Source organism: Sus scrofa, chromosome 3, assembly GCF_054392235.1.
Source record: "Sus scrofa isolate SSC_HxYL_T2T_F1_AM1 chromosome 3, Sscrofa_HxYL_maternal_Yorkshire_Landrace_v2.0, whole genome shotgun sequence".
NCBI classification, from domain to species: Eukaryota; Metazoa; Chordata; class Mammalia; order Artiodactyla; family Suidae; genus Sus; species Sus scrofa.
The window spans coordinates 121,391,554-121,463,642 of record NC_139385.1 but is presented as its reverse complement, the minus strand read 5'-3'; the positions used below and the strand labels follow the sequence as shown (position 1 = coordinate 121,463,642).

The 72,089-nt window shown below is 42.3% G+C and overlaps 1 protein-coding gene, 1 long non-coding RNA gene and 2 pseudogenes across 7 annotated transcripts in view; 2 read left to right on the top strand and 2 right to left on the bottom strand.

The window, feature by feature from the left end:
- The window catches only part of LOC146404901 (uncharacterized), a 26,281-nt gene extending 5,741 nt beyond the window's left edge, over positions 1-20,540 (top strand). Inside the window, exon 2 of the long non-coding RNA XR_014842348.1 lies at positions 19,718-20,540. This is a non-coding gene — a long non-coding RNA (uncharacterized LOC146404901). The remainder of the gene's footprint in view (positions 1-19,717) is intronic.
- Positions 20,541-30,954: 10,414 nt separating this feature from the next.
- LOC100621347 (cytochrome c pseudogene) lies at positions 30,955-31,592 on the bottom strand (annotated as a pseudogene).
- A 13,490-nt stretch (positions 31,593-45,082) lies between these two features.
- On the bottom strand, positions 45,083-46,014 carry LOC100621247 (14-3-3 protein epsilon pseudogene; annotated as a pseudogene).
- A 2,723-nt stretch (positions 46,015-48,737) lies between these two features.
- YPEL5 (yippee like 5) lies at positions 48,738-67,260 on the top strand. 6 transcript variants are annotated; one of them, XM_003354872.5, is made up of 4 exons: positions 48,738-48,851; positions 61,984-62,072; positions 63,177-63,341; positions 65,367-67,260. In XM_003354872.5, exons 3-4 carry the CDS (start codon positions 63,201-63,203, stop codon positions 65,589-65,591), a joined length of 366 nt encoding a protein of 121 aa, XP_003354920.1. In that variant the 5' UTR covers positions 48,738-48,851; positions 61,984-62,072; positions 63,177-63,200; the 3' UTR covers positions 65,592-67,260. The 6 variants fall into 6 exon arrangements, with proteins under 6 accessions (XP_003354920.1, XP_003354919.1, XP_084875822.1 ...); XM_085019696.1 differs by lacking the exon at positions 48,738-48,851 and adding an exon at positions 49,746-49,927; XM_005662649.3 differs by lacking the exon at positions 48,738-48,851 and adding an exon at positions 57,023-57,176.
- Positions 67,261-72,089: the final 4,829 nt, after the last annotated feature.

Here is a 72,089-nt window from a genome sequence, read left to right as displayed (position 1 = left end):
ATTTCCAAATATCCATCTGTCCTTGAGCCTCCTTCTCTCGTCTGAGTTTCCCACTCACTCCACAAGGTGGCAATAGTCAACAAAGTGTAAAGCAACACATTTAGCAGGGATCCCTGAAGGAATCAACCAACCCCTCAGCCTTATTTGAGCCCCTGCAAGGAGTGATACTCACTGATAAGTATCCTAAAATATGCTGAGGAAAACAAACATAAGAATCACAACAGAAAAGTGCCTGTCATCATCTCTACCCCACGAAGACAAAATGGTATACTCTCAGGGGTGGCCTGCTGCTTTGTTGCTACATTAAAAGTCAAGTCAGGGGAGTTCCCGTCGTGGCACAGTGGTTAACGAATCCAACTAGGAACCATGAGGTTGCGGGTTCGATCCCTTGCCTTGCTCAGTGGGTTAAGGATCCAGCGTTGCCATGAGCTGTGGTGTAGGTCGCAGACGTGGCTCGGATCCCACACTGCTGTGGCTCTGGCGTAGGTCTGTGGCTACAGCTCCGATTAGACCCCTAGCCTGGGAACCTCCATATGCCACAGGAGCAGTCCTAGAAAAGGCAAAAAAAGACAAAAAAAAAAAAAAAAGTCAAGTCAGAAAAACAAGGGAAAAAAAAGAAGAAGAATGAGATAAGAAAAGGAAAGAGGGAAAATAAAGACGAAAAAGATGAGCAAACAATAAAGGAACAGAGGCAGGGTTAATGGTCAAGGAAAGTGAGAAAGAAAGAGAAAAGAATGTTTGTTTTGAATATGACAACCTTACATTTCTAGCAACCCAGGTCAGGGCATGTAGGAAATCAGAGACAAAACAGTTACTGGGCAAGAGTCACACAGCAGTCAAGGCAGAATCACCATTTGTGCTGAACTACCTTTCAGCTACTAGGCATCACTGGGTCACTGAATCCACACTAACTGCATAGGTCTCTAGGATCAAAGACACACAGAGTGGTAGAGTTAAAACTGACCCTGGGACCACTATTTCCAGGAAGATGGACTGGATATATTTTTCTTGCTAAGTATAAATAAAACCGCAGACATTAAAATAAACATAAGAAACTCAAAAAGTTAGAAGATCCAGACAGGCTACGGACCTCAGGACACGAGAAACTGCACAATGGTGAGTTCTCTAAGTTTTCTTTGCCTCAAAATTGGATATTAGAGAAGTTAGCAACCTGGAAATGCCAATAAGTGCAAAAACAAAAACAAAAACAGGAGTTCCCATCGTGGCTCAGCACTTAACGAGTCTGACTAGGAACCATGAGGTTGCAGGTTCAATCCCTGGCCTCGCTCAGTGGGCTAAGGATCTGGTGTTGCCGTGAGCTGTGGTGTAGATTGCAGACATGGCTCAGATGTGGTATTGCTGTGGCTCTGGCGTAGGCTGGCGGCTACAGCTCCAATGCAACCCCTAGCCTGGGAACCTCCATATGCCGCAGGTGCAGCCTAGAAAAGACAAAACAAAAAACCAAACCTCAAAGAAAAGTCTATTATTTCTTGCCAAAGGACCAGGAAAGGGGAAGTCCAGCAAGACAGAAAATTTTTAGACAAAAACCACTCAACTCCAAACAAACACCACAAAAAAGTTGTGGCCATCCCCCACTACACCCTCACCAGTAAAGGCTGAATGGAGAGCCTAGATTTCCACTTCTTCCAGGATGTGATAAGTCATCCCCAACTCCCTTCCAACCCCTGACCCACAACTGGTATGGAATCAGAAGAAGCCAGGTGGGAAGCTGGGATTTTCATTCCTGCTGAGCAGTAACAAACATCCCCAACCATGTGGAGTGGTCAGTGGAAACTACATGCAGACATTGGATTTTCCCCAAGTAGCATCCCTCCCTTTCCCTGCTGAGGTGGTATTAGAGGCTCAGAGGAGACTGGGTGGAGATTTGGGACTTATACGACCACTCAGTGACAATGAAGCTAACCCCTCATGCCCCCATCCCCTGCTGACAGTGGAGGCCATATGGAGAACCTTAGCGCCCATCACTGTCCAGCAGTAACAAGGAGTCTTTCTCCCCAGCAGGTATCCACTGAGGCCAGGAGGAGAACCTGAACTTCCATGCCCACCTGGCAATAATAGGGCGTTGTCCTCCTTTCCTTCACCAAAGCAGTGTTGAAAAAGACCTGCTAAATACAAGATTTGAATAAGATCTAAGTTGCAGCCTGCCAACTTCTTATTGTATCCTTACATGGTGGAAAGAGAAGGAGCTAGCTTTCTGATCTCTTCTTTTAAGGCCACAAAACTCATTCATAAGGCTCCACCCTCACGACCTAATTACCCCCCAAAGGCCTCACCTCCTAATCCCACCACACTGAGGATTACATTTCAACATAAGAATTTTAGAGGGACACATTCAATCCATAACATCTCCTCCAAGAAGAGGAGGAATAATCTCCTCCAGATATTTCCACATATAGATATCTGAACTCTGTGAACCTTCTCAATTATTGTAGCTAGGACTCTGGTGTCCAGAATGACCAAAACCTGGGAAGTTCGATTTTATAGGGAACCTGTGTTATTTGGCTGTTTCCAAGGCACAGAATGAGCAGGCTAGGGTCCTCATTATACTTCACCCTCTTGGTCAATGCAATGGCCATGGACCATGGCCAGGTCAGTCAAAGTTCCTTCCTGGGATTTTTCATATAGTAATTGAGAAAGTCTAGTATCTCAGGTTATAAAATATGGTAGATTATATTTTTCAAAGATGCCCACAACGTCTCCCAGACTTTAGTTCTTTTTACAATGTGACTTTTTTACTCCTCCTATTGAGAAATGGGGCTTATGTTCCCTCTCCTTGAATCTGGGTATGTTTTGGACTACAGTGGAACTAATGCTTTGTGGTATCCGAGGCCCTGTAAAAAAAAAGCTAATGTGCCTTCCATCTGGCTCTTTTTGTATACTTATCTTAGAACCCAGCCACTATGCTGTGAGGAAGCTTAAGCAGTCACATGGAGCGGTCATGAACAGGTGTTCTGGCTGACAGCCTCACTGAGGTCTTAGGCAACAGTTAACATCAATCACCAGACAAGTAGGTGACGTCTCCCTCAGACGGTTCCAGATCCCAGCTGTCAAGTCACTCTTAGTCTTTGAGCCCCAGCTTAAAGACTAAAGATGAGAATCCTACCCAAATAATAGATGAGAATAGTAATAATTATTATAGATTCATGCGCAGAATAAATTGCTATTGTTATATTAAGCCACCAAGTTTAGGGTGACCAGTAATATAGCAATAAATAAATGAAACATGGAACTTGATAATAAGAATTTGAAATTTACAGCAGCCATGTCCACTATATGAAGATAATTTATTGGTAATAGGAGAGAATAATGCCAAACAGAGATAAAAGTGAAGAAAGAAAGAGACTGGGTTCCAATGATGACTGAGTCCTCAAATCCAGTTCCCAAGGTCCTCAGATCCTCGCCTGCTTCTGCAGCTTTTCCACTCACATTATGAGCTACCTATTCCAGTTTCCTTCCAAAAAATCTATTTTCTTACTTAAGAAGACTTAATTTGGGTTTCTACCACTATTTTCACAAAGAGGTCTTAATAACCTTTGTTTCCTTCATCGTGCATTCTGTATCGTCTCTATTCAAGGTATAGTGCAAAGATCAGCAGCATCAGCCTCAACTGAGAGACTGTGAGAAATGCAAATTTCCAGGCACCATCCCAATGCTATGGAATCTGTGGGGATGGAGTCCTGGAATCATATTTGAACAAGCTCTTCAGGGGATTCTTTTTTTTTTTTTTTTGCTGAGCCCACAGTATGTGGAAGATTTCAGGCCAGAGATTGAACCTGTGCAATAGCAGCAACCCAAGCCACTCCAGTGACAGTGCCAGATCCTTAACTTGCTTTGCCACAAGAGAACTCCATAACAACTCTTCGGGGCATTCATATAAATATTAAAATTTCAGAAATTCACTCTACATTTTAGCAATGCCTTATTTTATTATTATTTTTACCTCCCCTGAAGTATTGATTATAGGTTGATGCAAATGACACAAGATTTTAAAGGTCAGCTCCTGACTCTTATCTCTCCACTGCACCACTCATATGAGCTACATCCCAGGTGTGAGGTGCTGTTCACAGAAGAATGGATAAGGAAGTGTGGATGATGGTGATGCTATATGGGAATAATTTTCCCACAGATTATGGATTTGAAATCGCTTATTTATAACCATTTTTTTTTTTTGCTCTATAGCCCTGCATAGGTGTTGGGAATATATCTAAGTATTGGTATGGTTCCTCTCCCCAAGGTAATTAAAGCTCAGTTTTAGAAAAACAATATGAATAAAAGAATTTAATAATGCACTGTATGTAGCTCATGTCAAAAGCCAAAGGACAGATATGACCATGCATCCAGGATGCCCTTTACAATCACCACTTCAAATGTTTTGTTCCCTGGCCCTACACCATCAAAATGTCCTCCAGAGTCCAATTTTTGAGCATTCAAGCAACATTTCCCAGACTGTCTCACATCTGTCAACAGTACAAAATTCTCCATCCACATGTCCCAATTTTGGGTTCAGAAATATAGTCTCTATAGATAGGTTTTTAATGAAAGGAAAGATAAATTATCATCTAGTGGTGAAGCCAAGAAAGGATTTGCAGAGGATGTGAAATTAAGCTGGGTCTAAAAGGATGGGCAGCTTGGATTCTAGGGGAGAAGGGGGGAAGGGCAGGCAGCCTTAGGGTACAAAGGAACTAGGTGATCTGAGGATTGCTGAGGAAATGCTAGGAGGAGCCAGTGGGTATATTAGAACAGATGTAGAGGACAAAAGCTGGAGAAAAGCAAGGTGGGTATTGTGTTTGTCCATGTAAGTCAGCACTACAGGAAATGGGAGAGCAAGAGCTCATGATGAAAATGATCTCTGAGAAAAGTGATCCTGACAGCAGCACTTAGGATGGGTTAAGAGATTATAAAAGGACTCCTCTTAAGGCTTTGCTGTGTCCTATGTCATTTCTGTCCCATTCAATAGGGGGATGGCACTTTGCTTGTCAGGCTGTTAATCCCATATAAAAATAGTTCCAGATTTATTTTAACTGCAGTCTTGGTCAGTCACCTTCCCAGAAGTGAAAGTAACCAGTTTCTTTTACTATGTCCTTCAAAATGCTGACGGTCTCTTTCTAACTTTTGTGTATTTTATCCTGCGTCTTAGTCTCCCACCACCTCCTCTGCCCACAGTCTCTGCCTCATATGTGGTATTCTCTACCTGAATCAGTATTTAGAAAACTGTGGCAATGATTTGAGAGTGTTTATTTTAAAAAAAGAAAAAAAAAAAACAGCTTTATTTACTGCGTCTATTTAAAGCATACAATTTGATGTTTTGACATATGTATGTATGTGAACCATCACCACAATCAAGATAATGAATGTATACCTTATTCCTGGAAGTTTCCTTGTGCCAACTGTAGGGCATTTTAGCTGTATTTTGCTAGAAGAGTATCTTCCTGATGAAGCAGGGGTGATGAGAATAGAAAATGAATCCCCTTCGAGAAGAAACATGGACTCAATGCCTTAAGATAATTGCAAGAAGAAAGACCAGTGAAGGAAGAAATATGATTAGGTGTTGGGTGAGAAGAATTCTGGCAGACCTGTAAGTCAGGTGTGTCAGGCCAAGTCCTAGATGAGGCTCCAGGACCAGAAAGAGTCAGCTAAGACAGACAGGGACAGACACACACCTTATATATTGTAAATGAGATGCAGAGGACAGAGAAGCCAGGAATGGAGGAGGTTTGTGGGTTCTGTGGTTGGGAAAGGGAGGCTCCATGGCAATTGGGCACTACACAGCGTATGTTATCTCATTAGTTCTCATAGTAACCCTGTGATATAGTTATCATTTCCATTTCAAATGAGGAAATGGATCTTCTGAAAGACTGAGAAATTCTCCTTAGGTCATCCAAGGTAAGCAGTAGGGTTGTTTGCATACGGACAAGTCAAAGTTGTAGGAGTAAATGGAATTCACACTGGTAAGCAGGAGACACAGGTGTGTCCTTGGGCATCCCTGGACTACTCTCATTCCAGCCCTGCTCACAGTGTGCAGTCCCCAGACCCACATGCAAACCCATGGGTGCCACCCCAGACCTACTGAATCAGAGTGTCTTAGGCTGAGGTCTTCCAGCTGATCTTGAGCACACTCAAGTCTGAGCAGATCTGTTCCGTTCCTTTTTTTTTTTTTTTTTTGTCTTTTTGCCTTTTCTAGGGCCACTCCCTTGGTACATGGAGGTTCCCAGGCTAGGGGTCTAATCAGAGCTGTAGCCACCGGCCTACGCCAGAGCCACAGCAACACAGAATCCGAACCACATCTGCAACCTACACCACAGCTCATGGCAATGCCAGGTCCTTAACCCACTGAGCAAGGCCAGGGATCGAACCTGCAACCTCATGGTTCCTAGTCAGATTTGTTAACCACTGCGCCATGATGGGAACTCCCTGTTCTGTTCCTTTTTATACCCATGGCTTATTCCAAGTAGCCTGGGTCCACCCATACAAACTGTATCCAGGATATGGTAGACCTGCAGGAAACCTGATTAAACAAGGCCAGGATGTTGGGATTATCCATGATTTACCTTGCATGGTTGCCTTAAGCATGACATGATATCAAATATATGGACATATAATTGGCTTTGCAAAAAGTCTTTGTGTCCTGACTCCTACCCCTAGCTTAAAGTTATATTGCTCTCCTTACTCTGAAATATGTAAAGTTTGGATCAAACAAACATCTGCCCATGTTTGTCTTACTTTCCAGTCAGGTTGTAAACACTTCAAGGTAGATGCAGGCACAATGCCCTATTAATGTTAATTTGTACCTAGGGACTAGGACAGGAACTCAGCAGAAGCTCACATACAGGTATCATTTTTAAGCCAGTATTTATAGGCACTTGAAAAATACTCATCAGTATTTATAGGCACTCAGCAATGCTCATTTTACTAAATGTTTTATATGCATTATCTTATGTGATCCATACAACCACAATCCTATAAGCTGGATATTACCTTGAGGAAACTGAAATTCAACCTCACGTATAGGTGGGAAGTGTTGGAGGCAGGACCAAACTCAAGCCTGTGTTTTAGCAAAATCCCTCCTCTCAGCTAGTACAGTGTAGGACTCCCACATTCTTTGTATTAAGATACCATTATTCCTTATAGACCTTTCTATGAGAACCGGCTATGTCAAGTGCATAACATAATAAGTGCTCAAAAACTATCAGCTACTTTCAATATTCAACATTACATTTTAAAACACCTAATCAAACATTGTAGGACATACATACAATGGAATACTACTCAGCCATAAAAAAGAACAAAACAATGCTGTAACCTCCTCGTCTCCAATACTGTTGACTCCACTCCAGGCTCACACCTTGGAGACCTCTTTTGACTTGCTCAAAGGACTTGGGATCCAGTACAGTCCTTGAGTTCAAAGGACTTGGAATCCAGTACAGGAAAAGAATATCTTATGATTAGACTCTGACAGGAGCAACCGTCCAATTGAGTTTAATCCTGCTGCATGATCAGCTCTAGGGGAAGGCCACCATTCTCGTCCTGAGAAACTGATCTATGGTCTTCAAATTTGCATTTTTAATAAGGTAGTTTTTCAAACCAGATTTTTCCAGAGCCCATAATAAAGAAGATAAAAGTGGTAACAGTTTCTTTAGACATTATTAAATTATTCCATGTGTGGGAGTTCCCACTGTAGCGCAACAGGATCTGAGGTGTCTTGGGAGCACTGGGACGCAGGTTTGGATCTGATCCCTGGCCTGGGAACTCCATATGCCACAGGGCGGACAAAAAAAAAAAAAAAAGGAGTTGCTGTCATGGCTCACTGGTTAATGAATCCGAATAGGAACCATGAGATTGTGGGTTCAATCCCTGGCCTTGCTCAGTGGGTTAAGGATCGGGCATTGCCTTGAGCTGTGGTGTAGGTCGAAGACGCAGCTGGGATTCCGTGTTGCTGTGGCTGTGGCGTAGGCCAGCGGCTACAGCTCCAATTAGACCCCTAGCCTGGGAATCTCCATATGCTGCTGGTGTAGCCCTAGTCAAGACAAAAAGACAAAACAAAAACAAAAGAAAAAAAATTATCCCATGTACAGAATCAAATGTATAGCTTTTTAAGGAAACTCTGGATAGCTAGGACCCTCCAACAATTTGAAAACCACTGGGTTACTGAGAACCAGTCCAGCTCCACTGTTCTGTGGGTTAACAAGTATGGCTTATGAAAAGCAGTATGTCAGTCCTTAACTCAAATAAGGTTTTGAAAGGGGCTCATGATTTGTGGGCCTCATTCATTCAGTGTTAATATTTACTCAGATTTAAGGGGGAGGGTACAGATGCTTAAAGTGAAAACCAGAGTTGCTTACATACTACTTTCTCCATGAAAAAAAAAAATCCCTTGGACTCACTCACAAAACCCGTACATAGTGAATGCACTTGGAATCAACTGTGACCCACTCCAACATCATGCCACTCTGCCCTCCCATCTCTTCCTGCTCCCTCCTGCCAGCTTCAGCACCACAGTGTTCTTTTCTTAGAATATAAATTTAGCTTGGAGGAAGATGATCAGGGCGCATGACAAGTGTGCTCTCTGCAGGTGGAATGAGTCATCCGGCCTGCAGAGGGGCCTCTTCCCCCAGCTTGCTAGCCTGTCTTTGGCCACTCAGAGGGGCCTGGTTACACACACCTGAAGGGATGGCTCCTATAATTGTGTTGCTCACTTACCCAGAAAACCAAAGCTGTAATTAAATCAACCCAGAAGATGTTTGTTCCCTGCATTTAGCTTCTCTAACTCCAGTTAGATTTTTCCTCCTTTATACATGTTATTCACAATGGACGCATTATTCGGGCCAGATGGTGAAAATAGACCCACTCTGCAGTAAAATAGTCCGCCTTTCTTCTCACCCTAAAAATGCTTGAAGGGTTTCGAGCTGAATCTGATTATTTTTGCTTTTTAACACTTGCCATTTCTATTAATCTACTTATTTCTGTCCCATAAACAAATATACTTCACTTCTCTCTCAGTCCTCTGACCCACAGTTTTCCCCACATGCCTAGCACTTCCAGAAGGCCTGTTACGTACGTGATAGTCGCAGTATTTCTTTAGACAAGGGGAGAGCCTGCCATCTAGTGTGTAAAAGGGGACATAGGAGCATGAAAGAAGTCAACCAACCACATCTGCTAAAATACATGGGTAGGTTAGGACCTGCCAATTTCTGGCAACGAAGATGAAATTTTGTCATAGGCTCAAACAGACTGTATATATTAAGAGCTAAAGAAATGCTGTGTGCATGAGAAAAAACATTACTCTACTCTCTTCTGGTGTAGAGTTACCAACTGTCCCAGTTTACTTGGGGACATAGGGCAGAGGACTTTCAGTGCTAAAACCAGGAAAATCCTGAGCAAATAAGGACGAGTTGATCACCATATCTGGAGAAGTGAAATGGCTCTAGAAGCAGAAACTGTAAGAAAGAGACCTTGGGCATCTGACTGCGGACAGAAAACCCAGCTCGAGGATGTCAGAGGGAAGAGGTTCAACCAGGAAGCAGAGAAATTACTTGAAACACTAGCCAAAAATAATCTGGAATCAAGAGACTAGGCTGAGTTCATGGGATTCTCTCAGGGCCTCCAGACTGAGGGATCTCAGTTAAAAGCATCTGTTTCCTATCTGGACAAAAGTGGGTTCTGTATCTACTCTTACAGACCTGGACTTGCTGACCTGGGCAGTATAAATTGTTTGTATAAATCCCTAATATAGCCTCATTGCTTCAAGTAAGTGCATTCAGTTAATTCAAGAAGTAAACCAGAACTTGGTGCTTCATGGACCATTTAGGATACCCCCAGTGAGCACGTGGACTTCAGGGTTGTCACAGACCAAACCCCCACAAGATTCATATGTGGGAGCCTAATCATTCTCAATGGGATGTTATTCAGAGGTGAGGCCTTTAGGAGGTGAATGTTTAGATGAGATCATGAGGATAGGGTCCCCTTGATGGGATTAGTACCTTGAAGAAGAGGAAGAGACTAACTCAGGAGTCAAGTCGGTGGTACAGCGGAAACAAATCCGACTAGTACCCATGAGGATGCGGGTTCAATCCCTGGCCTTGCTCAGTGGGTGGAGGTTCTGGCATTGCCATGAGCTGTGGTGTAGGTCGCACACGCAGCTCAGATCCCACGTTGCTGTGGCTGTGGCATAGGCCAGCAGCTGTAGCTTCGATTTGACCCTTAGCCTGGGAACTTCTGTATGCTGAAAAGAAAAAAGGAAAAAAAAAAAAAAAAAAAAAAAAGGCGAGAGAGAGAGAGAGAGAGAGAGAGAGAGAGAGAGAGAGAGAGAGAGAGAGAGAGAGAGAGAGACACTTATGCACACTCTCTTTATCCACACCAACCCTCCAAGCCATGTGAGGACACAGCAGGAAGACAAAAAGGCAGTTATCTACAAGTCAGGAAAAAGGACACAGCAGGAAGACAAGGCAGTTATCTACAAGTCAGGAAAAAGGGCTATCACCAGAACCTGACCATACTGGCACCCTGATCGCAGACTTTCCAGCTGCCAGAACTGTGAGAAATAAATATCTGTTGTTCAAGCCACCCAACCAATGGAATTTTGTTACACCAGCCAGAACCGACTGAGTCTCAAGTCAATCTGGGCTCAAGTTGTAGCTCCATCACTAACCAGCTATGTGACGTGGAACAGGTGACTCAACTGTTCTGAAGTTCAACAAGCTGTTGTGTAGGTTGGATGAAGCATGCACATAAAGCCCTCAGCCCAATTCCTAGCATTTGGCTAAGCACTGGGTAAACTCTGCCTATGGTTAACCCAGCAACCCAGAATCACTTCCCAGCCCCGAAGCCAGAGTCCTGGGGCCCCTTTTCTTTCTTCCACCAGACTCGGATTGAGCTTTTTTTTGCTTTTTTTTTAGGGCCACACCCACAGCATACGGAGGTTCTGAGGCTAGGGGTCAAATCAGAACTGCAGCCGCAGCCTATACCACAGCTACAGCAACTCGGGATCCAAGCCACATTTGTGACCTACACCATAGCTCACGGCAATGCTGGATCCTTAACACACTGAGAGAGGCCAGGGATTGAAGCCACGTCCTCATGGATGCTAGTCGGGTTTGTTAACCGATGAGCCACAAAGGGAACTCCGAGCCTGCTTTTCTATTTAAAGTGTTCAGCACTTACGTTCAAGTCTTGATTTTCTTCCCATCTAGTAATCATCATCTCCCCCCATGGCTGGCTGCTGATCGGGGATAACAATAGCAATTGTGGGGATTAAATGAGATAATTCATGTAAAGAGCCTAGAGTAGAGCCTGAGGTTAAGAGTTTAAAAATACTCCACCATTGTTGGAGTTCCCATCTGAGGTTAACAAACCTGGCTAGTATCCAAGAGGACGTGGATTGGATCACTGGCCTTGCTCAGCGGGTTAAGAATCCTGTGTGGCTGTGAGCTATGGTATAGGTTGCAGATGGCTCGGATCCTGTGTTGCTGTGGCTGTGGTGTAGGCCAACAGCTACAGCTCCAATTCGACCCCTAGCCTGGGGACCTCCATATGCCATGGGTGCAGCCCTAAAAAGACATGCATACATACATACTTAAAATAAAAATACCCTACCAATACTGTTATCTCACCTTCCTGTTCCTAGCCACAGGCCCTGTTCATTTCAACAGTTGCCAGAATTAAAGAAACAAAAGTTCAAGAGATTCCCTAAATTTCACTTAAAATCTAAGCCATGCTGAAAAGCTTCGAGGGCCTTCCTGGTTCATTTGTTCATCCATTCAGCAAAGTTTTGTGCTAGACGCTGGGTGAGGCAGGAAGGCTGCAGTGTGACCAGGACAAACACAGCCCCTGCCATCAAGGGAATCTGGGCAATAAAAGCAAATTATGATAAGGCACTGGGGGGGGGGGCTTGGAGGGCTATGGGAACAAGGAGCAGGACAAACTGTGTCCCTGGTGGGATCACTCACACTGATGAGTGAGGGATGCAGATAAGCATGAGTTCAGGCCAAAAAGGGGTCAGTGGGAAAGGTGAAGAGAATTCCCAGCCTTGGGAGAGATATCAGGATGGCCAACACTAGGAATCAGAGTTGCCAAATTCACCCTCTGCCAGTGCCAAAGTGAAACAGAGACAGAGTTTTGGGTAAAGGAGAAAAAGATAGTTTTATTGCTTTGCCAGGCAAAGGGGGCCACAGTAGGTGAATGCCTTAAAGACCTTGCCCCCTTGGAAGGGGTTAGGAGGTGGTTTTATAGTTTGGAGAGTGGAAAATAGGGTCATAGATAAGGATCAGGGTAGAGGCAAGCTTGCATTTATTGTCTTTCAGAGTTGGTGTTCAGTGGCCCAGGACTGGTTCAGGTGGTCCTCCTTCTTCCCAGAATAAAGAATGCTTCAAGTAGTTCTTCCATTTGTTGGGGGTTTTAGTTCTACAGAAAGGCTCAGAGATATTACGTACATTCCTTGAGGAGGAGCCAGGACCCTGCCCCAAGTCTGCACTGCTCCTCCCTGGTCTTTGCATCCCCTCCCTTCTCTGCTTAGCAACTGCCCTTTGGAACTTAGGGAAGGTCATGGAAACTGAGGCTTTTTCCCTAAAAACAAGAAATGGAAGACACACAAAGGCTTGTGTGCCTAGGAGCCCCACAGGGCACTAGTTCGGTTATAGAAGGAAGGAAGACAGAGAATGGAATGGTGTGGGTGACCCTGGGAGAGGAGGTAGGCACTAGAGACCTTAAAGGTCTCCATAAGGACATCGGGCTTCCTCCTGAGGGTGATGGGGAGCCCCAGGAGAGCTGGGGGGTAAATGATTGGCTTTGCATTTGAAAAACTTGCTCTTTTATTCCTAAGGTTAAAGTTGAGCGAACATCATCTATTTCTTTTCACTAAATTTTTCAGGGGAGGTATAATTAGGATAGAGTCATGGGTATGAAATATGAGCTGTTCAGGCAAATAAATCTCATCCCAGAAGTCTTCCAGACCAAGAAGTCAGACCTCCAAAGAGCCTATCAGGCAAGATGGCAGATTTTTTCCCCAGTAACTCACTAGTATGAAGGAGAAAGAATTGGGGTAGGACTCTGCCCCCAGGCCCCAGATGGTGAGGGTGGTTGGGAGCTAGCAGCCAGCCAGCTGTAGGGCCTACACATGCCTTCTTTTTCTTTTTATAGCTAGTCTTATTGCCAGTTTTTATAATTAGTCAACAAATCCAGCTTATTCTAACCCCTGTGTATTTCTTAAACCCTTGCCTTCTGTATCAATTGATCTGTCATAATTTAACAAAAACCGGCCTCAATGCTTTTGAGTGGGAATGGACGGATAGGTGGGGGTGTGAAGTTATATATAAAAAAGAGACCTCATTCTAGTCTTCACAGAACTTATATTCTTGTGAGGAAGCGGAGTGGGGGACAATGAATTCAGTAGGAGAGGAAGACAATGACAGCTTCTCACTTCATGGGTGGGGAAACTGAGGCTGGGAATGCAGGGAGCCATTTGCCCAAGAATAGGATGGAGTTGAAACTGACAGCACTAACGACCTGAACCTAGCCAGAACACAGATTAGGACTTGAACCCTCGTGCCAGGACTTAAGCCTAGCCTAAACCCAGATTGGGACTTAAACCCACAGTTTTAAATTAGAATCACTCACCTGATATTTGGACTTACTGAGGTCCAGATTCTTCAAGCCTTCACGCAGAAGGAATTCAGCAAGAGACAAAGTGACAGGCAAGAAATAGATTTATTAGGATAGGACGATTGTGAGAGATACAAGTGGGCAGGCAAGGAGCCTCTGCCCCCAAGATCTGGTGGGCTACAGCTTTATCATCCCAGGGGAGTGGAGATGGGAAAAGACCGCCTCTTCCTCTTTCTTTGAGCAGTAGCTCCTCCTTAGTATCCGGTGAAGTGTGTATTCAAATCAGCAGCAGGGTGGTCCTGAAACTCTTGCCCTTGGTCTGAATCTGAAAGCAGGCCTCATCCCATCCCCCATCAAATGACCTGAGGCAATTCTCGCACCTCCACTAGTCAAGCAAGCCTGCTTTGTTTTGATGGCTTTATTGAGCAATTATTTGGGGGGTGGGCATTGTCTTTTGTCTCTTTTTTTATAGGGCCACACCAGCGGCATATGGAGGTTCCCAGGCTAGGGGTCTAAACGGAGCTGTTGTCGTTGGCCTACGCCAGAGCCACGGCAAGGCCAGATCCAAGCCGTGTCTGCTACCTACACCACAGCTCACAGTAACACCAGATCCTTCACTCACTGAGTGAGGCCAGGGATCGAACCTGCAACCTCATGGTTTCTAGTCACATTCATTTCCGCTGCGCCAGAACAGGAACTCCAACAATTATTAACTTACAGAGGTCTTTCAACATCCCCTAGGTTCCCTTTTTATCCATGGCCCCTCACTGGGACTTCTGCAACTATCTGTGCCTACTCCATCGCTATCAGAGTCAATGCCAAGGCTGGGCCTGGAACCCACCAGACCTTGCTGGCTATTGCTCATACATTATCCTCAAGGAAAGCCTGGCTGTCTTCCCCTGCTCTGTGGGAGGCCAAAAGTAAGTCATGGGCCAGATTCTTAGCCGTAGTCCACCAGCCCTGCAAGCGCCCCCACTCCAGTCGTACAGACTTTCCCTTGGTTCCTCAAACAACCAAGTCCATCCCCATCACTTCTCAGTGTTCCCCCTTACTGGATGCTCTAACCTCCCAGCCATTAGTGGCCTCCTCTTCCAGGTGCAGCACAAATACCATCTCCTCTGAAAGGACCCCCCAGGAAACTTTTCCTGAATGACCTGCCCCTACCTGCACCCCAGTGAGTCTCTCTGCCCTAACATCTAGCTTGCCAGCTGCATGGTACATTAGCCACCATCTGACATAATCCTGTGTGGTTACTTCTGTCTCCTGTACCCCGAGCCCTGGCCCACAGACTCTGAATTCCAAGAGACCAGGATCTACTTGTCTGTTTACTGCACTGCTGTGGCGCCCCAGTCAAGGGAGGAGGCCTAGCACAAACCAGGCACTCAGTAGCTTTAGAATGAATAAATGAACGAAATGCTTTAAAAACAAATTCACATCAAGTAGACATGGAAATTATTATTTTAAGTAACTAGATTCCAGGCTGGAATAGTGGAAAGAAGACCAGGTTGGGCAGACATGAATTTTAGGAATTCCCTTGTAGCAGAGCAGGTTAAGGATCCAGCACTGTCATTGCATCTGCTTGGGTCACTGCTCTAGTGCGGGTCTATGTCCAGTTTCACATGCTGTTTTGCGTGTAGCCAAAAAAAAAAAAAAAAAAAAAAAAAGACGTGAGGTCCCTTCATGGCTCAGTGGTTAATGAACCCAACTAGGATCCATGAGGATGCAGGTTCAATCCCTGGCCTCGCTCAGTGGGTTAAGGATCCAGCATTGCCATGAGCTGTGGTGTAGGTTGCAGACGCGGCTCGAATCCCACGAATCCCACATTGCTGTGGCTGTGGTGTAGGCGAGCGGCTACAGCTCCAATTAGACCCCTAGCCTGGGAACCTCCATATGCCGCGGGAGCGGCCCTAGAAATGGCAAAAAGACAAAAAGACCAAAAAAAAAAAAAAAGAGAGAGAGAGAGAGAGACATGTACTAGATAGATTTCTTTTTTCTTTTTTTTTTTTTTTTTTTTAATATCTGCTGGTCAATGCACTGAAAATTCTGAATCTCAGACTCGTTTATTGCCTGTTGAAGAAAGAGGGCAGTGCCTCACACATCAATATTGGAAAGGTCAAACTAGAAAGTATATATTAAAATGCTTTGTAAACTATAATGTATAAACAAATATATTATTGTAACTTTTGTTGACTGACAAAGATGTACAACCTAAAAGTTGAGAATTGTGTTTTATTTGGTGGATATACTGAGGACTTAAGCCTCTGAGGGGATGTGCAAGAGGAAAGAGAGGAGCCAGGATACATAGGATTTTTTGCCACAAAAACTAGATTGTAGGAATATCAAAAGATTACTGTTAGTTAAAAAACAGACATCTCAAGTTAATGAATTTAGTGCTCTTCTGTATGGGAAAATGCAAGAGTCCGGGCGCATTCAAATCATTCCTTTGATATGCACCTTAGCTATCTTGGGCCAGTATCCTGCTTTCTCCATCCTGAATCCCCTCAGGGTGAACTTTGGAGGAGGGGGCGGGAATGGGTAGGGCAAGACTGCAGTGGCCGATGGCTTGATGGCAGCCACATCCACTGTTTATTATTATGGCAGATAACCATTTTCATCCACACTTTACAAAGGGAATTACTATAATACTTACTTATATATTACTTTCCCTATCCTATTTTTTTTTTTGTCTTTTTGCCATTTCTTGGGCCGCTCCCGCCACATAGGGGAGGTTCCCAGGCTAGAGGTCTAATCAGAGCTGTAGCTGCCAGTCTACGCCAGAGCCACAGCAATGCAGGATCCGAGCCGTGTCTGCGACCTACACCACAGCTCATGGCAACATCGGATTGTTAACCCACTGAGCAAGGGCAGGGATCGAACCAGCAACCTCATGGTTCCTAGTTGGATTCATTAACCACTGCGCCACGACGGGAACTCTCTCCCTATCCTATTTAAAATAGGCTTCCACTTAACAGAATCAACATTTCAGAAACTTATCTAGTACATAAATGGAATCATTTCTACAAATGAGGGCAGAGTACATAAATTGTGTCTATTCTTGGACCCTGTTGTTTTTCTTTCACACTTTGCCCACCTACAGCTGGCTTCACTTTTGAACAATCTTTTTTTGCCTGTTTCTTTTTGTCGGTATTTTGTTTTTGTTTTTTGTCTTTTTGCGTTTTCTTCAGCCGCTCCCACGGCACATGGAGGTTCCCAGGCTAGGGGTCTAATCGGAGCTGTACCCGCCGGCCAACGCCAGAGCCACAGCAACATGGGATCCAAGCCAAGTCTGCGACCCACACCACAGCTCACAGCAATGCCGGATCCTTAACCCACTGAGCAAGGCCAGGGCTCGAACCTATAACCTCATGGTTCCTAGTCAGATTTGTTAACCACTGCACCACGATGGGAACTCCTGCCTGTTTCTTTTTGAAAGGGCTTTCTCCTATTTATACCTATAATACATGTTCTTGAGAAATTTTTAGAAAACATTGAAAAGTACAGAAAAAACAAAATCACCTAACATTCTAGAGAAAACTGAAGTATGTATTTTGAAGTATTTTCTTCCAGATTCTTTTTTAAAATTTAAACTGCATGTGCCAGTCTCATTTTGTACAGACGTAGAATGAACGTGCTACATGTTAATTGCTCTGTTGAGCTTCCTGAGACCCTAATGAAAGAGGTGCAGAATGCTGGAAAAAGCACACAGAGTTTTGAAGCAGGAGATAGATGGGTCCCAGGGTGAGCAGCTATGATCTGTTCCCTGTGGACAAATAACTTCAAGATAAAATCTGGGGAGTTCCCGTCGTGGCGCAGTGGTTAACGAATCCAACTAGGAACCATGAGGTTGCGGGTTCGGTCCCTGCCCTTGCTCAGTGGGTTAACGATCCAGCGTTGCCATGAGCTGTGGTGTAGGTTGCAGACGCGGCTCAGATCCCGCGTTGCTGTGGCTCTGGCGTAGGCCGGTGGCTACAGCTCCGATTCAACCCCTAGCCTGGGAACCTCCATATGCCGCGGGGAGCGGCCCAAGAAATAGCAACAACAACAACAAAAAAGACAAAAAAAAAAGATAAAATCTGGGAGTTCCCGTCGTGGCGCAGTGGTCAACGAATCCGACTAGGAACCATGAGGTTGCGGGTTCGGTCCCTGCCCTTGCTCAGTGGGTTAACGATCCGGCGTTGCCGTGAGCTGTGGTGTAGGTTGCAGACGCGGCTCGGATTCCGTGTTGCTGGGGCTCTGGTGTAGGCCGGTGGCTACGGCTCCAATTAGACCCCTAGCCTGGGAACCTCCATATGCCGCGAGAGCGGCCAAAGAAATAGCAAAAAGACAAAAAAAAAAAAAAAAAAAAAGATAAAATCTGCATCCTGCTTGGATGGAAGATAGAGATCATTGATTTCTTATTCTTGAGGTCTAGGAGACCTCGGGAACTACACACTGGCAGAAAGGTTCCTCAGGGTTAAGAGAAAGGAGGGGCACCAGACCTAATACATCCTGTCAACTTCCCAGAGACCCTGGTGCTAAAATCCATCTGAGGGCAGGGCCCTGAGTCAGGATGATTGGCTGGAGAAACCTGGAAGGACTACCCCATACAAGTGCTATGAACGACCTCCAAAGCATGTGTTGCTCTCCTCTCTCTCTTCCTCTCTTGCTCTTTCTCTCTGTCTCTTTCTCTCTCCCCCTCCAGCCCTGCGCCTCACCTGCCTGTGCCTGTGCTTTCTCCGCTCCTCTCTTCTCTCTTTAAATAAACACTTACTTGCCTCACTACCCTCAGTCTCTTTGCCAAATTCTTTCTCCAAAGGGACAAAGTTCTGGGGATCTACATCAAATGGTTAGAGTACAGCATTCTCACCCAGAAGTTTGATTCTGACTCTGATTTTTGGTAGTTTGTAGATTTGGGGCAAGTTATTTAACAAAATAATAATTCCTACCATGTTGAGCGGTTGTGAGCACTCTATAAAATATGTAAATTGACAGAAACGTAGTGGCGCTCAGTAAGTTGTAGTCTTTATTAGTACTGTTAGCCATAATGTCTTTAGAGATGGCAGCTTGGTCTTAAAGCTAGAGTGTTTTTGTTTTTGTTTCTTTTTAGGGTCACACCTGTAGCATATGGAAGTTCTGAGCTAGGGGTTGAATCAGAGCTACAGCTGCCAGCCTACACAGCAACAGAAACACCAGCTCCGATTCTACACCTAGCTTTCAGCAATGCTGGATCCTTAACCCGCTGATGGAGGGCAGAGATTGAACACACATCCTCGTGGACGCCATGTTGGGTTCTTAACCCACTGAGCCACAATGGGAACTCCACCAGAGAGTTTATTTATTTATTTATTTATTTATTTTGGTCTTTTGTCTTTTTAGGGCCACACCTGCAGCATATGAAAATTCCCAGGCTAGGGGTCCAGCCAGAGCTGTTACTGCCGACCTACACCACAGCCATAGCAACACCAGATCCGAGCCATGTCTGCAACCTACACCACAGCTCATGGTTCCTAGTCAGATTCGTTTCCGCTGTGCCAAGATGGGAACTCCTCCACCAGAGAGTTTAAATTGAAGCAAAGTTGGCTGGAGCCAGACACATTGGGCAAGGATAGGGTAAAAACTCAGCAGTCCTTGCTGGAGTCTAGCCTTGTGTTTCCAGAGAAAACTTCCTGTGTCTGAGGCTTGAAAACAATGATCAAAAACAGAATATCAGAGTTCCTATTGGCTCAGAGTGTTAAGGACCCAGTGTTGTCTCTGTGAGGATGCAGGTTCAATCCCTGGCCTCACTCAGGGGGTTAAGGATCCAGCATTGCTGCAGGCTGCTGCATAAGCCGTAGATGCACCTTGCATCTGTGTTGCCATGGCTGTGGAGTAGGCCACAGCTGCAGCTCCGATTGGACCCCTGGCTGGGGAACTTCCATATGCCACATGTGCAGCCATTAAAAAACAAAAACCAGAAAACTATAGAATATCAATACGAACCAACAAACCCCAGAGCTGCCTGTAACTGAGCAGAACCCTATGGGACTTTCTCAGGACAGGCCCTTCCTCCATATCCTCTTCTTTACTCCTCTCTGAAGTACCTAGATAACAGTATCTGATGCACATTTCCTCGGTTGTTTTACAGATGTAGAAACCTCCGCCAAATGGAAGATGTTAACTACTTGATGATCATGAGCACAGCCAGGCCTCAGGATTGATAATGTTAATCCCTGTGATACCATCTTGTTACCTCACCACCAACCAATCACAGAACTGTGCACAAGCTAATCAGATACCCTGCAACCCCCCCCCTCACCTGGCCTTTAAAAATGCTGTGCTGACTATTTATAATAGCCAAGATATGGAAGCAACCTAAATGTCCATTGACAGATGAATGGATTAAGAAGATGTGGTGCATATATACAATGAAATACTACTCAGCCATTAAAAAACAATGAAATTAGGCCATTTGCAGCAATACGGATGCAACTAGAGATTCTCATACTAAGTGAAGTAAGTCAGAAAGAAAAAGACAACTACCATATGATATCGCTTATATCTGGAATCTAAAATATGGCACAAATGAACCTATCTACAAAACAGAAACAGACTCAGAGACGTGTAGAGTAAACTTGTGATTGCCAAAGGAGAGGGGGGAGGGAGTGGGATGGACTGGGAGTTTGGGGTTAGTAGATGGAAACGATTACATTAGAATGGATAAGCAGTGAAGTCCTACTGTACAGCATAGGGAACTATAGCCAGTCTCCAATTTCCATGATAGAAAATAATACTTTAAAAAAGGATGTGTAGATACATTCTCATGTATGTATATATTACTGAGTCACTTGGCTTTACAGCAGGTATTGGTGCAACATTGTAAATCAACTATAATTTAGTAAAAAAAAAATTTTTGCCCATTTTCTTCAGTTCACATTTTATTATTTACTTACAAGTAAAATGTTATGACATTGCACAATGTGTTCCAACTTTATCTCAAAGTAAATTGTGTAATGGTAATAACACAATGGAATACATTGTCTGAGATCAGTTTTCCCTCTGATGCCTTTAAACAATAATCACAGCACCTTAAAGTATGATGATACTATTATATACATGACTTGGGTATTCCCTAACATCTGTGAGGATGCGGGCTCAATCCCTGGCCTTGCTCAGTGGGTTAAGGATCTGGGGTTGCCATGAGCTCTGGTGTAGGTCACAGACTCGGCTTGGATCCTGAATTGCTGTGGCTGTGACATAGGCTGGCGGCTACAGCTCCAATCCAACCCCTAGCCTGGGAACCTCCCTGTGCCATGAGTATGGCCCTAAAAAGACCAAAAAACAAGCAAACCATTATATACATGACTTAGTACATGATTATTTCCAAATAAATTTTAAAGTTGATCCCAGTTACATAGAATATTAGTGTGTTCTTTGTTCTCTGTTAGTAAATATATAACTAACATACTAAAAGCCCACATAGGAAGAGGAATGGGGAAGGAAAATTTGAGTGTAAGGGGGATTGATAGTGGTCGAGGAACCAGAAACATTTTAAACAGCTGCTGTGAGTAGGAATGGAAATGTATAAGAAAGATCTTTAGGGGCAATTATTTGATATGGTGTCTCCGAATCCCTTGAGGATATATGTTACTTTTAAACAAAAAGGCAATGTTGTTTCTACATATGGCAAAAATCCAAAGTAACAGCGAGGGAGTTCCCCTTGTGGCACAGCGGAAACAAATGCCACTAGTAACCATGAGGATGCTGGTTCAATCCCCAGCCTTGCTCAGTGGGTCAGGAATCCAGCATTGCCATGAGCTGTGGTGTAAGTCGAACACACGGCTCAGATCCCACATTGCTATGGCTGTGGTATAGGCCAGCAGCTATAGCTCCAATTTGATCCCTAGCCTGGGAACTTCCATATGCTGTGGGTACCCAAAAAAGCAAAAAACAAACAAACAAACAAAAACTGTCAGCAAAGAGAAACATTTTGCTCTTATACTAACCATATATTATAGAGCAAATTATAACTCAATCACTTCTTAAAAGAACACAGCAATTCCTGCTGTGGTGCAACAGGATCACAGAGTCTCGAGTCCTGGGACGCAGGTTCCATCCCTGGCCCAGCTCTGTGGGTTAAGAATCCCATGTTGCCATAGCTGCCAGCGTAGGTCACAACTGCAGCTTGGGTCTGTGCCTCAGAGTTGCCAAAAAAAGAAAAAGAAAAAAAAAAAAAAACCACAGAGCTGCTTTAGAAGCTAATGAGATTTTTAACTAAACAAAGATCCCATGATATACCTTCCTGAAACATGGCAAAACATATATATTTTTAAATTTGCATCTTTTAATAGGGAAGATCATTCAAATCAAGAAAAATGAAGAGGAGTTCCCATTGTGATTCATTAGTAACTAATCTGACTAGTATCCCTGAGGATGTGGGTTTGGCCCTGGCTTCATTCAGTGGGTTAAGGATCCAGGGTTGCTGTGAGTTGTGGTGTACATCGAAGTCATGGTTTGGATCTGGCGTTGCTGTGGCTGTGGTGTAGGTCACAGACTCAGCTCGGATCCCACATTGCTGTGGCTGTGGTGTAGGCCAGAAGCTGCAGCTAGGATTCGACCCCTAGCCTGGCAATTTCCATATGCCACAGGTGCAGCCCTAAAAAGCAGAAAGAAAGAAAAAGAGAAAGAGAAGGAGGGAAAAGAGAAAAGAAAGGAAGAAAAATAAAGATTCTTATTGCCAAACTGAAGGGAAAATATTGAGTGAGAAGAAAATAATCAACTAAAGTATTTCATTATTCGTAAACAAATACAAATATAAAACATAAAAGCCCTAGGAGTTCTCATTGAGGCGCAGTGGAAACGAATCTGACTAGGAACCAAGAATTTGCAGGTTCAATCCCTGGTCTCACTCAGTGGGTTAAGGATCTGGCGTTACCATGGGCTGTGGTGTAGGTTGCAGACACAGCTCAGATCCCGCATTGCTGTGGCTGTGGTGTAGGCCAGCAGCTGTAACTTCGATTAGACCCCTAGCCTGGGAACCTCCATGTGCTGTGGGTGCGGCCCTAAAAAGAAAACAAAACATAAAAGCCCTAAATTTTAAAGGAGGCATATGAATATACATAAAAATCAACCTTTGTGTTTCTAAGAAGGAATTGTCCATCCATGTGGATGAGATGATTTTTCTCAAGGATGAGAAAGTATGAGAAACCAGATATCCCAGTTCCCAAGGCAACGTTCTTTTGATAACCTAAATATTATTTTCACCTACTAACTCCTGATTTATACTCATTACACAATGATTCTATCCCCTCTTCCCTCTTACATGGTGTGAACAGTTAGAACTAGTGACAATCCTGGACTAACTCCAAAAATTGAATGTATCCACAAGGAAATATGGGAAACACAAAAGAAATGGTAAACTGTGAGGGAGAGCTAAGTTATTAGTTGAGTTTATTTATTTTTAGCAGCGTAGCTGACAAGTATATTGTGAAGAGAGTTTTGTTTTTGTTTTTTTTTTTTTCTTTTTGGTCTTTTTGCCTTTTCTAGGGCCACACCCACAGCATATGGAGGTTCCCAGGCTAGGGGTCTAATCGGAGCTGTAGCTGCCTGCCAACGCCAGAGCCACAGCAATGCGGGATCCAAGCCAAATCTGCAAACTACACCATAGCTCATGGCAATGCCGAATCCCTAACCCACTGAACGAGGCCAGGGGTCGAACCTGCAACCTCATGGTTCTTAGATTCGTTAACCACTGAGCCATGACCACTCAGCCTACCTGAGAAAATGTTCCTTCTTTATCATCAAGTAGAAATTGAGGTTCTGAAAGAAAATCCCTTTTCTTACAGCTCTCCTGACTGATGAGTGTGTCTGCATAGTTGGGTTGCAGGAAGATCACGTGACTCCCATGCAAGTCCAAGGTGATTGAGACCTCTTGGGACTAGGTCTGCAGGAAAGCCTGCACCCCGTCCACACCCACAAAGTGAGAGATGGTACAGCTTCCAGTCTGCCTCCTGAAGCCTGGAGCAGACTCGACCAGGTTGTGCTCAAACCCTTGGAGGAGTTCAGGATTTTGTTGGGCATGGGTCTCATTGTGTGGCCCTGTAAGAAACTTTTCTCTGCTCCTCACTGACAGTTCAGTTTGTTTGACCTCATTGTGCATCAGGCATGGCCACACCTCAAGGAGAGTGATCAGAGCTCTGTGTCACTGGCCCAGTGCAGAAAAGTACATGTGGCAAAAGCTGTGATATGTTGGAGTTCCCTTGCTGGCTCAGCAGTTGATGAACCCGACTAGGATCCATGAAGATGCGGGTTCGATTCCTGGGCTCACTCACTGGATTAAGGATCTGGTGTTGCCTGTGAGCTCGTGGTGTAGGCTGTGGTGTAGGTTGCAGATGTGGCTCAGATCTTATGTTGCTCTGGCCGTAGTGTAGGCCAGCAGCTGTAGCTCTGATTTGACCCCTAGCATGGGAACTTCCATGTGACATGGGTGCTGCCCTATAAAGCCCTAAAAAAAAAAGCTGTGATATGTCACTCAGAGTGCTCTTCAGGATGACGGACTGTGCTGAAGCACTGTTGGAAGACCACTCTCAGCTGTTAGCCCCCTCCAGGGGTGACTTCAGTGAAGAAAACTGCCTTGCTGAAAGCCCTGTCTCTTTTGGAAATGACTCCCATCCTCTGATTGATGAGGTAGGAGTATAAAGGCCTGACCTTCTTTTCTAATTCCAGCAGCTCTGAAAGCCCATTTCCATCTTCAGAATGCTCTTAGGGTCCACTGAGCTTCCATGGGAACTTGACATCTCCATCTATGCAATCTTGCTTCCTTCCCTTAGCTTCTTTTCCATGGATGCTGATCCCAAAAGCCCCCCTGCTGAACTTCCCACACCCTAGGTCAGAGTCTGCTTCCAGGAGTAGTTATCTTACTACCTGAGCCTCACCCGTTCCCCCTCCACCCTTCCTCCAGGGTGGTCACTGCTGTAGGGCCTAGAGGCTTCCTGAGGAAATAAAGGACTGAGCTGACACTTGACTTCATTCTTACATTTAACCTTTTTAAAAATGTTACAAGAGGGTTTCTGCTTCCAGAAGAATGAGGCCAGCACACTTTCCCCTATTTGTCCTGCTAAATATAGCTAAAACCTGGACATGGTATATAATACGAACAAAAGAAGACTCTGAAGGTGGAGAGAAGAAGGAAGACAAGCTAAGGACCTTGGGACACAATAACACTGTGGTGAGTGTCTTGAATTTCCTTTTTCCTCATGTATCCCAGACTTGAAGCTAAAGAAGCTATCCAGCACAAATGAACATCTCCTCAGAAAAGAAAATCATGGACTTGGAGAAGAGACTTGTGGCTGCCTGATGGGAGGGGGAGGGAGTGGGAGGGATCGGGAGCATCGGGAGCTTGGGCTTATCAGACACAACTTAGATTTACAAGGAGATCCTGCTGAATAGCATTGAGAACTTTGTCTAGATACTCATGTTGCAACAGAACAAAGGGTGGGGGAAAAAATGTAATTGTAATGTATACATGTAAGGATAACCTGACCCCCTTGCTGTACAGTGGGAAAATAAAAAAATAAAAAAAATAAAAAAAATAAAAAGAAGCTAGCAACTCAGAACTGGAAACAAGCACACATAAAAAAGTCAGCAGAAAAGCCTGCTTTCTCCATCCAAAGAACCAAGAAACATGCAGTCTAGCAGAAGAGAATCTTTCAGACAATAACCACTCAATTCTAACCCAATACTACAGGAAAAAAACAAACTGTAGTCCCATCCTCCACGTTCACAGGCAAAAGGAGCCTAGACCTGTACCCTCACCAGATTATAACAGGATGCCCAGGCCTTCAGCCAGGCTGATGTCAGAGAAGACCAAATGGGAGCTGGAACTTTCCTTCTCCCCTTCTCCTGCCACCATCCAGACAGGTGGTATCATTGGAGACCCCTGGGGAGCCGGGACCCCCTACCTCCCTCCCACAGTGAGGAAGCGTCCCTCCATCTCCTCACTGGGCTGGTGTTGGTGTCTCTCCTTCAGTGGTTCATTTTGATCTTGTATTCAGGAGTTATCATACCAACATTACATTACAGACAAGAATTAGAGTATGGAAAATAGTAGCAGAATATAGAAAATATTAGATAAATGTGTGTAGTGAAACTCAGGAAACTCTCTTTAGTGGAGTTGAGGTGTTCCACTGCATATTGAGGGAATGGGGAGATGTGAGAGGCAGCGAGATCAGAGAAGGCATTCCAGGGACCAGGATGAAGTTGCAAAGAGGTGAACTATCCCCCAGAGGAGGAGGAGAGTTGCAATGACAGCATGGCAGCAGCCAGGTGGTCTTCCTGTCCTCACATAGGAATGAAGCAGATCTAGTGGAGTGATGTTGATGTCCTTTGGATCGACCACAGATTTGGGGTTAAATTTATTATTATTATTATTTGCTTTTTAAGGCCACCCCCGAGGCATATAGAGGTTCCCAGGCTAGGGGTCGATTCGGAGCTGCAGCTGCTGGCCCACTCCACAGCCACAGCAATGCAGGATCCGAGCTGCGTCTGCAACCTACACCACTGCTCATGGCAACGCTGGATCCTTAACCCACTGAGCAAGGCCAGGGATTTAACCCGAATCCTCATGGATCCTAGTCAGGTTTGTTAACAGCTAAGCCATGAAGGGAACTCCCTAGGGTTGAATTTCTAAATAAAAACAGCTCCATTTGGGTCAGGTCCTCTCTCACAAATCTGTTTTCCTGTTGAGAAAGGCATGAAGTAGCCGTTCTTCTTAAAGTTACCTCTCTCATCCAGGAAGTGGGCAGGGTCAGACATCTCTGGGTTGGGAAGTTCTTTGCCACAGCACAGAAGTCAAAGGTGTTAATATGGGAGTTCCCTTGTGGTGCAGCAGGATAAGGATCAGGCATTGCCACTGCATTGGCTGGGGTTGTTGCTGTGCTGTGGGTTCAATCCCCAGCCCAGGAACGTGGCAAAAAAAAAAAAAAAAAAAAAAAAAAAGATGTTTAATGTTGTTGTGCCCTGTGGGTCTTGGCAGGTCTCCTGGGGCAGTGGCGGTCAGCTGCAGCTCACTGTGGGGGCAAGGACACTGGGAATATTCTTCAACTCACTGACTTTTTTTTTTTTTTTGAAGCTAAAAAGGTTTTACAGGCTCTTTAATTAATTTAAAAAAGAAAAGCAAATCAGTACATAAGTGTAAAAATTAAACTGCTTAAGGGATTTGTTCAGTTTGATGTTTCTCCTTACAGACCTTTCTCTGTTTTTATACAAACTCATAGTTCCACTTATGAACTTATGAATGAGCCATCTTCTCTTTTGAATTTTAAAAATCATCAGAGAAACAGAAGCTTAGTAAACAAAAAAAAGGTTTTTTAGAAGACCCAGAAGCTTATCAAGAAAAAGTGTAAATCCTGCCTCACCTCTCTCTAGTTCCAGTCAGCTCCTGGGAAATAACACACATTAGGTATATATAATCACTGCCTTGATATCTTTATTTGTATTCCAAATGAACAGCTTAAATTTAAGTCCAGAATGGGCTTAAATGATTCTTGTCCCACCTCCCCAAAACCATTCTTCGATGCTCCAGTGTTTCCCTGCCACTAAAGGACCCCAACACTCATCTCATCGCTCAGGCTAAAATCTGGGCATCAGTCTTGGTTCCTCTGCTTCCTTTACACCCCACATCCACAGCATCTACTGGAGTAAGTTCTGTTGACTCTGTTTTCAAAATATCCCAAATTCTGCCATTTCTCATGGTTCTGTTATCATGGCCCTGGTGTAAGGTAATGTCTACTCTCACCAGACTATTACATTCAATTTTTGATCTCCATGCTTCCAACAGCAATCAGAGGAATTATTTTAAAATGCAAAATGAAAATGAGTTTTAAATGACTGCTCTGACTTTCCATTATACTTGGAATAAAATCCTACCCATTTGGCCCTATGTGATCTTCTCTGGTTTTAAACACTTTCCTTTCATTCCCAGGCTTACTAGCCTTTCTGGGCTACATGAAGATAACTTCTATGCAGGGACTTTCAGTTTTCTGTCCCTTCTGTCAGAGATGCTCTTCAGCATCTTCATTTGGTGCTCTTTCTCAAATATCCTTTCCTAATGACCTCAAATAGCCACCCTACCCCTACCCTACACACTGCTGAGTTCTCTGCAAATATTAAATCACTTGCTTGTTCGGTCTCTCTCATTTGAGTGTCACCATGAGGGGCACAGACTCATTGTAATCAGCACTGCATCCCCAATTTCTTTCTTCTTTTTTCTTTTTTTTTTTGTTGTTGTTGTTGTTGTTGCTATTTCTTGGGCCACTCCCGCGGCATATGGAGGTTCCCAGGCTAGGGGTCGAATCAGAGCTGCAGCCACCGGCCTACGCCAGAGCCACAGCAACACGGGATCCGAGCCGCGTCTGCAACCTACACCACAGCTCACGGCAACGCCGGATCGTTAACCCACTGAGCAAGGGCAGGGACCGAACCCGCAACCTCATGGTTCCTAGTCGGATTCGTTAACCACTGCGCCACGATGGGAACTCCCCCAATTTCTAAAGTAGTGCTTGGTATATAGTAAGTGTTCAGTAAATATTTATTGAATAAAGTAATTCATATACATATATCTAAATTTTTTATTTTTATTTTATTTTATTTTATTTTTGCCTTTTAGGGCCCCATCCACAGCATATGGAAGTTCCCAGGTTAGGGGTTGAATTGGAGCTACAGCTGCCAGCCTATGCCACAGCCACAGCAACAAGGGATATGAGCCATGTCTGTGACCTATACCACAGGTCATGGCAATGCCGGATCCCCGACACACTGTGCAAAGCTAGGGATTGAACCCGCAATCTCATGGATCCTAGTTGGGTTTGTTAACCACTGAGCCATGAAGGGAACTCCTAAAATTTTTTTAAATTATGGTTTTAAGCTATATCTATCTCTTTTCAAGTTGTTCTTTTCACTTAAAAAATATTACACATAGGAGTTCCTGTCGTGGCTCAGTGGTTAACAAACCTGACTAGCATCCATGAGGACTCTGGTTTGATCCCTGGCCTTGCTCAATGGGTTAAGGATCCGGCATTGCCATGAGCTGTGGTGTAGGTCGCAGACTTGGCTCAGATTCCGAGTTGCTGTGGCTGTGGAGTAGGACGGTGGCTACAGCTTGGATTGGACCTCTAGCCTGGGAACCTCCATATGCCAAGAGCGGGGCCCTAAAAAGACAAAATATATATATATATTATACACATAAAAAAAAACCACACAGATACCATTCTGTGTCAGTGCGTATAAACCCACATCCTAAGCCAAGATAGCATACCATGTTTTATTGAACCATTTCCCTGCTGAAAGACATTTAGATCATTTCCAGGGGGTTTCGTTTGTTTGCTTTGGTATTACAAATAGTGCTTGAAAGAACTCTCTTTTACATATATTCTTGCACCTTTGGATAAATGTTTTCACAAACTAAGTTCCAAAAGTGGAATTGTTGGTTTATAGTCCTACGTGACTTTAAGGAGAGAACTATGGGCTGGGAGAATGAGTGTGGGCTTCATTTCAGAAGATATGTATTTGAATCCATGGCTTTGCCGTGTGTTTAGCACTCTGTGACATTCAGGGTTCACACATAAGAGAAAATGAGTGTATAAATATCTTACAGAATGCAAAGACCTGCACAAATGGGAAAATTATTAATCAGATTGTGTGGCATGGCAATTAAGAGCACAGGCTCTGGATCCAGACTGCCTGAGTGCTCATGTAAGCCCCACTGTTTGCTGTGTGCCATGGGAAGATTGCTTAACCTTTCTATGCCTCAGAATTGTCAACTTTTTATAAGATGGGGATAACATATTAAATTAAATACGAGGAAAATATTTAGAATACTGAAAAGCACATAGTATATACTATTTAAATACTATTATTGTGATTTATTTAGGACCATATAAAGCATTACTTTATGAAAAACAGAACTAACTACTTCTTGAACTTCTTTTGGTTTTAAAAAAAGTCTTCATGTCTTCATAAATTATAGAAGTCTCTCCCTCTTACCATTTCCTTCCTTTACCTGAGCTTTTTAACCCTTTATTAAACTTGTCACCCTTTTCAACTTTTTCATGTGTCACACAGAATATCCCTCTACATTCCACATGTTACCCAAAAACTGTAAGAAAAAGTAGGAGTTCCCATCGTGGCTGAGTGGTTAATTAATCCAACAAGGAACCATGAGGTTGCAGGCTTGATCCCTGGCCTTGCTCAGTGGGTTAAGGATCTGGCATTGCCGTGAGCTGTGGTGTATGTTGCAGACACGGCTCAGATCCTGCACGGCCTGTGGCTACGGCTCCGATTAGACCCCTAGCCTGGGAACCTCCATATGCCTCAGGAGCGGCCCAAGAAAATGGCAAAAAGACAAAAAAAAAATTTTTTTAATAAAAAAAAATAATTCTCAGTGATTTCTAAGGGGAAAAAAAAAAAAAAACCCGCAATGATATAGTGCTGCTCTGAGAAAAAAAATTTAAAAGCTTCCCGTGTATTGTGCTGCCATGTACCATCACCAAAAAGCAGTGGTTATTATTCATGGTGTATTCATCTTGAAATTCAGATGGAACATTCATGAAAGACAAAGCTCGGCCTTGCTTGACGTCTTTCTGCAGAATTCCCACTGAGCTAAGCTGTGCTAGTGAAGCAGAGCTGTCACAGTGGGTGCGGTTAACCCTCTTTGCCTGGTACGTGTTAAATGACATGAGGCTTCCCAGGAACACAATGGCCATGGCACCAGGGAAAGACAAGGCTATTTACAATGTGATAAACAAGCACTGATTTCTCCTTCTATCTGCTGTGTGGTCATTATCTTTGTATCTTTGAAATCCTGTATCTCTCTTATGCAAGCTCTTTCTTTTCTCTTCTTTTTCCAAGAAGTAATCAGTTTGCCCATTCTTCAAAATCCATTTTGGAGCCAGAGAACACAGCTGCAAGGGTCAAAGTGTGCTGGCCATGAGCTACATCCAAGATTTCCGATATAATTACAACCTTTGTCAAAACAAAGGGTTTTCTATGAACTCTGTTGGATGAAATCTTTTCAGATCAAAGCTTATTCAGCTGTCACTGGTTAAAATTAAGAGTTACAATGAGGGTGTAAAGGTATTGTGATAGTAAATTTTTTTTTGATACAGATAATTTTAATGAAATTTGGCATAGTTAAGACCAAAAAGATAAGGGGGACATTGTCAGTTTACCTTTGGCTCATGCCTTAACAGGCTAGTGAACACAACTTGAAACACAGGTGAATCTTGCTCTGTTCTATGAGATAGTGAAGGGGTCTTCTCAGTATTTAAATATATTAATATAACCAGTTATGGAAATCTAAATATAAAACCAATCTCCCATAGGTTCTGAGAAGGTATTCACCATTTTCCTGAAAAGTTTAACATTCCACATTCAAGTTTAACCATCTCTGTAGAAGGGAAAGTCAGTGATAGTACTTGTTGAACTAGAATTAATATTAAAATTCAAAAAGCTGACCATATTCATTTAGCCACCAACAAATCTTATTTAAATCAGGACCATCCAACAGAAACATTCCATCAGCCATACAGGATCTGAATTCTAGTGTATGAGATCAGTTTAACTATGGTACACATATGTCATGAGACATTTCGGTCTTGTAATAAATAAGGCAGTGGCCAGCTTTTACTCATTAGTAGCTTTTTTGAGATAAGCTATCAAGTCTTCCCTTTCTCCCTTCTAAATGCCAGCAAAGATCATTTTCATTCCAGGGATGTACTTGGAATTCTCCAGGTACTCCATCAGTGTCTCCTCTCCCCAGGTGATGCCTTTGTTCTTGTTGGCATCTGGGTAAGAGAATCCAGGAGCCTGACCTCTCTTCTGCCCAAAGAGACCATGGAGGTTTGGACCAGTCTTGTGCTTGCCTCCCTTTTCTACAGCGTGGCACTGGGCACTCTTCTGAACAAAAATCTTCTTGCCCTGCTCAACATCACCCATTTTAAAATCGTTCCTTCGCCGAGCTCAACAGACAAACCACCACTTGCAGGCCAGATGTCCCGCTTTCTAGTGTGATAGTAAATTTTATCTGTCAAACTTGACTAGATCATGGGATGTCCAGATGTCTGGTTTAACATTATTTCTGGGTGTATCTGAGAAGCTGTTTCTGGAAGAGAATTTAAATCCATAGACTGAGTAAAGCAGATGGTCCTCCCTCAGGTGGGTGGGCATCATGCAATTCACTGAGGGCCTGAATAGAACAAAAGGCAGAGGAAAAGGCAAAGGCTTTGATTCAGCCTTTGAGCTGGCCATCCATCTTGGCACTGCTGTTTCTCAGTCCTGTAGACTCAGGCTGGAATCTGCATCATCAGCAATCTGGTTTTCAGGCCTGCAAACTATTTCATTGGCTTTCTGGGATTTCCAGCTTACAGATGACAAATGTGATACTTCTCAGCCTCCATAATTGCATGAGCCAATACCTTATAATAAATCTATCTATCTATCTATCTATCTATGCATATGTAATCTGTTGGTTCTGTTTCTCTGGAGATCATGACGAATGCAGGTTTCTTTTTCTTTCTTTCTTTCTTTCTTTTTTTTTTTTTTTTTGTCTTTTCTTGGGCTGCTCCCACAGCATATGGAGGTTCCCAGGCTAGGGGTCGAATTGGAGCTGTAGCCCCCAGCCTAAGCCAGAGCCACAGCAACACGGGATCCAAGCCGCGTCTGCGACCTACGCCACAGCTCACGGCAACACTGGATTGTTAACCCACTGAGCAAGGGCAGGGACCAAACCCGCAACCTCATGGTTCCTAGTTGGATTCGTTAACGACTGCGCTGCGATGGGAACTCCGTAATGCAGGTTTCTTGATAGAACTCCTAAATTTATGTCTTGCCACCAATATATGTTTATTAACAGACTCATTTAATTGACACTCAATAAAAATTTTTCAGTGATTTTTCATTGTGGCTCAGTGGGTTAAGAACCCAACTAGTATCCATGAGGATGCAGATTTGATCCCTGCCATCATTCAGTGGGTTAAGGTTCTGGCATTACAGTGAGCTGTGGTGTAGGTCGCAGACGTGGCTCGTGTCTGGGGTGGCTGTGGCTGTGGCATAGGCTAGCAGCTGCAGCTTGGATTCCACCCCTAGCCAGGGAACCTCCATATGCCACAGGTGCAGCCCTAATAAAGCAAAAAATAAATAAATAAATAGCATATAGTATTCTCTTTCCAATTGTGGAGTTTCTGTCCCTTTAAAACCTAGGTTTTGAAAAATTTGAAACTGAGGATCTCAAGACCTTAAAGTCTTTGAGATTAAAAACAAACTTACCTGTAACGATTATTTATTTATTTATTTAGTCTTTTTGGGGCCGCACCTGCAGCATATGGAGGTTCCCAGACTGGAACCTGGGAATTGGAGCTATAGCCTCTGGCCTACTCCACAGCCACAGCAACACCAGATCCCAGCCACGTCTGTGAACTACACCACAGTTCACGGCAATGCCGGATCCTTAATCCACTGAGCAAGGCCAGGGATCTAGCCCGCAACCTTATGGTTCCTAGTCAGAATCGTTTCCACTGCACCGTGAATCTTGACCCTGTCCACTGCTCATTAAAGATGCTATTCTGTTAAACAGAGTCCACCAGTTTTCCTGTCATGCTGACATGTTACCAGTTTTTATAGTTTTCCAAGCATGCTGATCTTCCTGTCTCTGAGCCTTATCTTAAGGGCAAATTGATCACCAAGGAACTTTTACAATAGATGCTGGAATGCATCCTGGCAATGTCTTCAGCAATAAAAATATATGGCTCTATCTGCCCAGAATAGGACTACCCTTCTTTTGAGAAATGCCATTGTTATGGGATTAATGCTTGTGTCCTTCTGTCATTTGAAGTCCCAGTCCCCAATGTGATTGTGTTTGGATGTGGGGCTTTTGGTTGTAATTAGGTCAAGAGGGTGGAACCTTTATGAATGGGATTAGTAAGTACCTTTAAAAGAAGAGGACAGATAAAAACTCTTACCAAAGTGAGTATAGAGGGAACATACTTTAACATAATCAAAGCCATTAATGACAAACCCACAGCGAATATAATACTCAATGAAGAAAAACTGAAAGCCTTTCCACTGAAATCTGGAACCAGACAAGGATGTCTACTCTCACCACTGTTATTCAACATAGTACTGAAAATCCTAGCCACAGCGATCAGACAAACAAAAGAAATAAAAGGCATCCAAATAGGAAGAGAAGAGGTAAAACTGTCACTGTATGCAGATGACATGATGCTATATATACCAAACCCTAAGGACTCAACCCCAAAACTAATTGAACTGATCAACAAACTCAGCAAAATATCAGGATGTAAGATTAACATTCAGAAATCCATCGCATTTCTGTATACTAACAATGAAATATTAGAAAAGGAATACAAAAATATAATACCTTTTAAAATTGCACCTCACAAAATCAGATACTTGGGAATACACCAGACCAAGGAGGTAAAGGGCTTATATGCTGAGAACTATAAAACTTTAATCAAAGAAACTAAGAAAGATATAAAGAAATGGAAAGATAGTCCATGCTCCTGTGTTGGAAAAATTAATATTGTAACAAGTGCTATACTACCCAAAGCAATCTACAGATTCAATGCAATCCCTATCAAATTACCCATGACATTTTTCACAGAACTAGAACAAACAATCCAAACATTTATATGGAACCACCAAAGACCCAGGATTGCTACAGCAATTCTGAAGAACAAAAAACCAAGCAGGAGGCATAACTCTCCCAGACTACAAGCAATATTACAAAGCCACAGTCATCAAGACAGTGTGGTACTGGTACCAAAACAGATATATAGACCAATGGAAGAGAATAGAGAACCCAGAAATAAACCCAGACACCTATGGTCAATTAATCTTTGCCAAAGGAGGCAAGAACATAAAATGGGGAAAAGACAGTCTTTTCAGCAAGCATTACTGGGAAACCTGGACAGCTGCATGTAAATCAATGAAACTAGAACACACCATCACACCGTGCACAAAAATAAACTCAAAATGGCTTAAAGACTTAAATATAAGACAAGACAGCATCAAACTCCTAGAAGAGAACATAGGCAAAACATTCTCTGACATCAACTTCATGAATATTTTCTCAGGTCAATCTCCCAAAGCAACAGAAATGAAGCAAAAATAAACCAGTGGGACCTAATCAAACTGACAAGCTTTTGCACAGCAAAGGAAACCAAAAAGACAACTTACAGAATGGGAGAAAATAGTTTCAAATGATACAACTGACAAGGGCTTAATCCCTAGAATATACAAACAACTTAGACAACTCAACAGCAAAAACGCCAAAAACCCAATTAAAAAATGGCCAAAAGACCTGAATAGACAGTTCTCCGAGGAAGATGTACAGATGGCCAACAAGCACATGAAAAAATGCTCAACATCCCTGATTATTAAAGAAATGCAAATCAAAACTACTATGAAAGGGAGTTCCCGTCGTGGCGCAGTGGTTAACGAATCCAACTAGGAACCATGAGGTTGCAGGTTCGGTCCCTGGCCTTGCTCAGTGGGTTAATGATCCAGCGTTGCCGTGAGCTGTGGTGTAGGTCGCAGACGTGGCTTGGATCCTGCGTTGCTGTGGCTCTGGCTTAGGCTGGGGGCTACAGCTCTGATTCGACCCCTAGCCTGGGAACCTCCATAAGCTGTGGGAGCAGCCCAAAGAAATAGCAAAAAAAGACAAAAAAAAAAAAAAACCAAAAAAAAACAAAACTACCATGAAATACCACCTCACATGAGTCAGAATGGCCATCATTAATAAGTCCACAAATAACAAGTGCTGGAGGGGGTGTGGAGAAAAGGGAACCCTCCTACACTGTTGGTGGGAATGTAAGCTGGTACAACCACTATGGAGATAAGTATGGAGATACCTTAGAAATCTGTACATAGAACTACCATATGACCCAGCAATCCCACTCTTGCGCATGTATCAGGACAAAACTTTCCTTAAAAAAGACACATGGCACCCGCATGTTCATTGCAGCTCTATTCACAACAACCAAGACATGGAAACAACCCAAATATCCATAAACAGATGATTGGATTAGGAAGATGTGGTATATATACACAGTGGAATACTACTCAGCCATAAAAAAAGAATGAAATAATACCATTTGCAGCAACATGGATGGAACTAGAGACTCTCATCCTGAGTGAAGTCAGTCAGAAAGAGAAAGACAAATACCATATGATATCACTTATATCTGGAATCTAATATAAGGCACAAATGAACCTTTCCACAGAAAAGAAAATCATGGACTTGCAGAATAGACTTGTGGTTGCCGAGGGGGAGGTGGGGGGAGTGGGGTGGTTAGGGAGCTTGGGGTTGATAGATACAAACTATTGCCTTTGGAATGGATTAACAATGAGATCCTGCTGTGTAGCACTGGGAACTACGTCTAGTCACTTATGATGGAGCATGATAATGTGTGAAAATAGAATGTGTACCTGGGTCACCATGCTGTACAGTAGAAAAAAAAATTGTATCGGGGAAATAACTATTAAAAAATAATAGTAATTAAAAAAAATAAAAGATGAGGACAGGATTTTCTGTTGTGGCTCAGCAGAAATGAATCTGACTAGCATCCATGAGGACACAGGTTCGATCCCTGGCCTTGCTCAGTGGGTTAAGGATCTGGCGTTGCTGGGAGCTGTGGTCACAGATGAGGCTGTGCCTGTGGCTGTGGTGTAGGCCGGCAGCCACAGCTCCAATTTGACCCCTAGCCTGGTTACTTCCATATGCCATGATGTGGCCCTAAAAAGACAAAAAAAAAAAAAAAGAAAGAAAAAAAAAGAGGGCAGAGGAGTTCCTGCTATGGTGCAGTGGGTCAACTGTGGTGTAGGTTACAGTTCCTGCTCAGATTCCATCCCTAGCATAGGAACTTCCATATGTGGGGGTGGGGGGGTGGGGGGAGAAGATGCCAGAAAACTGGCTCATTCTCTTTCCACTGTGTGAGGATACAAGAAGATGCTGGCAGTCTGCAACCTGGAAAACGGCTGTCACCAGAACCTGCCATGCTGGCACCCTGATATCAGACTTCTAGTCTCCAGGACCATGAGGAACAAATTTCTATTGTTTATAAGTCCTCTAGTCTATGGGGTTTTGTTACTAAGACAGCCATTTCCTCAACTCCATACTGCATGGAGTGGTATAGGGATGCTAATCATAAGACCTCACACATCTTGGCCATGGGGATTGGTCCCTGATCCAGCCAAGCCAATCAGAATCCTTCTCTAGGACTTTCCTAGCTGGAGATTGCAGGGGAAAGACTTTCCTGTCAGGAAGAGGTAATAATGTAAGCATGGAGCTGCATGAGGCTATAGCAGGGAGTTCAAGGAGTAAACTTTCAAAGAGAAATACAAGTGGTGGCAGAATCAGCCATTCTTGGCCACATCTAAGACCTTAAGGCCAGATCAGACCACTCTTCCTGTTTTTTGGTGCTTTGGGCCAATAACTCTCCATCTTATGCTTTAGTTACTTCAGACTAGATTTCTGGATTACTGGTGTGGACTGATACTGGTAGTTTTGTAGAAGATGCAAATTCTTCACATTGTTATTTTTTTCTTTTCTTTTCTGGTCTATCAGAGGATATTGAATATACAATAGACCCTGTTGTTTATCCATTCTATACATAACAGTCTTCATCTTCTAGCCCCAAACACCCGCTCTAACCCTCCCCCTTCCTTCCTTTCCCTTGGCAACCACATATCTGTTCTCTGGATTTATAAGTCTGTTTCTGTTTCATAGATAGGTTCATTTGTGTCATAGTTTAGATTCCACAAATAAGTGATATCATATTGTATTTGTCTTTGTCTTATTTCGTTTAGTATGATAATCTCTAGGTCCATCCACATAGCTGCCTAATGGCATTATTTCATTCTTTTTATAGCTGAGTAATATTCCATTCATATCATATTTTCTTTACCCATTCACACATGATCATTTTTTGTATCAATCTTCAATAAAAGTTGAGGGCACATTAAACTTAAAAATGCTTGTGGCAATGACATTTATCAGTTTTCTGGAGTTCCCATTGTGGCGCAGTGGTTAACAAATCCGACTAGGAACCATGAGGTTGCGGGTTCAATCCCTGCCCTTGCTCCGTGGGTTAACGATCCAGCGTTGCCATGAGCTGTGGTGTAGGTTGCAGACGCAGCTCGGATCCCACGTTGCTGTGGCTCTGGCGTAGGCTGGCGGCTACAGGTCTGATTAGACCCCTAGCCTGGGAACCTCCATATGCTGCGGGAGCAGCCCAAGAAATGGCAAAAAGACAAAAAAAAAAAAAAAAATTATCAGTTTTCTGATTGCTAAAGGTATACATATTATAAAATATGTTTATGAAAACTAGGACAGTGTAGAAAATATTTCAGATTTTTGTCTATATGTATATAAGTACATATAATGATATTTTATAAAAATGGATCAGACTCTGCATTGAATCAGTCTTATAGCAAGCATCTTCCACTTCCTATTATATTTTGGATATCATTATATATCTGTTCATGTAAATATGCTTGGTGCTTGGTGGTATTTAAATGTTTATATTCAAAATATGTCCTCCTAAATGAATGCCATCAGTAATGGTGGTCAGTAAGAGTGTGTGTTATCTCATTGATGGAATTCTGGCTTAGAGCCAGGAGACCTGTGCAGTTGGTTTTTGTGTGCAGATAGATTTGCAAGAAGTTGAATGGCTCATATTTTACCTCTATATCAGGCTATTGGCAGTATTTCAAGTACTTTTTTGATTCAGGGTTGAACCATGGGGAAGAGCTATCAAGCATTTGCCTGTTAATCGGCAAGGTGACCTTATAATGTGGACAATACAGGGAAAACAGCAAAACCTGCTCTCTGGACTCAGCTTCATAATAAAGAGTTATGGAAAGAATAACAGGAACTAACACAACTGCAACTTTGCAACTTTTCTTTTTTTTTGTCTGTACCCACACTGGTGGAATTCCCAGGCTAGGTATTGAACCTGTGCCACAGTGACAATGACAGATCCTTAACCCACTGCTCCACAAGAGAACTCCAATAGCAACTTTTTATTGAGCACTTAACAGGTAACAGGAATACTGGCTAAGCACTTGACATTAAGTGGCTTATAATGCTCACAGTAACTAAAATCATCATTACCTTTAGTAATTAAATTGAAGCTCTTGCCCATGTCAGACAGATCGGAAGTGGCAGTGCTGATATTTGACCTTGAGCTAAATAACTCTAAAGCCTGTGTTCCTTAGCACTGTTTATTCTGCTCTCCAGTTTGCCATCCCCTGCACACACTGATTTGGGACATTTATCCATCTTTACCTCAAGACTCAGATTTTGAAAGCAAACATTTTTGGCGGAAAGGCCATGCCTGAAGCATGTGGAAGGTCCCTGGCCAGGGATTGAACCCACACTACAGCAGCAACTCAAGCCACTGAAGTGACAATGCTGGGTCTTTAACCTGCTGCCCCACAAGAGAACTCCTTGATATGTAAACTTTCATGTTGTTGGGAAAGTTTGTGGAAGTTTTACTAGTGCTTTTGTTGTTTGTTTTAAAATAAATTTAAAGGAGAATATTACAATATCCTCTTGATTGTTACAACCTGATGCAAGTAATAGTTGGAGGTTTATTGTTTGAGGTTCTATTCCCTGACTACTTCAACATTTGCTAAATCGGACTTATGGAAATAATATACATTAGAAAGAATATAGTTATTTGCAGTAACGAAATTAAAATTAGTTATAAACAGCACCAAGTAATTTATAAGGAAACTCAATATAAAATTACTTTAGGAAAATCAGGGTAAGTTTTTTTTTTTTTTTTTTTTTTTTTGCTTTTTAGGGCCGTACCCGTGGCATATGGAGATTCCCAGGCTAGTGGTCTAATTGTGGCTACAGCTGCTGGCCTACAGATCCAAGCCCCATCTTTGGCCTACACCATAGCTCATGGCAATACTGGATCCTTAACCCACTGAATGAGGCCAGGGATCGAACCTGATTTCTCATGGTTCCCAGGTTAAGTATTAATTTCCTTTTGCTGGAGTTCCTTTTGTGGCTCAGTGGTTGACGAAACCAACTAGCATCCATGAGGACTCGGGTTCGATCCCTGGCCTCGCTCAGTGGGTTAAGGATCCAGTGTTGCCCTGAGCTGTGGTGTAGGTTGCAGATGCAGCTCGGATCCCATGTTGTTGTGGCTGTGGTGTAGGCCAGCAGCTATAGCTCAATTCAACCCCTAGCCTGGGAACATCCATATGCCACGAGTGTGGCCCTAAAAAGCAAAAAAAAAAAAAAAAAAAGAAAAAGAAAAAATTTCCTTTGCTGCTGTAACAAATTATCACAGACCTAGTGGCTTAAAACAACACAGATTTGGAGTTCCCGTCGTGGCTCAGCAGTTAATGAACTTAACTAGTAACCATGAGAATGCGGGTTTGATCCTTGGCCTGGCTGTGGTGTAGGTCCCAGACGCGGCTCGGATCCGCATTTCTGTGACTGTGGCATAGGCTGACAGTTCCAGCTCTGATTGGACCCCTAGCCTGAGAACCTCCTGTGCCACAGGTTGCAGCCCTAAAAAGACAAAAAAAAAAAAAAAAACCCACGGATTTATTATTTTACATTTTGAAAGACATGAGTCCAAAATGGGTCTTATGAGGCTAAAATCAAAGTGTCATCAGAGTCGTGTTCCTTTGGGAAGCTCTAGGGGAGAATCTGTTTCCTTGCCTTTTCTCGTTTCTAAAGGCTATCTGCATGTCTGGCTTGTGGCCTCCATCACTCCCATCTCTGCTTCCATCCTCACATCTCTGACTCTTGACTCTCCTGCCTCCCCTGGTCCTTTCTTCCTTACTTCCCTTCCCCCCTCCCTCCTTTCTTTCTTTCTTTCTCTCTTTCTTTACTGTTATAAAATCTAGGGGTTTTTTAATTTATTTTTTTAATGGTGGTAAAATGCATGTACATAAAATTTATCATCTTAACCATTTTAAAGGTACAGTTCAGTATTATTAAATACATTCACATTAAATACTTGCACATTGGTCGTGCAACCAATTTCCAGAACTTTTTCATCTTGCAAAACTGAAACTCTACACTGTTTAAACAACAACTCCTCATTTCCCCTTCCCCCTAAGCTCTGGCAACCACAGTTCTACTTTTTGTTTCGATGAATTTGACTACTCTAGATACCTCATAGAAATGGTATCATACAGTGTTCTTTTGTGTCTGGTTTATTTCACTTAGCATAATGTCTTGAAGGTTCATCCATATCAGAGCATATGTCAGAATTTCTTTCCTTTTTAAAACTGAATAATATTCCTCTGTATGTATAGATCACATTTTGTTTAACCATTCAGCTGTTGATGGACACTCAAGTTGCTTCCACCTTTTGGATGTTGTAAATAATACTGCTATAAATATGGGTATACAGACATCTCTCCAAGACCCTGCTTTCAGTTCTTTCAGGTATATGCCCAGAAGTGGAATTGTTGGATCATATGAAAATTCTGGGGTTTGTTTTTATTGGTTTTTTTTTTTTTTTTTTTTGAGGAAACTCCATATTGTTTTCCATAGCAGCCATACCATTTTACATTCCCCAAAATAGGGCACCAGGCTTCTAGTTTCTCCACATTCTTAGCAACACTTTTTGTTTTCTGTTTTGATTTAGTTTTTATTTTTCTTTAGGAGTAGCAGTCCTCATGGGTGTGAAATGATAGCCTCTTGTTTACATTTGTGGTTTTGATTTACATTTCTCTAATGATTGGTGATGTTGAGCATCTTTTCATATGCTTGTTGGCCATCCTGCCTCCCCTTTACAGACCCTTTAAGATCCTGAACTTAATCCTTCCCTGTATAGTACCTTTTGCTATGTTAAGTAACATACACAGGTTTCAGAGTTTAGAACATAGATTTCTTTGTGGGGCAAAGGGAGTCATTATTCTGTCTACCACGGGTGACTGCTTTACTGCCAAAACCAAGGGAATAAAAAAGCTGAAGAATAGATGTTTCATTGCTGATTTCAGATACAAAAAAGAAAAAATTTAAGATCAGTGACCTTTGAGACAGCTTTTTGTAAAGTAGAAAGACTACAACTCATAATTAGTTATTAATATTATTTATGTTAACTACTAATCAGAAATTATGTTTACTTTTATCTGTTTCTTCCCAAAGGAGCTATTCTGTTTAAATTACCTAGAGTTTTCATAAGTTTAGGTTATAGTAAAAACTATGCAGTCCTAGGCTAGTATGGCAGCTCTACTTTATGCAGCATTCAGGATCCAGGCTCCTTTCAGCTTGCTGTTCTACCATCCCTAGGGTGGAGTGCTGGTCCTTGTGGTCTAGGCAGCATCCACATTCCAGGAAGCAATATGGAGGGAAGGAAAAATGCATGTGATATCAATATAAAGCAAGGAAAAAGATAGAGGGGACATTACAATAAGTTATATATGTCTAAACTATGGTGTTGAATGTAAGGATGGATCACTTGTATTTGGGTCCAAAGAATATTTGCAACAATTGAAGGAGTTGAGGTGAGGGGGTGGGATTGTGGTCCATTAATAGACAGGAAAAGGCAGTGGCAATCCTAGGCCTAAGGAAATGGTTGTTTGTCTCTGCTGTTGAGAGAGAAAATTTGAAGTCTATTTAGGACAAACATAGTTTTAAGATTTACAATTTTCTCAAGGTATAGGTATCCATCAGATTTTGGAAAAGAAGAAAGATTATTCTTCCTCCAACACAGGAGAACGTGCCAAGAAAATAGGTGACATAGAAGAAACACCGAGTAAAGAAACATTGAAGGAGCTTTATCTAACTTTAGATAATGCAATATGACTCTGCAGAGAGTAAGACAGCAGGTGGAGGCACAAGTGTTTCAGACCTGGGGAGCTAGGAGGTTTACCAGGACGTGGGAAGTGTAGGGAGGCAATGAGAGATTCATAGCTGATTGTATGTGAAGCACCCACTTGAAAGGTGGCCTTAGCTCTAAAGGAGCAGTTCCAGCATGAGACTCCCTCAATGCATGAGAAGGAAAATCAGTGCAAAGGAGAGGTCCATGGAAGGAGCAACAGAAGGGCATTCTGAAAGCCTGACCCAGAGTTTGTAGCTATTACATTAAATCACCTATTTGGGGGCATATCAAACACTTTTAGCCAGAAAATATAGTCAGTGACCAGAATAAAGCACCACAGTATGTTGGTGTATTCCTGTTTCTTACTTTATGAACTTGAAGAATGTTAGAGTTAGCACATGTGAAAATGAAGGGACTTTTTTTTTTTTTGGCTGTGCCCATGGCATGTGGAAGCTCCTGGCCAGGGATCTAACCCAAGCCACAGCAGTGACAATGCCACATCCTTAGCCACTAGGCCACCAGGGAACTCCATGAAGGAACTGTTATTCAAGAAATGTAAAGTTGGTTTAATGTTGGAGATGGGTTATTGTAATACATCACATAAAGAAATAGATTGGTGTTCCCCTGGTGGTGCAGCAGGTTAAGGATCTGGCATTATCACTGCTGTGGCTCAGGTTGCTGTTGTGATGCTGGTTCAATCCCTGGCACCAGAACTTTTGCATACCACAGGTACAGCCAAAAAGAAAAAAAAGTTTTTTAAAAAAGAAATAGGTAATAGATAAAGGAGGAGATGTGCATATAAAAGACACTAAAAAGATATTTGATAAAATTGCACACCGATTTTTTTTTTTTTTTTTAGCTGTGTCTGTGGCATGTGGAAGTTCCCAGGCCAGGGAAGGAACTCACCCCACAGCAACCCAAGCTGCTGCAGTGACAATGCCAGATCCTTAACTTGCTGCACAAGAGAACTCCTGCACACCCATTCTTTATTTAAAAAAAAGAAACTTGACAAATTAGCAATGACTTCTAGGAATTTGTTTGACAGAAATAGTCACACATGTACTCAAAGATATACATATGATGATATTTAAATAGACTTAAAGGGAAAATGACTAGAAACATGTAGGCAAAATTATGCTCATTTGCAGGCAGAATAATTTTCTATCTAGAAAATTCAGGAAAATAAAGTACAAAATTATCTTTCTTACAAAATAACAAATAACCATATAGAGTTATAGAATAGGAGAAGTTTCCATTCACACTAACTCCCTGTATTAGTTTGCTAGAGCTGCCACAACAAAATACTACAGATTGGGTGTCTTAAATAACAGAAATTTATTTCTCACAGTTCTGGAGACTAGAGATCCAAGATCAAGGAGTCAGCAAGTTTGGTTTCTAGTAAAGCCTCTCTCCTGGTTTTGCAGGTGGCCATCTTCTCTCTCTGCACACACATCCCTGGTGGACCTTTGTATATCCCAACCTCCTCTTTTTACAGGGATACCAGCAGATATTCTAGGGCCCACCCTAACGACTTCATTTTAACTTAATCATCTCTTTAAAGGGCCTATCACATTCTGAGATACTGAGGGTCAGGACTTCAACCTATGAATGGGGGGAGTATAATGCAGTCCATAAAATCCCCAGAAAATATATAATACTCAAGTAAAACTCTAAGAAGATATAGGAACCACCTAAAGAAAGACAGCTAAATCATGAAGTTTTGTTGGAAGACATAAAAGAACACTTGAACAAATGGAGACACACAGCATGTTCTTAGTGGGAAATTCTCAGTATTATAAAGTGCCAATTTATTCCAAATTAAATCAATAGGTATAACACAATTCAAACAAGATAAAATATCAATTCTCTCCAACTTTCTTTTTTTTTATTTACATTTGTTTTATTTAAGTTTAATGTTAATCCATGCTGATTTTCAGTAAGAACAATACAGATTCTGTATCTGGTCTCCAGTCAGATATCTAGTAGTACAAATTAGCTTCACGTTACACATACTGAACAAAAGAGGTTGAGCAAGTGAAGGAGGGGAAAGGCAGGGCCCAGGGAAGAGGGAAGGAAAAGAAACAAAGAATTGAACAGAAATGCAGGCTTTTCCATACCACCTTCAATGCTAACCTGCTTTAGAGGGAGAGTAAAAATAGGCAAGAATGAGCAGCCACGGGTTCTTGAACTGTTACCAACACCATGCTTTTCAGAAATATTTCAGCAGAGTTTGAAACACTTTTTACAAGCAAAACCATTACAACAAACTCTAAACAATTGAATCTTTAACTGCCTCAAGCTAAAACCCAATTAATTTTAAACCCTGGTATAAAGTTCAATTTAAACAATTAGAAGAAGGAAAAATGATATCACATACATCTCTATAGTGTCAATAACATTTTTCTTAGATGCTTGCATCACCTAGAAGTCTAACGGCTTTCGAATGTAATTTCCATTTCTTATGGTGATCTTGCCACATCTAGCAGGAGACGATACAGTAATGCTGGAAAAGCCTCTTCAGTCCTGTTAGTGTCTTAAAGAACCTAAAAGCTGGGATCAGTAAAATCCACAGAAATTCAGTCTTGCCTTTAAGAACTTTTGAAAACTATTAAAAAAAAAAAAAAACCAACAGGGCAGGAACCTAAATTCTGAGACCAAAAATAAAAGTCAGATTTGGTGGTCCTCAGTGACAATGGGGGAATTTCCAAGAGGGGTGAGAATGGGAAGGTGTGGGGTGGTCAGAGATGGTTTCTCTTGGTTTCTCTTGGCTTTTATGTCTCACCAATTTTCAGTCATCTTCCACATCCTTCAGTGCTTCTTTATTCTGCTCTTCACCATCACCCTCCATGTCTGAAGTCCATAGTGTCAGATTATCATGTGACAACTGCAAGATAAGTGTAGAGTCCTTATAGCTTTTTCTACTCAGCATATCCAGTTCTGCAATTGCATCATCAAAAGCTGCTTTTGCAAACCTGCAGGCACGGCCAGGGGAATTAAGAATTTCATAGTAGAATACTGAAAAATTGAGAGCAAGACCTCAGCGAATAGGAGGTGTTGGTGGAAGTTCTGTCATTGCAATATCACTAGCAGCTTTATAAGCCACTAGGCTGTTCTCTGCAGCCTCCTTCCTATTGTTTGCTGTGGCAAATTCAGCCAGATACCTGTGGTAGTCCCTTTTCATTTTATTATAGAAAGCCTTGGACTCGCCAGTGTTAGCTGCTGGAACGAGGTGTTTGTCCAGTACATCCAGAATGTCACAACAGATTAATTTTAGCTCAGTGTCAACCACTTGCCAATATTCTGAAATCATTTTTAGTTTGTCTTCTCCCTTGTTTTCTTCTTTCTGTTCAATGCTGCTGATTATTCTCCAGGAAGCTCTTCTAGCTCCAATCACATTTTTATATGCAACAGATAGGATGTTTCTTTCTTCAGCTGTCAACTCCACGTCCATCCCTGCTACTTTCTTCATTGATTCCACCATTTTCTCATATGGCTCAGCCTGCTCGGCCAGCTTCACCTGGTACACCAGATCCTCCCCATCATCCATTGCGGCAGCGGCTCCGGCAGGGTCTGCATGTCAGATGGAAGCATATAGCCTCTCAAACTTTCTCTTTTCTTTTCCATATTTGTTCTATTTTCAATGATAAATTATTTCTGATGGGCATACTACCATCAGTTCAGATCCATCATCTTTCACCCCAAGTCAATTTTCTTAACCGCCCCATACTTAGCAGAAATTATCCCCCCACCAATAACCTAGGATTAAAACCTCTGGTTTATCTTTGGAAATTCTCTCCTCTAAGTTCACCTACAGTCAATGAGTTCTGTATAGCCATTCCTGTTGAAGTTAAACCTGCTTTTCCAGTTTCATTACTATCTGCCTTCCTTTCCTCATATTTGGATTCTAACTCTGCACAACCACATTATCTAGATTAATCTTTCTAATGGAAACAAAGGTAAATTTGTAGATAAATGATATATTGACATGGAAGGATAGCTATAACATATTGAGCAAGTTTACAGATATTATATTCAATGTCTCTACTGTGACTTTGGGCAAGTTAGTTTATCACCGTGCCTCTGTTTATTTGTCTGTAAGATGTGGATAACATTACTTAGGTCATTGAATTGTTACGAAAAGTGAGTTAATTTTAAAGCACTTGGAACAGTAAGTGCTTTCTATGTATTTGTTAAAATAATAAATACCTTTCTCATTGTTTTACTTGGAATTTAAAGTGCTCACTTTGAGAAAAACTCATTCCTTGGGGTTTAGGCATTATATGCCCTTTTCTTTTTTTTTTAAATTTTTTGCTTTTGCTTTTTTAGGGATGTACCTGTGGCATATGGAGTTCCCAGGCCAGGGATCAGATCCGAGATACAGTTGTGACCTAAGCTGCTGCTGCGGAACTCTGGATCCTTAACCCACTGTGCCAGGCCAGGGATCGAACCTGTGTCCCAGCGCTCCCAAGACACTGCCGATCCCGTCGCACCAGGAGGAACTCCTGTATGCCCTTTTCAAATGATTACATTCAGAAATACTTGACCAATATTTTATCAATGAACACATGTTTTTTTTTTAAAAATTAATAGGAAAAGATTGAATGCAACCTATGTATTTGTCAGTAGAAAAAATAATGTTTTATACAGGATGAAGTCCTACTATGAAAAACTATGGAGACAAAGGCAAATTTGTAGATAAATGATATATTGACATGGAAGGATGGCTACAACATATTGAGCAAAAAAAGTAACTTTAAAAATAGAAAAGCAGGGAATTCCCTTTGTGGCTCAGCGGTTAAGGAATCTGACTAGGATCCATGAAGTTGCAGGTTTGATCCCTGGCCTCACTCAGTGGGTTAAGGATCTGGCATTGCTGTGAGCTATGGTGTAGGTTGCAGACTCTGGGACCTGGTGTTGCTGTGGCTGTGGTATAAGCTGGCAGCTACAGCTCCAATTCGACCCCTAGCCTGGGAATCTCCAAATGCCATGGCTACAGCCCTAAAAACACCAAAAAAAAAAAAGAAAAAAAAAAGGTTCTTTTACCTTTAATGTTCAGGTTTTTATCTGAACTGAATGAAAATAGTTTGGGTTTGGTGAGGAGTCGAATGTTAGGATTTGCCTTCAAAACTTCTGTCCTGCTAGATAGCTTTAAGCACCTGGCAGATTAGTCTCAAATATTAGTCTTTTTTACCGGAGAAACAGGCATCCTCGACCATTACTTTATCCTGCAGGTCATCGAAAGACCATTAATGTAATTACCTGGGAAATTCTAATTTAATGAAACACAAAACCTTCCATCTTAAGTGTTGATGAAGATTAAGGGAGTAGTTACCCTTTTCAACAAACAAATCTCAGACTCTGAGGCAAAGAAAAATCTTGTAGAAAGACTGAATTTTCTACCTTTTTTTTTTTTTTTTTCGGCCGCATCCACGGCATATGGAGGTTCCCAGGCTAGGGGTCCAATCAGAGCTACAGCTGCCAACCTCCACCACAGCTCCCAGCAACGCCGGATCCTTAACCCACTGAAGGAGACCAGGGATCGAACCCGCAACCTCATGGTTTCTAGTCCGTTTCCACTGCACCACAATGGGAACTCCGAATTTTCTCAACTTTTTGATAATGACTTCCACTATCAAGAACAAACTCAGGGAATTGTAAATAAAATCCTTTCTTCAAGAATTCTATATGCCCAGTCCCAAAGGGTTTGAGGTTTGTAAATAAAAGGTGGCCCACTATAAGGCAGGTCAATAGTAAACAATCTCAAAAAAATGAATTACAGGGTCCATTTTAGGCACCTGTCTTGCCTACAAAAACAGCCTGTTGGTTTTCATTTCTCATCAGTGGGCCTCAGGAAACTAGGCCCTAGACACCACCTGGTGACGCTGTCTCACAGGTGCTGCAATTAGAAAGGCTGAGCAGTCGCCTTTAAGAAGCTGACTCACGTGGATGCTGTGTTGTGTGCTCTCAGCTGGGAAGGGGGTGGATCCTAGGTCTCTCCACATTGGCCACCTCGAGAGAGGGGGCCGAGTTAGTCCATTTGATTGGCTGTACGAGTCCAGGATGTTGGGTCAGGGGCGGAGCGAGTTGCCGGGAGTTAGCCAGGGATCTGCGCCTTCTGGGGGGGGTGGGCCAAGAAGCAAACCAGGGAGTGAGTGGGGGAGGGTGAAACCCAGAAGGGGCGGGGCCCATAGAAAGGGAGGGGCCTCGGAATGAAGGGCGTTCTGGGCCAACCAGGAGAGCCGACTGTTCGAGAGGCGGAGCTACGACTGGTGATTGACGGTGAGGCCCTACCAGGGAGAGGCGGGGCCAAGGCCAGGGCCTGACCAAACCTGGAGACGGGTGGCTGAGGGGCTTCATCTCAGCTGAGGAGCGAAGAGCCGTAGGTACCGGCGGATCTCACAGCAGCTCGGGGTGAGTGCACCGGTCGGGGGCTGGGTTCTGGGCTGGGTGGGGGCGAGACCCTCCTCCGGGTGGGCGGCTTGGAAGCACTGAGGGATCGGCCCGAGGCGGGGGGGGCCCATGCAGGAAGTATCCTTGCCTGGCTGCCTTCACCCCCGGGGTCCCAGCGCGGCCGACCCCCGCCCCTCTGGGCTGGCGCGGGTGGCTGGGCTGCGGGCTGACGAGCTGGCCTGTTTCCTCTTTGTGAGGCCCAGGCGCGGCGGCCGCGGTTGGCCCGCCCCCGCCGCGCAACCAGGGCGACTGGCGTGACCCCAACAGCCGCGACCCCCTGCTCAGCGCCCGTGTCCTCCCGCCCCGGCGCTGCCTCAGAGGCCCTCCCGGTCGCAGCCCAGGCCTCCGGCGCCCCCTCCGCGGGCAGTTGGGCCGCAGACCCCGCCGCCTCGGCTGCCCCGCCCCCACGGGCCGCGTCCCCGCCGCAGTGTCGGGGACGCGCCCCAGGCCCCCAGCCGCCACTGTCGTCCGAGAGGCCCGTGTCTGCTGCTATGAAGTGAAGTCCGATCTCAACTGCGAGATGTGCGGCCGAGATTACGCCCGTCCTTCAAAAGGCCCACATCCCCCGCCAGCTGGCACTTGCTACGGGCGAAGGGAGGTGTTGGCTTTTGTTTGCGGAGGGTGGATGTCGCCACCTGCCCCACTGCACCCCAGCAGACCCCTGGGCAGAGGGAGGGGGCCCCCGCCCGCTTGAAGGAGGGCGTGGCACGACTGTTGGGCAGCAATCGGGCGTCCGGGGCCTCGGGGCCGCCCGCTCAGCTGTTTCCGGCCAGTGTTTGTTGTGCCGGAGGAGGCCGCACCGCGCCGCGCTCGGCCCCGGCCCCTCCCGATTGGCCCGCGGCGTCACGTGCCCGCAATCAGCTGGGGCCAGCCGGGGCGGCGGGGCCTGGGCGGCTGCGGCGGAGCGCCCCCGGGGCGGGGGTCGCGCAGCAGACCGCAGCCCCCTGCTGCTCCGCGGCGAGCCGCCTTCCTACTTTCCTAGCTGGTGGGGCGGTAGGCCCGCTCTGGCCACCCCTTTATTCTGCACTCCTATGTAGGTAGGTAGGACAATGAAAATTCCGGACAGGGAATTAGAAAACTGAAATATTACAAAGATCTGTTTAATTTCAAGAGCTGTTAATCTCGCCTTCCAGGGAGAGTCTGGGAAGGTTTACACCTCATTTATTTTTAAACTTTTTCTGTTTACAGAGTACCGTTAGTAATCTGAGGATTTTTATTCCAGGTCTCCTTGACAGATGGAAAACCTGAAGTAACCTCAAGCTAACCTTGTGTTTTTGGAAAATTAGACTCGCTAGTGCAGTAACTAGGGGTAATAGGATATTAGCTAACTTCGCGCGTACAGTATTGCAGCTGTGTCCCAACAAAGACGGACCAAAATGTGTGAAGTGTGTCCAGGGTACATATTTGTGGCAGATGTGAAGTGTCTTGGTGGAGTCTTTTCCTCTGAGTTTATTGCATACTTGTGCTGTGTTAGATAAGAAGGAAATTGCAAAGAATTTACTGTCTCTTCTCTAGAAGCTTACAGTTTTTAGTAAACAGGTATAGGCAAATAAATTTAGGTAACATTACAGTGTTAAATACGAGTAAGTTATCAAATGAGTGTTGTAAGAATCCAGAAGTGGGGCAGTGAGAAATGAGTAAGTGAAGTAGGAAGCATTCTAGAGTGGATTGGTATTGATTAGACCTAGAAAATGAAGAAGCTTTGGGTTGCTATTAGGCCGACAGGGGCTGGTGGGCGGAAGTCCTGGAACCTTTACAAACAGTGAGAAGGTGGAGCTTGTGGAATTTGGCACACAAAATATTTTCCATTCTCTTTCTGGGTTTGTACTGGAATACCAGGTAAAATATCATGCTCCTTGGAAAGGACTGAAAGCTACTTTTATCACATTCTCTTCCAGCTCAGTGCTCAAGAGGGGTCTACTGGTTGGCCTTTTTCTTTTTTTTCCCCCTTCAAGTTGATCTCTGGCAGCTGTCTTATCTGTAGGAGAACGTGTTGAAGAAATATGCTAAGTAAATTATTTAACTTTATACAGGGAGACAAATTGGATTTTATCCACTTTTCTAAAATGGCTAGTGAAATACATGTGGCTATTTCTTTTCTTTCTTTTTTTTTTTTTTGTCTTTTTGCCGTTTATTGGGCCGCTCCTGAGGCATATGGAGGTTCCCAGGCTAGGGGTCAAATCAGAGCTGTAGCCGCTGGCCTACACCAGAGCCACAGCAACTCTGGATCCGAGCCGCATCTGCAACCTATACCACAGCTCACCGCAATGCCAGATCCTTAACCCACTGAGCAAGGCCAGGGGTCAAACCTGCAACCTCATGGTTCCTAGTTGGATTCCTTAACCACTGAGCCACAACAGGAACGCCTACATGTGGCTACTTCTAAAATAACTGGTTGGATCATTGAGGACTTTTCCCTAGACTTAGTTGTCTTAGTTTTCTTTTTCTCTACATAAGTGGTAGGAGAGAAAGAGAAAGGACAAAAAGGAAGGGAAATAGGCCAAAATTAAATCTAAAAACAAGAGCTTAAACTAGCCACTGCCCTCCAAAAAAAAAAAAAAAAGGACTCCATGGAAGCAGCTCCTAAATATTGAGAAGTGAAGATATTCCTCCTAAGTATAATCCTGCCCAGAGTATCATTTTAGGCTTCATAGTGCCTCAATGGCCATATAAACCAATATCAGTTTCTCTGGTAATCCTGTGTAGTAATGCTGGGAAGTGTAGGAACTGAACCTTACCTGTGACATTAAACTTGGCTACTTGACACCTGAATCAGGAAACCAGACAGTTAAATTATATTCCAGTCCATCCAATTAGAGGCTTTTTTGACTCATGGTGCATTGCATCACAACAAAGAGATCTTGAATTTGTCTTGCCAAAAGCTGTTTTGGGGACATTACCAACTCAGATTGTTTAGCTGACTCACTGAGTTACATGACTAGTCTTATTTTCTAGTGATGACTAAACAGTAAGTATTATAGAAACATAGTGAACTTGGAAAATGTTTAACAACAACAGAGACATTATTTGGGGGACAAAAACAAAAATATAAACATTACTGTCAAATGAAAACCTGGTTTTACAACCAGAACATTTGAAACAGCAAAGTAAACTGGTCAGGTATTGCAAGAGAACAAAAGGAAAGCACAGCTTGTTTGGGTCACTGAAACCTTGGCTAGGTGAATATTTTGTACAAAAATTGGAAAATTGGTTTTATGTCTCAAACTCAATTTATCATTTTCTTTTGTAGATTTTTGCTAGAACCTAGTCACAAAAGATACGAAATAGTTGATGAGATTACAGTAGCATTAAATGTTAATTATAGTAATCAACTCAGCACTGTTAAAAGTCCTTTGGGTTTTATTCCTTCTTTTTGTTTTGGAGAGGAAAGAGACTGAAAACGAGATATACAAGCCTGCTTCTTCATGTTTCATCTTAGCCAAACCACTGTAAAACATAGTCCCCTAGAAGGGCAAATTTCTTTAACCCTTTCTGCACTAGGCTCCTGCATACTCAGTTCTCTTTGGGAGAGAGTTTTTGTTCCTTGTATCTGCCCACCACCTCCTAGTGCAGTGGAAGAGCCCCTCTTACCTGTCCAATGCTAGATGATAGAGTTGGGTGGAGCATGTGTTCTGTGGTCTGGAAATGCCCAGAGGAAATAATTCATAATTATTTTATAAAGGAAAAGTCTATCTGTGAACTGGGTGTTTTTCCACCAGAGAGTTCTTAGTGATGCCTCTATGGAATTTTTAGGGCTGGGAAGTGTGATTCTTCTGTGAATTCTACTTGGCTGAGGTTGAATCCGAACTGGATTATTAATTACAGAGAGGGCAAGGACCTATTTTAAGACCTAGAATTATGATACTCAGAATTTGAGATGCTTCAAAAAGTTTCTGACTTTTCTCCTGCTTATAATTCCTGTCACCTGGTCACTTAGGTGACTAACAGGAGATGAAGCCAGTTAATTATTATTATTTATTTCATATCCTTTCTGAGGCTTGCTTATTTCAGTAACAGGAAGGGCAAGTTCCAGTGGGGAATGTTGAAGAAGATAATCTTATTTTACTAAATTTACCTTTATTTAGCATTTCTTGTGCGCCAGGCACTTTTCTCAAAATGTGTTGTCTCCATATAATTTTCACAACTCAGAGATGAGTACTGTTATCACTGTTTTAGAGATGGAGAAGCTGAGGTGAGGATACCTTACCCAAAGTTTACACTTTTAAGTGGCAGAGCTGAGACTTGAACCCAGAGTTCAAGTATTTGGGCTACATTTTTTAAATTCTGGGGATGGGGAGAAGGAGGCAACAGCTGGGTATACTGTTTTTTCTAATCTTTGTGTTTTTGATCTTCAGCATGCTAAACCTACTATAGAAAGTCGAGGACTTTAGAAAATCCATGACAAAAAGGGGAGTGGGATTAAATTGATTATGTGAGGTACTCCTATTGATCCTTAAACCCAAATGCCAGCCAAGTTTACTTTTTTTCTAAGTAGAAAGACCATCCACTTTTTTTTTTTTTTTTTTTTGTCTTTTTGCAATTTCTTTGGGCCGACCCCATGGCATATGGAGGTTCCCAGGCTAGGGGTCCAATCGGAGCTGTAGCCACTGGCCTGCGCCAGAGCCACAGCAACACGGGATCCGAGCCGCGTCTGCAACCTACACCACAGCTCACAGCAACGCCGGATCGTTAACCCACTGAGCAAGGGCAGGGACCGAACCTGCAACCTCATGGTTCCTAGTCGGATTCGTTAACCACTGCGCCACGACAGGAACTCCCCATCCACTTTCTAAATGAAAAGTTCTTTTGCTGTCTAAGTTTTTAAGCAGGGGTCAGCACACTTTCTATCTAGGGCCAGATAGTAAATATTGTGAACTTTGTGAGCCATAAGTTTTCAGTCACAACTATTCAAACTATGCCTTTGTAGTGAGAGAGCAATCAAGTATAAACAAATGAGTGTGGCTGTGTCCCAGTAAAACTTTATATTTGGACACTGAAATTTGAATTTCATATAATTGTCATGTGTTAGAAAATATTCTTTCAGTGTTCTTTTCCTAATCATTTAAAAGCATAAAAACCATTCTTAGCTTGTGGACCATACAGAAATAAGTGGTGAACTGAATTTTGCCCATAGACGTTATTATGCTAACCCTTACTTTTAAAAATAATTAGCAGTGAGCTAGACTAATAAACAAGATACCGTATGTGTTTGTGTGTATGTATAAATCAGTACTAGCAGTGTACAAGTGGAATTTGAAATTAACACAAATGATTTACATAAACATCCCCCCCAAATGAAATACTTAGGTATAAATATAACAGTGTGTACAAGATCTATATGAGGAAAAATATAAACTCTGATGCATGAAATCAAGAACTAAATAAATGGAGAGAGATTCCATGTTCGTGGATAGGAAGACTCAGTGTTGTCAAGATAACCGTTCTTCTCAACTTGTTCTGTAGATCCAATGTGATTCGAATGAAAATTCAAAAAATTTACTTTGTAAATATCAACAAATTAATTCTGAAGTTTCTACAGAGAGGTGAAAGACCCAGAATAGCCAACACAATATTGAAGGAGAAAAATAAAATCAGCAGACTGACACTACCGTACTTTAAGACTTAGTATATAGCAATAGTAATCAAGGTGATATTGTATCGGTGAAAGATCAGTGGATTGGGATAGAGAACCCAGAAATAGACTCACATGAATCTGGTCACCTGATCTTTAACAGGGGACCAAAGACAATACAGCGGAGCGAAGATAATTTTCAATAAATGGTGCTGGAATGCAAAGAAATGAATCTAGACACAGACCTTACACCCCTACTCAAAAAAATAAACTCAATCAATCATATACTTAAATGTAAAATACAAAACTGCGAAACTCATAGATGATAATACAGGAGAAAACCTAGATGACCTCAAGTATAGCAATGACTATTTGTTGTCTTTTTAGGGCCGTACCTGTGGCATATGGAAGTTCCTAGGCTAGGGGTCGAGTCAGAGCTGGAGCCACAACAACTTGGAATCCAATCTGTGTCTGTGACCTACACCGTGGTTCATGGCAATGCTGGATCCTTTAAACCACTGAAGGAGGCCAGGCCTCAAAACCTCGTCCTCGAGTTCCCGTCGTGGCACAGTGGTTAACGAATCCGACTAGGAACCATGAGGTTGCGGGTTTGGTCCCTGCCCTTGCTCAGTGGGTTAACAATCCGGCGTTGCCTCGAGCTGTGGTGTAGGTTGCAGACATGGCTCGGATCCCGCGTTGCTGTGGCTCTGGTGTAGGCCGGTGACTGCAACTCCGATTGGACCCCTAGCCTGGGAACCTCCATATGCCTCGGGAGCAGCCCAAGAAATAGCAAAAAGCCAAAAAAAACACAAACAAACAAACAAAAAAACTCGTCCTCATGGATACTAGTCAGGTTTGTTACCGATGAGTCACAATGAGAACTCCTAGCAATGACTTTTTAAATACAACACCAAAGGCATGACCCATGAAAGAAATAATTGATAAGCTGGACTTAATTGAAATTGGAAATGTGTGCTCTGAGAAAGACACTGTCAAGAGAATGAAAAGACAAGCCGTAGACTTGGAGAAAATATTTGCAAAAGGCATAGCTGATAGAAGACTGATATCCAAAATATACAGAGGACTCTTAAAACTCAGCAATGAAAAAACAACCCAGTTAAAAAGTGGGCCAGAAATCTTAAACAGATGCTTCACCAAAGAAGATATACAGATGGCAAATATCATATGAAGGGATGCTCCAAATCATATGTCATCAGGGAAATGCAAATTAAAACAGTGAGATGCCACTACACACCTATTAGAATGGCCAAAATCCAGAGTACTGATAGTACCAAATGCTGGTGAAGATGTAGAGCATAGGCACACCCATTCATTGCTAGTGGGAATGCAAAATGGAACAGCCACTGTGGAAGACAGTGTGGTGGTTTTTTAAAAAATTAAACATACTGTGTAATCCATAAGTGACACTCCTTGATATTTACTCAAAGGAATTGAAAACTTATGTCCATATGAAAAACTGCCTGAGGATGTTTATATCAGTTCTAGTCATAACTGCCAAAACCTTGAAGTAACCACAACATCCTTCACTAGGGAAATGGATAAATTGGTACATCCAGACAGTGGAATATTATTCAACACTGAAAAGAAATGAGCTATCAAGCCGTGAAAAGGCATGGTAGAACCTTAAATGTATTTTAGTAAGAAAAAGAAGCCAATCTGAAAAGGCTACATACTGTATAATTCCAACTATATGACATTCTGGAAAAGGCAAAACTACAGAGACAGTAAAAAGACTGGGTTGGTTGGGGGGATGTGGATGAATAGGCAGAGCACAGAGAATTTTTAGAGCAGTGAAAATGTTGTGATAACGTAATGATGGATATATGTTATTATACATTTATCCAAACACACAGAATGTACAACACTGAGAGCGAGCCCTAATAAACTGTGGACTTTGGGTGGTGATGATGTGTCATTCATTATAGGTTCATTAGTTGTAACAAATGTACCACTCTGGTGAGGGTTGTTGATAACTAGACAGGGTATGCATCGGTGGGGGCAGGGAGTGTGGAAAATCTCTACCTTATTTTGCTGTGAACCTCACATTGCTCTAAATTAAATCTCAAAAATGAAAAGCCTTTTTTTATAAAATTGTTTCATTGACCTGGACTGAAACTAGGAAATTATATAGTTCATCATGTCTTAATTTTGAAAAATAATACCTTCTTAGAGACTGTCTTTCATGAATTTCTGAAAGAGAAAAACCTTTTTTTTTCCTCTTAGAGATTCTATAATCTCTAATTTTTAAATCTATAAAAAAAAGATAAAGGTCCTAAAATGTTGCTTCACCAGAGTCTCTTACTAAATAGAATTTGAAAATTCTAGGTAGCTAAATGTGCTATTTATTGAAGAGGAAGGAAATTGAAAATAGTTACTAAAATATGATCAACATATTATCTATGAATTTTGCTTAAATTTTCAAACTGACTCACTGTTTTCAATAATTTCAAACAAACTGATATTAGGCTTCTAGTTAAGTAACCAAATTTGATACTTTTCCTATTTAGTTTTTTTTTTTTTTTTTTTTTTTGGCTTTTAGGGCAAACAACACATGGAGGTTCCCAGGCTAGGGGTCCAGTTGGAGCTGTAGCTGTTGCCCTGTACCACAGCTACGGCAACGCCAGATCTGAGCCATGTCTGCGACCAATACCACAGCTCACAGCAACACTGGATCCTTAATCCACTGAGCAAAGGTGAGTGCTCGAACCCACAACCTCATGTTCCTAGTCTGATTCATTTCTGCTGCGCCACAGTGGGAACTCCTCAAATTTTCTTTTCTTTTCTTTTTTTTTTTTTTTTTTATGGCCTATTCACTGGCATACGGAAGTTCCTGGGCCAGGGATCAAATCCAAGCTGCAGCTGTGTGACGCATGCCATAGCTGCAGTAGCGTGGATCATTTAACCACTGCACTGCGCCAGGGTTCTAAACCTGCACTTTTGCAGCAACTGAAGCCTCTGCATTTGGATCCCTAACCCACTGCACCAGAGTAAGAACTCTCTATTTCAATCTTTTAAGGATTTAATAACCTAAAGTTCCCCACTGTGGTGCAGTGGGTTAAGGATCCAACGTTGGAGGCTCAGCCTGGAGGCAGGAGAGGTCCATGATAATTCTGAGGGAGAAAGACTGAATCACCCAGTCTCTTCTGCCCTGGAGAGTAAGTGAAGTGAAAAGAACTGAAACAGGATTAGTTCTGATCCCAGTTTGGACAGTTTCATTAAGTCACAGCCTTTATTTTTTTCCTATACAAAAGTGGAATAATACATACCTACTTTAAAAATTGCCAAGAAATTCTATTGTGGCTTGGTGGGTTAAGAACCTGATGTTGGAGTTCCCGTCGTGGCGCAGTGGTTAACGAATTTGACTAGGAACCATGAGGTTGCGGGTTCGATCCCTGCCCTTGCTCAGTGGGTTAACGATCCGGCGTTGCTGTGAGCTGTGGTGTAAGTTGCAGACGCGGCTCGAATCCTGCGTTGCTGTGGCTCTGGCATAGGCTGGTGGCTACAGCTCCGATTAGACCCCTAGCCTGGGAACCTCCATATGCCGTGGGAGCGGCCCAAGAAATAGCAAAAAAAAGACAAAAAAAAAAAAAAAAAGAACCTGATGTTGTCTCTGTAAGGATGCAGATTTGATCCCTGGCCTCACTCAGTGGGTTAAGGATCCGGCGTTGCAGCAAGCTGCAGCATAGGTTGCAGATATGGCTTGGATCGGCTGTGGCTGTGGCTCCAGTTTGACCCCTAGTGTGGGAACTTCCATAAGCTGCAGGTGTGGCCCTAAAAGGAAAAAGAAATTGTTAAGATTAAATGTGGTATGTAAAGTACCAAATGCAGTGTCCCATAGAGTGTAATTATTAAGTTAAAGGCAGAGTTCAATATATCATCCAGGTCTAGAGAAGCCTGATTCACGTGTTAGGTGTTAGCTTTTTAATGACCTTCCCCCTTCCATAATAAAGTGGCATTCTGATTGATGTCAGCCTCCTGAGTTTGCATGGTGGAAGTTAGTGCTGGGTTGTGTGTGCTCCCTTGCCCTGTGAAGAGGCCTAACACCTGAAAGCTAATGGCCTGCAAAAGTTTTTCTCCATCCCAGAGACCTTCCACGGCAAGTGATTCTGCTAGATTCTGTGGTATTCTGTCTTATCTCTTTTGGCAGAAAGAACTACATTTTACAGTTTTATATACATATATAGAACTCTATAAATGGCAACCACAGCTAGGAATAGTGATTCAATACAGACATTTTTGGTCTTGGTAATGAATCATGTAACTGAATCCAGTAAAAAATAGTTGGGTAAAAGTTAAAAATAGTCTGAATTTGAAGCAGAGAAGAGAAAGCATGTTAAATCTATTTACCCTATTTAGAAATAAGAATTGGCCTGTATCCAGTAGCAAATGGTTACAGCCATATAGTAATTTTGAACCAAAGATGGAATAATGTAGGCAGAAGGTATAGGGAGAGTTCATTTTGAAATTGAGAACATTTTCCTCAGTAGCATTGTGTCTGCTCTAGTCAATTCAAAAACATGTAGTTATTCCTTCATTATATTTGAAATAAATTACAACATGAATATTGTATTTAAAAGTTTGAAGCTTCTAGGGCCGCTTCCTGTGGCATATGGAGGTTCCCAGGCTAAGGGTCTAATCAGAGCCGTAGCCACTGGCCTACGCCAGAGCCACAGCAACATGGGGTCCGAGCCGCATCTGCAACCTACACCACAGCTCATGGCAATGCTGGATCCTTAACCCACTGAGCAAGGCCAGGGATTGAACCTGCAACCTCATGGTTCATAGTCGGATTCGTTAACCACTGTGCCACAATGGGAACTTCAAAATTGGCTTTAAAGTAACAATTCACAGAAGCTCAGGCTGGAGACTAAATGTCCACACAAAAACTAGTTTTTAGAGAAATACAGACTCTGAGGACTGTCATAAGAAGTGAGACTGTAAAACCTTGCTGTCGATTTCTTCCTGTAAATGACTGATATTAAAAAATGTAACTGGGAGTTCCTGCTGTGGCACAGTGGGTTGTCAATTGCTCTGACATTGGCTCTGGATCGGATTCGATCCCTGGCCCAGGAACTTCCATCTGCTGTGGGTGCTGTCCAATAGAACCTTGTTAAGATTCTAAATGTAATAGTTTGCATATACTGACCTCAAACCCCTAGTCTATCCTACTTCCTCCTTCCTCCACCTTTCAACTTTTTTTTTTTATTAAAATAAAAACTGCAGGCCAAACTAAACATGTTCACCTAATGCTTTGTGAGGGAAGGGTTGTTTTGTTTGCTGCTATATCTCCCTATCACCAAATGAATTTAGCCCATAGGCCTCCAATTTGCAACTTTTGACCTTTGTGTAGCAAATGCTGTGTTCTTAAGCACCTGAGAAAAGTAATGGTATCCTAAAGACTGAAACAGTAGGCAGCAAGTCCTACCTTTAATTGTCATTTTGCAGAAATATAATCAGAAAGCTAAATGTCAGGAGTTCCTGTCGTGGCTCAGTGGTTAATGAACCTAACTAACCAGATCCATGAGGACGTGAATTCTATCCCTGGTGTCACTCAGTGTGTTAAGGATCCGGTGTTACTGTGAGCTGTGGTGTAGGTCACAGATGCGCGTTGGATCTGGTGTTGCTGTGGCTGTGGTATAGGCCAGCAGCTGCCGCTCTGATTTGACCCCTAGCCTGGGAACTTTCATATGCCACAGGTGCAGCCCCAAAAAGACAAAAAAATAAAATTTTAAAAAGGAATGCTAAATGTCATTTCTTAAGTCTTGTTATTTTACCCAGGGTTTATTCAACTCCTGTTAGTGCATGATTTTCCTTTTATTTATTTATTTATTTTTAATATTTTGTTGTTTTAAGGCTGCACCCTTGGCATATGGAAGTTCCCAGACTAGGGGTCAAATCGGAGCTTAGGCACTGGCCTACACCACAGCCATGGCAATGCCAGATCCAGGCCATACCTGTGACCTACACCACAGCTCATGGCAATGCCGGATCCTTAACCCACTGAGTGAGGCCAGGTATCGAACCTATATCCTTATGATTACTAGTCAGATTCATTTCCACTGCACCATGAGGAATTCCCTGATTTTCCTTTTACCAGTTACAAATTGTAATTGTATTCACTATTTCTTATTCATTCTTTATTAAACTTCCAGATCATAATGGTTTGTTTTTTGTTTTTTGGGTTTTTTTTTTTTTGTCTTTTTAGGGCCTCATCTGCAGCATATAGAGGTTCCCAGGCTAGGGGTTAAACTGGAGTTGTAACCACTGTCCTACACCACAGCCACAGCCATGCCAGATCTAAGCTCACGGCAACACCAGATCCTTAACCCACTGAGCAAGGCCAGGGATCAAACCTGCATCCTCATGGATGCTAGTCAGATTCGTTTCCACTGAGCCATGATGGGAACTCCCATATCATAATGCTTAATGGGAGTCATAATTATCTCTGTGATAATGACATTTCTAATAACAGTAGAACTGCCTAATGGCTAAGGAAATTGACAGGTATAAGAAGGAATGGACTTTTATTTTTAATTTGTAATGGAATTTCCCCAAGCTTAAGATGACAGTGGATTCTTTACATATGGGTTCTAGATATTTTTTCCCCATAGTGGTAGCTATATTAGCTCTGTATACCATTTTAGAGATATATTAAATATTTAAAACAAAGATTATCACTACACCCAGGAATAAATTCTTTTCTCAATGAAAACTATAGTGTATTCTTTACTATATCTAGATCTTTGTTTAAAAAGTAATACTGTTTTGGGGATTAATTGCAGTGAATTCAAGGATTTACATTAACTCCCCTAACTTTTTTTCTTTTTCTCTTCTTTTGGCTGCCCCATGGCTTATGGAGTTCCTGGGTCAGGGATCGGACCTGAGCCACAGTTGTGACCTATGCTGCAGCTGCAGCTACAGCAGTGCTGGATCCTTTAACCCACTGGGCCAGGCTGGGGATTGAATCTGCATACATCCTGATGCTGCAGAAATGCTGCTGATCCCATTGCACCACAGCAGGAATGCCTCTCCTAACTCTATATTTAGTTATTTTTAAGTATGTCTCTTTTATTCTTTATTTTTTGTCTTTTTAGGGCTGCACCCATAGAATATGGAGGTTCCCAGGCTAGGGGTGGAAACAGCTGTAACCGCTGGCCTATGCCACAGCCATATTAACACAGGATCCGAGCCACGTCTGTGACCTATACCACAGCACAAGGCAATGCTGGATCCTTAACCTACTAAGCAAGTCCAGGGATCGAACCTACGTCGTCATGGATACTAGTCAGATTCATTTCCACTGAGCCATGACGGGAACTCCCTCTCCTAACTTTTTAAATATTGAAGTGTGATTATCCTTGTTACAGAAATCAGATTCAGAGCTTCCCCCCCATCAATATTTTAGCACTTCTGTGATTTATTGAATCAGGAGGCTTTCTTAAAGATAGTAAGTTGTATAATAATGGCTCATCTTTCCCTTCTCTGTTCTTATTTTCCTAGCCTTATGCCAGGCTTAGAAACATCTTGTGTACCGTACCCTCTTAGAGGACACAGTGTAGAGTAATGGAAAAAATTTGGCTTTGACTTGGGTGAGCACTATTCTAATCATGATTTTCTATACTTGAAAGCTCTGTAACCTTTGACCAGTCTGTAATCTTAGATAATCTATGAAATAGGAGTGATAACCTCAGAGTTGTCATGATAATTTTGAAATAAGTAAAGTACCTAGTACAATGCTGCACAAACTTACTAATGTAAGTGCCATCGCCCCTAGATGGTTGTTGATGCACCCGATGACCAGAGAACCAGACACCCCATGCTCTCAACCAGACTACCCTCTTCTAGGGTTTTTTGGGGAGTGGGGGTGGCGCACCTGTGGCATATGCATATTCTCAGACTAGGGGTGGAATCAGAGCTGCAGCTGCCGGCCTACACCACAGCCACAGCGACTTGGGATTCAAGCTATACCACAGCTCACAGCAATGCCGAATCCTTAACCCACTGAGCAAGGCCAGGGATTGAACCCACCTCCTCATGGATACTAGTCAGGTTCGTTTCCGCTTCGCCACAACAGGAAGTCCTCTTCTTGTTTTCTGATTGCCCTTTTTTTCTATTCTTAATCATCCTATTCTTGCCCCACAAGTCTTTTCTCAAATTACATATACTCGAATGTGTACTTAACACTTGTGCTGAACTTTTTCTCTCACCTCTCTGCCTTTGCTTATCATTCAGTTTGAAATTCCACTGTCTTCCAGTTTTGTTTTGTTTTTCCCTTTATTTGGCTGTGCCCATGGCTTGTGGAAGTTCCTGGGCTAGGGATCGAACCCATGGCACAGCAGAGACTTGAGCCACACCAGCGACAATGCTGGATCCTTAACCTGTTGAGCCAAGGGAACTCCTTTGTCTGTTTTTTTCATACTAATCAAAAGAGAAGTGATAGCATTCCTTGGCCTTGCCTAAGCATGTTTACTTCTTTGACTCATTGCTTCTAAGATATTCTTAGCTTGGTTATTATTTGTTTGTTTGTTGTGTTAACTTTGGATCCTTTTGTTCAGAGTCAGTTATTTCACATATGAAGTACTACAAAGAGATCGCACATATATAAATGTTCTCCATGACACAACCAAGTAGATGCTAACAAATTTTTTTTAAAAATCATAACGCATTTCTTGTCCTTTTCCATTTGCTCCTAGGTTTTTAGAACTTCAGCTATAAAAATGGGCAGGATTTTCCTTGATCACATCGGTGGTACCCGTCTGTTTTCCTGTGCAAACTGCGATACGATCCTGACCAACCGCTCAGAGCTCATCTCCACTCGGTTCACAGGCGCCACTGGCAGAGCATTTCTTTTTAACAAGGTCGGTGGGGAAAACCAGTTGCATTTTCTAAGTAAGTTCAGTGGATATATTTGACAGCAGAACTAGAATACCCCTCAGAGCATGGAGATGCTAGGACAAGTCAGAATGGGAGATGAAGTCTACAGGAATGAGTGCCCACTAGTTCGCCTGATGGGACCTCAGGAAGGCATTACTAGAATGTGATTTTTAGCCGTGAAAGTAAAAAGATTATCTTAGAATAAGAAGGGTGGTCTCCATTACCTCAGAAGGCAGTCAGTGTAAGAATTTGATAGCAACTTCACAGACTGTTGAAGGGGACAACCCCTTATCACTGATTGATCCTTATAGGGAGATAGCTGCAATAAGCTCTCATAGCTTGACATGCAAGTGAATAAGGATCATCTAACCAACTTCCCTTGCTCTAATTTATGCTTATCAGTCATCCTGATTACGATTTGGCTGATAGGTTTGCCAACAAGAAGAGCATTTCCTGATTTACAGGTGAATGTATAGTGTGCTTCCTTCTCTAATATCTGGCTTGCCTTGAAATTTGTTGATTTGATTCTTTCTCCTGGAGTCTAATATATGCTAGCAAAGTTGAATTGCCAAATATTTTAGGTAAGGAACAGAACTAGTTCAAGGTACTGTTCTTAGTAGTTCAACTAAACCTCCCCAGTGGACACCTCTCTGTTTCACTTAGAGACAAATTTTTCTATCCAAGAATTGCTAGTGTATACTCCTTGGTCTTTGTTGTTGTTGTTGTTCTTTTTCGGACTGAACCCACAGCATATGGAGGTTCCCAGGCTAGGGGTGGAGTGGAGCTGTAGCTGCTGGCCTACACCACAACAACACCAGATCCCAGCTGCGTCTGCAACCTACGCCACAGCTCACAGCAATGCTGGATCCTTAACCCACTAAGCAAGGCCAGGGATCAAGCCTGCATCCTCATACATGCTAGTCAGATTTGTTTCTGCTGAGCCCTGACAGGAACTCCCCGCCTTGGTCTTTATTTAGGTATAGAGTAGGTGTTGGTATACTGTGGCAGGCCAGATGTCTGTTTTTGTAAATGAAATTTAATGAAGCACAATCATGGTTATTCGTCTAGGTATTGTCTATGGCTGCTTTCGTGCTACAACAGCAGAGCTAAATAGCTATAACAAAAATCATATAGCTCTCAAAGTCGAAAATATTTACTATCTGGCTCTTTACAGAAAAGTAAAGTATAGAGGCTCATTAGGTATTAAGAATCATTGGAGGAGTTCCCATCGTGGCTCAGTGGTTAACGAATCCAACTAGGAACCGTGAGGTTGCGGGTTCGATCCCTGGCCTTGCTCAGTGGGTTAAGGATCCGGCATTGCCGTGAGCTGCGGTGTAGGTTGCAGACACGGCTTAGATCCCACATTGCTGTGGCTCTGGTGTAGGCCGGCAGCTACAGCTCCGATTAGACCCCTAGCCTGGGAACCTCCCTATGCCGCGGCATCGGCTCTAGAAAAGGCAAACAGACAAAAAAAAAAAAAAAAAAAAAAAAAACAAAACATTGGAAATTCTTCACAGATTTTTTTGAACCCCTTGATAACTGTATTGCAGTCCACCCCAGTCTGTTTTTAGATAAAATGTTAATTCAGAAACAAATTTGGCAAACTTCTTTTTATGGAATACCTATTATGTCCTAGGTTCTTTACTTTGGTGTTATTTGAACTTATCATTGAGTGGTGAATGATAGCAGTTAGACTCAGACCTACATTTTATGATTCTAAGTTAAGGACTCTTTGCTACAACTCAGATTTAGCTACTGTTTATAAACAGTGTGACTTAAACTAGAATGATAATACGTGATTGAATTAGATGTCCAGTCCAGTACAGATGTTGACCTGTCCTGGCAGTTTGTAAAAAATAGCCCTTGGAAAGTATATTGTAGATTTGACAAAAGAAATAACTGCTGTTTGCTTTTCTGAAGTTGCTGTTCTTGCATCAACCAATATATTGTGTGCCATTTTTGGCAAATAACTACATGCTTTTGCAATTTTATTTTCACGTGTTTCTTAGGTAGTTAACCTGCAGTACAGTGAAGTTCAAGACCGTGTCATGCTCACTGGCCGCCACATGGTTCGAGATGTGAGCTGCAAAAACTGCAATAGCAAACTGGGATGGATCTATGAGTTTGCCACTGAAGACAGCCAGCGTTATAAGGAAGGCCGTGTGATCCTGGAACGAGCTCTAGTTCGAGAAAGTGAGGGCTTTGAGGAGCATGTACCATCTGATAACTCTTGAAGAAAAAAAGATAAATACATCTTTTCCCAGGTCTCCTTCACTGAAAACAAAAATCTACTTACATACACTGTCACCTTAGCATCAGAGTCGGATTCATGAACTGCGGAACGAGGTTGTGAGAATCTATGATGGAACCTTTCTTTCTTTCTTTCTTTTTTTTTTAAATTTTCTATTCTCCATCCAACAGCAGTGTGTAGAGAGATTATTATGCAGTTGCCGTTAATTATTTTTCCCCTATGTTTACATCTTGAGGCAGAATAGTTTATCTGCAGCGATATGGTGGGCTATGTGAGGAAAAAAATCTGGGCTATTAGAATGAAAAAGTGTTTTATGTAAATTTTGAAAGGAAAATGTGTCAGGAGCATGGTTTTTAAATTTATTTGGGCTTCATTTTAAAACTTTTTTTTAAAAAAACCCAATTATTTCACTTGATTTGCTAGCTTCAGAGAAGAGATCCGAATTTGTGACCAGCGCTAAAGGTTCAGTGTTAGTATGGCTTGTGCTGGCCATTGTGCCATATTCTTGTTGGAGATGAACCGTAGCATCAGAGCCCATTCTTCCTTGTCAGTCTTGACCCAAAGATGTCACCATTCCTAGTTATTTGTCACCACATAATTGGTGTTGATTGGAAACTTTTCCTGATATGGGGCAGAACTGCTTGGTTGTCTTTTCCATGTAACTTAAGCATAGTAATATAAATAAAGTAATAGTTGGATGTTTTTGGTCCTGTGTTGCTTTTAAAATCACCTTTTAAAAGAGCAGAATATTTGATTAGTTATTTGCATAGTAGTTTTTCTTTTCATCTCTTAAGCTAAGTTGACTTTGTATGAGATACTACTTTGTTTAAAGCATACTGTTTAAATCCACAGTATTGCATTTAGAAACCAGTTAACAGAATGTCAGTGTGCATTCATGCAGAAAGCATTTCATCTGCATCTGTTTTAAAGGGAGGGAAATGAAGCAGCCTATCTAAAAATACTGCTTTGCAAAGCATTTCAGCCTATCCTTCTCAGTTTTGCATTGATTTTGACAAGTCTGTAGAGCCTATTACATCAAAAGCACTAGATCTCCTAGCGTTATTTTCTCAGATCTTCCCTCAGAAGTTCAGCTGTTGAAATCAAAACTGTACTTGGTCCCTTCAAGTGGAATGGGATCAAATTTGACTCAGGGGGTTATTTTAACCCAAAATTTACAACATTGTGAAGTATTAAAATATAAATGTTTCTTTATCCAAACTATTTCTAGATATTCTAGTATTTGTTTTTGGTGGAATAAATGGCATTAAAATTGGCTAACTACCTAATGAATGGATGTTTGCTCAACTTCTAGGCCTTTGTCTAGAGATGAAATTTGCCTCAAATTAATTAGGAAAGTCTTTCTGTCATTTATATTAGAAGTGACTTCTGAGTACAGTTAGGATTAAGTTTCTCTTATTTGCCTTTGAGCCCTTGGTTAGAGGCATAGGTCTCTGATTTGGTAGGTGTATAATATTGCATTTGAGATACATGGACACAAATTCTTCTCTTTCATTCACCGTGGACTAAATCTTCATTAAGAAACAACATTGATTTCCATCCTGGCCTTTGATTATATGCAGATTCCTAGTAGCATGCCTTACTTATAGCACTATGTGCATTTGCTGTCACAATAAAGTATATTTTGTCTTGCATTGGTGCAAAACTGCTGCTTATTTTCCACTGATCTTTGTCTAGTAATCATCTTAGTTTTTATCTATGAATACACACATCATACCTTTGAGTAGCTGTAGCATTTTTCAGTTGCCAGTGATAAGGCGACATTCTAACTTATTTAAATCTACTTGATTTACACCTGAATTTTTCAGTATAAAATTCTCTGAGATGATTTTACCGCAGACACTGACAAGTATAGTTTAGTATATGTTAACTTTTAGGTGGTTGCACCAGGAACCATAGCATCAAGTTCCTTCATGTCTTACTTTTAAAAACTTCTCAAAAAACCATAAAACCAGTAACAATATGGAGGATTCAGTCAGATTGGATTGTTTAAGGAAAAGCAAACACTCACTGTTCGCTTGATGGGAAAGCACTAATGGGAATGATTTTGCTCTAGGAATGGGAAGGGTTAACCAAATACAGATGAATATAATGTATAATGAGTGGGTTACTGAGGTTTGTACAGAGACCATCCTAAAGTGAATAATCAGGGATAAATATTTGTTAGTAGTTATGTAATGATTTAATATTTATTTATTTTTGGTCTCTTTAGGGCTGCACCCATGGCATATGGAAGTTCCCAGGCTAGGGGTTGAATTGGAGCTGTAGCTGCAACCGGGATCCGAGCCATGTCTGTGACCTACACCACAGCTCATGGCAACGCCAGATCCTTGACCCACTGAGCAAGGCCTCATGGATACTAGTTGGCTTCGTTACCACTGAGCCATGATGGAAACTCCAGTAATTATATAATGATTTAAGTTACAATTTTGAGTGGCTGCTTTGGGGTTGGAGGAGAAAAATAGCAGTACCATAACTGTTTTCTAAATTTTCTATTCATAAAAGTCATATGGGGTGTTTGAATGCAGATCAGGCCTAAATCAGTCCACAGGTAATTTTTGATCAGGCAGGATTTGGAAACTACCAGTTGTAACATATTCAGAGACATGTTTATGGGGATAATTTTCACAACAGTTAAAAATAACTCAAGGTTTAAACAGATCCACTAATTGCATGTCTGTTTTTAACACTGGCTTCCTACCAGGAGCCATATAAAACCAAAACTCTTCTAATCTAGGGAAAATGTGAATTGGGTATAGAGTGAGATTAAACTGAAGAACTCCTATTAGGATAGCACTTTGCAATGATATGAAGATGTCTGTTATAGAAATAAAGTAGAACTAAGGAGAAATTAGCATGGATACTCATCCTAAATTGGGTATGAGATGTATGGCTTTTTTATTTTTAAAATAGTGGTACATCCCAAATTAAAACTTATCTATTAAGGCAAAAATATATACACTTCAAAGCACCATTAAAAGTTTTCTGATCCTGGGCAGCACTTTACATATAATATTGCATTAAAAAAAAGGGTTTTTTTCTTTTTATGGCATGTGAAAGTTTCCAGGCTAGGGGTCGAATCGGAGCTGATACTGCAGGCCACAGCCACAGCAGCACTGGATTCAAGCCACATCTGTGACCTATGCTGAAGCTTGTGGCAACGACAAATTCTTAACCCACTGAGCCAGGCTACGGATCAAACTGCATCCTCATAGAGACCACATTGGGTCCTTAACCTGCTGAACCACAATGGAAACTCACATATTCAGAGTTTTTTTTAATCATCTGTGATTTGACGACTTGGGAGGCTGGTTAAACCATGAATTTATGTCTCCATTCCTTCCCACAACACTGGATTGGTCTTTGAGGAGCCAGGAAATCAGATTTTTTACTAAACTGCAAAGATAACTTCTAATATATGAGAATCACTATTCAAAAGATTATTCTCACAAAATAATACGTGGTTGTATGTTACCACATCACAGGATGCCCACAGCATTAGAAGCGTGAATAAGAAAAACCAGATTAATGTAATTTCCACCTGTTTTTAAAGAAGTGGCTTTTAGGTTAAGTACAATAGAAAAACTGACATTTAAGGAGATGAAAAATTTCTAGAAAGAGCACTAGACTTTAAAGACCTGTCTTTGATGTTAATGATTTATTGGTTGTGTGACATTGGAAAGTATGTGACTTAGCTTCTGAACCTTAATTTTCTTTTTCTTCTTCTTTTTTTTTTTTGGTCTTTTTGCCATTTCTTAGGCCGCTCCCACAGCATATGGAGGTTCCCAGGCTAGGGGTCCAATTGGAGCTGCAGCTGCCAGCCTACACCAGAGCCACAGCAACTTGGGATCCAAGCCACGTCTGCAACCTACACCACAGCTCATGGCAATGCTGGATCCTTAACCCACTGAGCAAGGCCAGGGATCGAACTCGCATCCTTATGGTTCCTAGTCAGATTTGTCAACCACTGCGCCACGACGGGAACTCCCTGAACCTTAATTTTCTTAAGTATGAAATGTTTTCAAGTATGAATTATGAAAACAAGCTCTCTTTTATTTTATTTTTTTTTTGTCTTTTTTTCTGTCTTTTGTCTTTTGTTGTTGTTTGTTGTTGTTGTTGTTGCTATCTCTTGGGCTGCTTCCTCGGCATATGGAGGTTCCCAGGCTAGGGGTTGAATCGGAGCTGTAGCCACCGGCCTATGCCAGAGCCACAGCAACGCGGGATCCGAGCCGCGTCTGCAACCTACACCACAGCTCACGGCAACGCCGGATTGTTAACCCACTGAGCAAGTGCAGGGACCGAACCCGCGACCTCATGGTTCCTAGTCGGATTCATTAACCACTGCGCCATGACGGGAACTCCACAAGCTGTTTTTTAAATGATTCTTGTTGGAGTATAGTGAAATATGTGGCCTAAAAACCTGTTAAATATCATGCAAATGTTTGGAATAACTACTATTTTTTTTTTCAGTAATCCTGAACTACTCTTTCTTTGTTTGTTTTTGTGATCCTTCACAACTTAATTTTGCTCTAAATTTTTTTTGAACTTAGGAATTCTGGTCTTTTTAAAAAAATTTTTATTGGAATATAGTTGACTTAAAAATTTGTGTTAATTTCAGGCATACAGAGAAGTAAATCAGTTATGCATATACATATATCCATTCTTTTTCAGATTCTTTTCCCATATAGGTTATCACACAGTACTGAGTAAATTTCCCTGTGCTATACAGTAGGTCCCTGTTCCCTGTCTATTCTATATATAGTATAAATCCCAACCCCCTAATTTTTTCCTCCCCACCCAAGTTTCCCCTTTGGTAAACATAAGTTTGGTGGTTTCAAAATCTTTGAGTCTGTTTCTGTTTTGTAAGTTTTTTTGTATCATTTCTGTAGATTCCACATATTAGTGGAAACTTAATTTTGCTCTAAAGAATGACCAGAATGCTTTCAAAGTTTTATAAATCCTTCCTGGTTTTGATATGTACTACTAAACCTTTAAGTAAATTAGGGTATGAATTCTTCAGTTTATCCAGTGTTACTGTCTTCACTTTTTACTGTAAGAAATCTTTTATCTGTTACAATAGACATTTTGCTTTGCTTTCAAAAATCATTAAAGCTACTACTATTTTTTCCTCCCATGGAGCAGAAGAAAAGATAAAACCTCCTGAAAAGAGTCCTGCAAGAATTTCCACTTAAATTCCACTTTTATTTTATTTTATTTTATTTTTGCTATTTGGGGCCATACCTGTGGCCTATAGAAGTTCCCAGGCTAGAGGTTGAATCAGAGCTGCAACTGCTGGCCTACACCACAGCAATGTCAGATGCAAGCTGCGTCTGCAACCTTCACCACAGCTCATGGCAACACCAGATCCTTAACCCACAGAATGAGGCCAAGGATTGAACCCACATCCTCATGGATACTAGTTGGGTTTGCAACCCACTGAGCAACATCAGGAACTCCCAAATTCCACTACTTTTCAAATCCAATTTTCTTTCTCCTATGTTTGTCTAAGCCTATTCCATACTACTGCTAAAATAGTATTAGTCCAGTTTTTAAAGAATCCTAAGGTTATCAGAAACAGTTTATATACTAAATTATCTCATTTTAACCCTACACTGCCAATTTGCCCTAAAGATGAACAAGTCATCTCTTGTCCCTGGATTTAAAGCAAAGTACAAAGACAAATTTCATTTAATAATTAAAAAAAACTTGTTTCCAGAGTGGAAACAAAAAAAAAAAGAAGGTATCAACTAGGGGTTTTCAGGGATTTATGCAGTTTGAGAAGCTCCACTGGTGTGTCTCTGAATCAGGAAGTTGGCTTCAGTTGTCTCCCAGAATTTCATTCCTCTACTGCTAACTGCTGGGGTGCCGTGGAGTGAGCTGTCAGCATCTGGCACACTACCTTCTCAGCTAACCTACTTTCTATCCGTAGCCCTCCCAGAAAATACAGGGCAAAGTAGAGGCAATGCTATGAAGGCATGGAAATTCATGAGCGTTTTCTGTCCCTAGCTAAGCAGCCTCCCTTCTAGCTTCTAAGCCAATCGGAAGGTGCTCAAAGGGGTTCCTGAAGCCTGCCATTATGCCACATGGAGAAGCATTTCTATCCCTTTCCTGAGTCTTAGGTCCTGTTTTAGAGTAGACTCCTTAGAAAATGAGTTTCAAGATTGGGGGCTGGGGGGCAGGGGTTGGGGCAGAGTATTTTTAAGGACCTGAGTAATAAGTAAAATAGGCGAGTGGTCCCACTGAAGAAATAAAATGCTAATATAAAATCAGATGAAACCCATGTTACCAGAAAAGCACCAGTAGGTGGCAGGAATATGCATGACATTCAGTTCTTAATTAGGTGCCAGTTTGATCTGTTTGGGAAAAGAACAACATCTGAGGCAGACTGTTAAATATTGTTAGTAGTCAGCTAACCTGAAGTGAGATGAGATGAATTTACTCCAATGGGACTGAACTGTTGTAA

Coding starts and splice junctions, on each gene's coding strand:
- YPEL5 (XM_085019695.1), top strand. Junction 63,342..65,366: donor GAGCATTTCTTTTTAACAAG/GTCGGTGGGGAA, acceptor CGTGTTTCTTAG/GTAGTTAACCTGCAGTACAG.